General features: G+C 41.1%; 1 protein-coding gene across 3 annotated transcripts; it reads right to left on the reverse strand.

The window, feature by feature from the left end:
- Positions 1-476: 476 nt before the first annotated feature.
- On the reverse strand, positions 477-16,546 carry NFIL3 (nuclear factor, interleukin 3 regulated). Of its 3 annotated transcripts, none has more exons than XM_065530804.2 (2): positions 16,186-16,546; positions 477-2,332 (listed from the first exon to the last, which is right to left on the reverse strand). In XM_065530804.2, exon 2 carries the CDS (start codon positions 2,158-2,160, stop codon positions 772-774), a length of 1,389 nt encoding a protein of 462 aa, XP_065386876.1. In that variant the 5' UTR covers positions 2,161-2,332; positions 16,186-16,546; the 3' UTR covers positions 477-771. The 3 variants fall into 3 exon arrangements, with proteins under 3 accessions (XP_065386876.1, XP_065386875.1, XP_065386874.1); XM_065530803.2 differs by lacking the exon at positions 16,186-16,546 and adding an exon at positions 15,891-16,094; XM_065530802.2 differs by lacking the exon at positions 16,186-16,546 and adding an exon at positions 15,124-15,371.
- Positions 16,547-72,089: the final 55,543 nt, after the last annotated feature.

Here is a 72,089-nt window from a genome sequence, read left to right on the forward strand (position 1 = left end):
CTCTAGAACTGTTAAGACTTATAATAACATAAAAATGCCTCATCCTCAGTCTTTATCTACTCTTTTAAAACAGACTTTAATAAAATGCGTCAGTGACTCAACTACCCACATCCATGTGTCATACTTAAAGGGTAGATAACTAAGAAGAGGCTGTTACCAAACAACTTGGATTTTTATACTTAAGAAAATTATAGAGAAAACATAATTTTACAGAAAAATATATAATATAAAGTAATTTAGTGAATTAGTCTTGAATGCAAGAAAATTCACTGTTATTTTTCTTTTCTTTCTCTTTAGAAGGTTTTCCAACTGATAGCCTGGAAAAACAAATTATTTGCTGAACTTAGCACTTCAGTTTTCTCTTATTCAGGGGAGAAAACTCCCCCATATAAAATGTAAAACAGCTTAATATTTAGTTTTGTAACTTAAATTGATTTTTCTTTTCCATCAAATCAAATGCAATGGAGCCGGAGTTCTGTGTTTGTCACCAATCCTTTATTGAAACTGGTAACTTACACACTTTATAATAGAACAACAAAAATAATGTTCAATATATACAGCCTTTGCATGGACTATTAGACTATACACAGGCAGCGTGATAACACAATCTAATCTTCATCATCTGTGCACAAAAAGACACCAAACAGACAACATGTGCACATCACAGTGAAATGACATCACAGGTCCAGTGAAAATTCAGCATAATACAAAACGGACTGCTCTATTGCAAATGACATCTTTCTAAATGCCCAGCTCTTACTCAGTAGTAATTTACCCAGAGTCTGAAGCAGAGATTGGTTGTGTGGCTATAAGTCTCTTCAGAGAGACAACCTCTGCAGATAAGTTTGCTATCCCCTGCTTCAAATACAAATTCTCTGGGCCAGAAACTTTGTAGCCACTGTCTTTCATTTCAACAACTCCAGTTTTGAAACTATTCTGAGTTTTGCCACTCAGTTCTTTTTGATGCCAGTGCTCCGATTTGAGAGACCAATCTTGAATGTTAGTCACTTGCACTGAGAAAGGAGTAAGAGAAGAATGTACCATACTTGGGGCACTATGCTTTTCGAGTTCAAAATGTCTTTTAGATGTCATGTCAATAGGGGAGGAAAGTTTTTGCGTGGCCTCAAATTCATTATCAAAGGCTTCTACTTTGATCTGCATGGCTTTAGCTTTGATCCGGAGCTTGTGTGGCAAGGCAGAGGAATTCACTTCTGGAACTTTAACCACCGTTGCATGCACGTGCTTGAGTTCGACTGGAGAATGGATGGGGCCCTTGGGGACCTGTTGCTCATCTTCGCCATCAGATGACTTTCCTACCACACCATCGTCGGTTTCCGACGTTCTCGGGGAGTTGCTGGAGGATCGGTTGACTTGCAGTAGTGGGGGAGAGTGTGAGTATCCAGAAAAAGAATTCCCCATATAGTTTTGATAGATGGATGCTGTGTAAGAGCCTCGGTCATCTCTCGTCTCCCTTGTGTAGCTCTCTAATTCCATCGGCTCTTGCTTGATAATCTGGAACTTGTTTTCAGGACTTCTGCAGCTTCCCTGCACAGAGCTCTCCTGCGTGTGCTCTACCGAGGACACTTCAGAAACATCGGACAGTGAGCTTTGTGGAGAGTGTTTAATAACAGAAATACAACTGCTTGCCACCATCGAGGGTTCGTGCTCGTCCACAAATGAGCTCACACTGGATTTGGAAGTCTGGTAATCTTGAAAGTACACAGCTGTAGAATTACTGAGTTTCTGAATCTCTTGAGCATATGCTGTGGAGCTAATTAAACCAAACTTTAATTTTAGTGAAAGCAGCTCAGCTTTTAAAGTGGCGTTTTCTTCTCCCAGTGCAATTAGTTTGTTCTCTAAAACCAGGTCATTCAGTCGACGCTTCTCACGAGATCTTTTGGCAGCTTCATTATTTTTCCGCCTTTTTTCCCAGTACATAGCATCTTTCTTTTCATCAGGAATGAACTCCCGTTTCCTCCGACACGCAGAAGATTTGTTTTTCCCCACACTTCCTTCACTGAGAAGCAGCTCCTCACCTGTTGTGGAGTCTTCAGATACTTCCGTTAAAGCAGAATTAAGGACCATCATCTTGTCCACATTGCTACTGGCATCAAGAGATGCCTGCTCCTTTTTGATGGTCTGCATTTTTCTCAGCTGCATCAGAAACAACCTTCCCCTATAGATGCGTGTAGGAGAACAAATTAATTTCCCCGTATTCTCAAGCTCTTTAAAAACTCTGGTTTAAAATCCATCAATATTCTTCCTTTTGTTCTACTGTCTGGGATAAATCCTTCAGGCTCCTTATTGAATGAAGCTGGGCCTCCGTGGTTATCTGCAATACATGAATAAAAAAAAAAAAATCCCAGTTATTCATTGGATAAATGTTTACTACAAATTATGTACAAGGAAATATGCTAAGCATGTAGGGCATACAAGCACAGATGAGGCACGGCCACAGTTCTTTCAACGAGTTAGCATTCTCAAAAAGGAAATAAGTTCCCAAATACCTAAACTATAAAGCTGTAAAGGACAAATCCCTAATGAGACCTATCAGTAAGAGAATATGTGGTCCAGGACAGTAAGGGAAAAATAACCTCTGCCCAGAGAGATATAGAGGAAGGCTGTATTTAATGAGGCAAAATGGAGAAATAGTTGGGTGTGGGCAATTACAGGAAGGAAATGACAGATAACCTCTGGTTGGTTAAGTTTCTAAATAGTACATGCATACCGTGGTGCTTCTAAATAACGTTACCTAATATTTACATCACTGCCAAGCAATATGCTCACCTCTTAAAAGGGACTTAACCAAGTAAACTTTAACATGAGTAAAAAAAAGTTCTGCACTCCTATATAGAATACAATATAAATGGAGACAAATTTCTTCCACAAAAACTAAAGTAAAAGCCACATTAACAACGGAGCTGTTGGTTTTAATCTACACCTTAACGTGGACATAAACCTGCCCATCACATCCCTGACTGCCTGGTAGGCTTATATTCCAGCAAATTCCACCAGGTGACTCACTGCAACTCAATGAAAAGGATTCTTCTCAATCAAGCCATCTCTTTACAAGCATCTGAGTTTAAGAGATTAGAAATTTTTTTTTCTGATTCCTTTGAATTGTTCTATCAAACATTCAACATTGAAGTATCCAAAATACTTCTTGTGATCTTGAAAATTCTGTCAAAATAGATTTCAGATTTCAGTTACAGAGTAGCTTTGAACTAAAAAACAGTTACTAGGCCAGGCACCGTGGCTCACGCTTGTAATCCCAGCACTTTGGGAGGCCAAAGCGGGCACATCACGAGGTCAGGAGATTGAGACCATCCTGGCCAACATGGTGAAACCCTATCTCTACTAAAAAATACAAAAATTAGCTGGGTGTGGTGACGTGCGCCTGTAATCCCAGCTACTCGGGAGGCTGAGGCAGCAGAATCGCTTGAACCCGGGAGGTGGAGATTGCAGTGAGCTGAGATCACGCCACTGCACTCCAGCCTGGTGACAGAGCAAGACTCCATCTAAAAAAAAAAAAAAAAAAACACGCACACAAAACAAAAAAAACACTATTTTATTCAAAGGGGTTTTTAAAAGTATAGTGCATTCTTGAAACAAAATTATTTTAAACCAAGAGAATATAGTTACAGAAAAAAATTTCTTTCATTTATATGAATTAGTTTCAAGCAAAATATAAGAACTCAAGAATAGAATCATTCATTAGTTTCCTCTTCCACTGATGAAATACTTACAGTACAAATTTGGCCTGACGATTGCCTTAGCTTGAGTTAATAAAATCCATGTTATGTTCCAATAGCAATCGTTGCATGGGGGCTTTTGAATTTAGCTATGTTTCTAGACACTGATTCTCTGCCTAATATTCCAGTTGGTAATACTTTTCATGAAATAGACGTGGTACAACAATGGTTCCATCAGCACGATCTGCACACAATAGCACTTTATCCCACCATACTAAAAAGATGTAATGAGCCGGGCGTGGTGGCTCGTGCCTGTACATCCCAGCACCTCGGGAGGCTGAGGTGGGTGGATCACCTGAGGTCAGGAGTTTGAGACCAGCCTGGCTAACATGGTGAAACCCCATCTCTACTAAAAATACAAAAATTAGTCAGGCATGGTGGCAGGTGCCTATAATCCCAGCCACTCGGGAGGCTGAGGCAGGAGAATTGCTTGAACCCAGGAACCCAGGAGGCGGAGGTTGCAGTGAGCCGAGATCGCGCCACTGCACTCCAGCATGGGGGACAAAAGCGAGACTTCGTCTCAAAAAAAAAGATGTAATGTTCTTACATGATGTCACGATCTCTTTCTTATGCCTAGTTTCATAATGACTAATAAAGTGAAGTTTACTTTTATCAATTGGAAAAGCCTGCCAGCTTCTTTTGTCTTTTCCAGAAGGAATGAAAGGAATTATGTAATAATTTCAGGATCATAAAGAATAATGTTTCATGCCAGGTTTTTGCCCATTAAACTGAGCCAACACAGTTAAGGGAACAGCTAGCCGTAACTCAGAGAAATTTGTGATTATGAATTCCCAGTTTCTGTTCTTTGATAATGAAACTTTAATGGGAAATGAAGGCAAGGAGTATGTCACAGTCAGCAATGATGCTGCAGAGAAGGAATCTTCCTATTTATCATTTAAACAATATTATTTCCTTTTTCTTTTTTGGATACAGAGTCTCGCTCTGCTGCCCAGGCTAGAGTGCAGTGGCGCAATCTTGCCGCACTGCAACCTCTGCCTCCCGGGCTCAAGCGATTCTCCTGCCTCAGCCTCCTGAGTAGCTCGGGTTACAGTTGCACACCACCAGCTAATTTTTTTGTATTTTTAGTAGAGACAGGGTTTTACCATGTTGGCCAGGCTGGTCTTGAACGCCTGACCTTAGGTGATTCACCAAAGTGCTGGGATTACAGGCATGAGCCACCACGCCCAGCCAACAATACTGTTTCCTCTAATTTGCATTTAGGTTTTATCCTTTAACATGAAAGCCCAGTTTCCTCCACATATTGAATGGATTCTTTCCTCTGTTGAAGTCTGTACTCTGCCATTCAGCAAAGTCCTCCTGCTGAAGTAAAACGAGTGGAGAAGTAAAGAGGAAGATATCCCAGTTAAAGACGACTGCACTGACCTTTCCCAAGGCACCTTTCAAATCTCCACTATAGTCTTGGCCACTACTTTTTTCCACTTTTAGTTTTTAAACATCATACGATCCCTTGCAGACTATTAATTCTGGTTATTTTCTCCACTTGAGAATCTTTCTCTTTCATGTGTTATCTTATTTGTTCCTTCTTTAAAAAAAAAAAAATCAGACTCCTTTATTTTGCCTCACTTACTAGTTTTTACAGTAATGCTTTTGAAATGCCCCACCATTCTGTCTGTCTTAGTTACTCTTCCTAAACTTCAAGGACCTTTCAAGGTTGGGGCCCAATTGGGAAGGAGCCTTCACAATCCTATTTCTATTTAACTAAAATAGCCCCATTTGTCTTAAAATTTCCTTAACTCGTGTCTTCTAGGTGTCTAAGCACTATATGTCTACTTTATCATCTCTACAACTTTGTTGGTACATTAAGACCTACAGAAAACCTCATTTCCTTTTTTTTTTTTTTTTTTTTAAGACGGCGTTTCACTCTTGTTGCCCAGGCTGGAGTGCAATGGCGTGATCTTGGCTCACCACAGCCTCCGCCTACAGGGTTCAAGCAATTCTCCTGCCTCAGCCTCCCGAGTAGCTGGGATTACAGGAATGTGCCGCCATACCCAGATACTTTTGTATTTTTAGTAGATGGGGTTTCTCCATGTTGGTCGGGCTGGTCTTGAACTCCTGACCTCAGGTGATCCGTCCGCCTTGGCCTCCCAAAGTGCTGGGATTACAGGCGTGAGCCACTGCACCCGGCCATCTCATTTGTTTTTAATCATCTTCTTCCTATTTGAATTTCATGACATGTCACTATAAATCTGTGATTCTTCCCTCATCTGTATATATTACATTCATGGTCTCCACAACTCAGCGGCAAATCACCATACTATCTTAGGATATTTTCTGTAATATTATGTATCAAATAATCTTGCAGTGTTAAAAAGAGTTTATCAGCATTGTGGGATGATACGGAGAGAGGCATAATCACATACACTGTGTGTGTTTCCACATGTTTGTCTTTTGTGCCCAACTACACTGGGAATTACTTCAGGGTGGAAATTAAAATATACTTGCAGTCTTCTAGCAAAAACCTGAAGATATTAGGTGCTCAACATTTCATTGACAGTCACCCACATACCTTATATGAGAGTTTCGTAACCAGAAAACTTTTTTGATGCTTTCTTTTAATGTTCTGTGAATTGTAAGAAGATATTTTACTTATTAACAGAGAGATTCTCTTATTCATTAATTGGTTTATTCAACACATATGGAGCACCTACTGTGTACTGGGCACAAGGGAAGACTGGGGACACATCAACAAGGAGAGGAAAAACCCAACTCCCCAGACCAGGCACTCAGTCGTGGGTGGGAGACAAACAGGTGAGCGGAGGGGAACCAGGTGTGAGTGCAGAGCTGCACAGACATGGGCCTGGGGTGCAGGCTTTCTTCCTGTCATGGAGATAATAACAAAAACAATCATAATAGGTGCCATTTATTGAACACTTACCACAGAACGGGCACTGGGAGCCTGACCTGCTTTCCTTCATTCACTTTCAATGACTATTTTCAGATAAGAAAACTAAGGCTCACAGAAGGCAAGTGACTTGCCCAGTGTCACACAGCTAGTTAAATGGCAGAGCTTACATTCCGGCCCAGTTCCTTTACTCTCTCCTCCACTTTCACAGGTGGTTCTGCATCTGTGCAATGCAGTCTTATTTACACACAGTTCTCTTTTGTGTCACTTTCATTTCTAAGTAATACACACCCCTTTACTAAGTTACTTTGGGCGCAGTAAGGCACTATGCTAGCTTAACTTTTTTTGGTTTTTTTTTTTTGAGATGGAGTTTCGCTCATGCTAGCTTAACTTTTTTTTTTTTTTTTTTTTTTTGAGATGAAGTTTCACTCAGGCTGGAGTGCAATGGCGCGATCTCAGCTCACTGCAACTTCCACCTCCCGGGTTCAAGCGATTCTCCTGCCTCAGCCTCCCGAGTAGCTGGGATTACAGACATGCGCCACCATGCCCAGCTAATTTTGTATTTTTAGTAGAGACCGGGTTTCTCCATGTTGGTCAGGCTGGTCTCGAACTCCCTACCTCAGGTGATCTGCCTGCCACGGCCTCCGAGTAGCTGGGATTACAGACATGCGCCACCATGCCCAGCTAATTTTGTATTTTTAGTAGAGACCGGGTTTCTCCATGTTGGTCAGGCTGGTCTCGAACTCCCTACCTCAGGTGATCCGCCTGCCACGGCCTCCCAAAGTGCTGGAATTACAGGCATGAGCCATCACGCCTGGGCCCTTAACTTCTTTTAGATGCTGTCTTAACTTCTTTAAGCCAGCAAAGATACTATCTAGAAGTTTTCTCCATCCTCCTTAGAGATGTTTCACATCTGGCACTATTTATGAATTGAGAAAACATTTTATTAATTTTCGTATCTCTGCTAAAATTTTAACCTCCTGGCCATTCTAATTACGTTAAATAGAGAAAAAGAAATATGATAGCTGTGGACATTGTCACCTATGATTTTTTTTTAAACAAATCCAAGAGTGTAATGTTTTCAACATGAGGCAGGGGACAGTGTCTCTCTGACCCTCTCATTTTGCAGATTAATCAGCTAGAAGACAGACTGACCTTCCCAAGACTACACAACAGTTGGGCACAGATGGGCTCTGGGCTCTCCTTATGCCCCTCAATAATAAACTTAAAGCAAATGCAAAAGTAGTTTATGATGCCTTCAAAAAGCCTCAGGATTTATGCTAACCTAACAAATTTATTTCAAGCCTCAATATTTTCCCTTATGATTAATTTAACAATTACTTCATCTATGCATCATCTTTTCAAATCAACATCTAATGTTGTGGTATATTAGTCATTGCTTAAGTTTCTTTTTTGGTGAATAATTGACACTACATGCCAATTCTATGATGTTAGTGCACTCAGCACGATTAACTTCATTACACACATTACATGATATGACTCTCCTTGAAAACACAAATAAAAAAGAGAAATTTAAGAGCAGGTATTATTACATACCAGTTGACATATTTTTCTGTACATACTCTGAAGGTGCCATCACTAATTAACACTTTTGTATAGTCCACACACTATTTCTCTAAGCAAGAATTATACAGCAAGAATTACATTTCATAAGCCCAGATATTAAAAGTTTAAGTCAGATTACCTAAATATTGTTTTTAAGAACAAGATTTGATTTAGAAAATTCTATAAAAGAATATAACCTCATAACAATAATTCTAGACCAAATTTATCCTTGAGGAGTTATCTCATTACTTATGTTTATGATAGACCTTTACTTCCCTGGTCGCTCACAGAAATAATGTTTAACAATCCAAGCTCTACAAAGGAAAAGAATCAACATGCTTTGTTTCAATCATCTGAAATCTTACTAATAGTCTAAACATTAAAATCTACTCTGAGAACATTTTGTTATTAATTATCTCTAAAGGATAAGTTTTATGGCAAATTGCTATATATATTTTGTTTTTAAAATTCTGTCAATAGAAGATGAAATACTATTTGATCCACCCAATGATTTGGAAACATTATAGAATTATCTTATTTTCCCTCTCCTCTCTGAATGTATTGTTTTCTCCCTGTTGTATAATATAGATAACAGTAAAGGAAGAAAAATGTTTTCAAGGTAAGCTTAAATTATGTTAAACTGTAAGCCATCTCTCCAGTAAGACAGCAGATGCTTATTTTTAAGATAAATGTCATTTTCATGAAAAAATCAAATCAATTAATCAATTCACAACTCTTTATACTTTTAAAGTATGAATACTAGCAATATGTTAACCCTACATTTTCTTCCTGTGGGTAAAATTCACAGTATCTGTGTCAATGAAATGCTTTACTTCTTTTCATGGATGAGAAAACAATCTAGTATTTAAAAGCAGAGATGAAATAAGAAGTCACTACACGTGTACAACCCAGAGGAAATGGGGAGTGAAAAAACTCAGTTAGAAAACAATGAAGTTGCAAGAGAATTTTCTAATCCCATTGAAAAAGAAAAGGATTTTTAAATTGAGAAAACTATGTTAAACCTCTCTAAGGGTCATTCTGTCCCCAGGAAGCAGCTTACCCCAAAGTTAGAGAGAAATGTGTACTTGATCAAGACAGGCAAGACACACACACACACACACACACACACACACACTTGCACACTGCCAGAATCTATTCTATCATAGCAACAAATTGACCTACTTTTTCTATTTGGGTGCCTCCGTAAATAAATGTGTCAAAGCCTGTTCCAGTTTATGATAAATGAAAATATTTCAAGTTCAAAAAAGGACTAGTTGAAAATTAAATTTAAATTTAATAAATACAATGACAACACTGCATTTTATTACATCACTGATGTAATTTAAGTAATTGAAATATGAAATAGTATAACAACATTCTTCAAGAGGTCATCAGTGTTTGTAACTTAATACACAATTAAATTATTCTGAAGTCTGCAAAGAGTAAGCACATACACACTAGCATGACCAAACACTTAACTGCACAGCTTGAGAAATAAGAACAGCTCCCACTAAAGATGGGAAGTAACATGGGGGAAAAACAGAACAGTAATAATTTTTTAAAAATCTATAGAAACTTAAAAGTGGGGACTATTAATATCTTGAAACTTCTGAAAAGATAACTGATCAGTGTAGCAACTAATCTGAAACCTTAAAAGGACATCAACAATCACAAAGTAACCCAGTTGTAGGAAATCCTCCAATGAATAAGTAATACATGCAACATGGTGTAATGATGGCAAAAATGGTGGGCTGGGGGGGCAGTCAGGCCGAGAAAATTCTTGAAAGTTTCTAATGATAATGTAGAATCATCCCAACTTGCTTCACTTGGCTTTTTAATTTCTTTTTCCACTTTTCTAGTCAGTGGATGATTATAAATGTCATTTTCTACCTTATGAATAGAGTAGATTTTTAAATGCTTATTTTTAGTGTTTATCTGAAGGCCAGTTAATTACAGTTTAAGACCCCTAAAAAGCTAATTAGTAAAAGACATCATGTTCTGACAACTAAAAGGCTTATAAACATCACTCTGAGTCCTATGAAACTGAGTCCTCAAAGCACAGATTATTAACAAATGGCATCTAGCAAATCTCAAGTAAACTTTCTTATCATAAAAACAAGCTATGCTCTCTTATTAAAGCCATACGAGAAACAGTTCTGGGTGTTTTTTTTAACTACAGTAAAGTTACTTACAAAGAAATGTGAAAGATAACTGGGGGTAGTAGTAATAAAAATTCATTTTGAAACTGAAAAATTCTTATGTAATGTCTGTGATCAAAGGTCAACATCTTTCAACATTCTCATACAAGTCCAACCTGGATAGAAATCAACTCAAATATAATTTAGAAAAATAACAGGATATCAAACAATGTGTTAAACCCTGTGAAATACAGGCATACCTTACAAAAACAAGAAATGAATATTAAAGGAAATTTCAATTACATTGTTTCTGTTATATTTTGAATTGAATCCCAAGTGTGCTCTCATTCCTCAATACAAATTAAAAATAAACAACTTTAACAGCATCAATGGCATCTGGATTACAATGGAAATCATGAAGTATACGAGTTTAACCTGGGTAAAAATAAAGCCCAGGCAATATGACTGCACCTTTTCCATTCCATGCTGCAATCGCATTTACATCTCGAAATTGACTCTAATGACCAAGGCAAGGTCAACTAGAAAAATCCACTCAGCTGGTGAGTCAGGCACATTGCTCAACGTCCGAAAGGCCTCTCACAAAGAGTTTTAATTTTCAGGCTGTTGCATCACAGTGATGTTATAACTGCACTGCACAAAAATAAGCCTTTAACCCAGAAAAGGAAATTGTTTCAAAAACTACAGTGAGTGTGAGAATACACTTTGTCGAGGTGCAAATTTCCCCATCTGGTTTTCAGGCTCTGCGACCTGGGCTGCTAATTCATTTCTCCGAGTTTCCATTTCCTCATCTGTGAAATGTGGATGATAACAGAGCCCCTCAACACTGTGCCTGGCACATGCAGAGTATAAGTTTAGTAAATACTAACTCTTAATCTCTTTTCTGAAGAATGATCAGTATCAAAAGGCAATGATGCCTATCAGTTCCAGGCTGTCTTCGCTGCTCATGACTCTTACTGAAGCCTGACCTATGTCGCAAGAGTAAGGGTAAACCAATGAAAATTTCTTCTGTTAGTCAAAAGGGTCAAATATAAACACTTTCACAGGACCGGCCTTAGTTTTCAGGCTACATATACCCCCTACAAGAGAGCTGATCTGTGGTGTCTCACCATCCACTGCTGATCTCAGACCACAATGTTTTAGATAGAGAAATCATCCAGGCTACAGAAAATGAGTCACAGAATGTGTAAGGGAATTGGAAAGAGCTGAGCTATTAATACAGCACTTGTCACTTCATTCCTGCTACTATAATCGACTCATCTCTCTATTCCTTCAAGCAGCTCCCCAAAACATTAACCCAATGACTTGGGAAGTTTGAGGTTCTGCAATCCTGTCAGGAATTCCCCTTAAACTGAAATTAACATTGAACACAATGGCAAAGTTTTCAGGAAAAAAAAAATTATTAGAACAAAAAAAGTATCCAAGAAAGATCTTATAGACTTAATTCCAACATGAATCCTTACTATTACTGCAAAGAGATTTACAAAGAGAAAAATGAAGATAAATACTGACACACACACACACACACACACACACATTCTGGCTGCTGGTCAATAATACAGGAAACATTTATTGAACTCCTCACAACCAACTAGGTCAACAGGTTTTATTCCCTCAGTTTACCCTGAAGAGTGATGGAAATCAGGACAGTGAAGGAAGATAACAAGCTGGGGCCTGGGACCCAGGGTTCTTGTGAGCCCAGGGCCTGTGCTCTTAGGATCTGTACCTCACCGATGCCTGTTCTCTAACTACTGCCTGTAACAAGAGGGAAACTGATTAGGGATAGGGGTGTAGCATATGATCCCACAGAAGCCAAGTTTTTGGTCAGTTTTCAACAAAGAGCACATTGCGTTGATATGCTTCAGGAGAACATCTGTGATGTCTCCATGAACTCCCTGTGAGTTCCCGCATGGGTACAACCTCGGAAGTCTTTATGCCAGGATGAAAGTACTGTAGTTTTACAGTAGGACAGCAGCGTCTATGTGGGTATTTTGATTTTATTTTGAACTCTGGAGATCAGTGTTCTCTCTAGCCTTTGACCATATAAATTAAAGGTTAAAAAAAAAATCGGCTCAACTCAACTGGCCAAAGTCAAGCTGAGGCCTTCCTTTTTAATCACTATCAATACTGGAGCGCCCCCACCCCCAATTTCTGTGGTCGGTGGACGTTTGGAGGTTCTCTTAAGGTCTTTTTCACTTCAAGAATGGAGACGCGCTTCGCTCAGAAATACAATGAAGACTCTTGGAACAAAGGTGTCTGCAGGTTTCAGAACCTCACCGCAGAACAGGCGCGGAGTCAGGCCCCTGGATTTGCCCTGTTGGAGGGAGGGCCGCTGAGACGCAGGCACTCCGGGTCGCCCGCGCTGCCCCTGTTTGCCCCGTGCGGGCGCCGGGGTCCCTAGCTCCCTGGCTCCCCGGCTCCCCGGCTCCTGCGGCCCGGGCGAACCCAGAGCGCACCCGCACTCCGACCCGGGCCGGTCCCTAGGGCCCGAGCTCCACCGGCCGCGCCCCCACGCGGCGCCTCCCAGAGACCCCCCTCCCTCCGGGTGGGCGGCGCAGCGGGGCCTCGGCGCCGCGAGGACCCCCCGCGCCAGAACAAAGGAATGTGGGGAGGGGGCAGGGAGGAGCGCAGGCCACCGAGCAGCCCCAGTATAACTGCCGCCCGGAGGCGCTTCTCGGTCCCGACCCGAGGTCCCCGCCCGCCACTACCAGACCCGCCCCCAGCCCCGGCTTCTCGCAGACCCCACCGGCCCGCAGGAGGGAGCGGCGCACTGGGGGCCGCACGGACGCGCCATTGGAGATCCCGATCGGAAGGTGGCGCCACGCTGCCCCTACAGGCCCGGGACTCCCCCGCGAGCTCGCAAAGTAGGTCGGGGTCTGAAGCTGGGGGCCTAGAGCAACTAGCTTCTTGGAAAGCGACTGCAATTATTTGGGGTAATATCCTCTGTTCCAGAGACGTCCACCCCCCCCCACCAAAAAAAAAACCCTGCGCTTAATTTAAATGTTACGATATATACATCCCATCATATACATATATTCACACATAATCACTATGTAACAGTCCAGGAAGAAATTAAATATTTGGATAAATTACATATTCATACATCTTCACATGAGTAAAACTAGGGTATCCAGACAAAAATACGATCTACTAACCTATATCTGTTTCCCATTGGTCATATCTGATCTGGGGGTAAATAAATACTTCTGACCTCACTTACTGTTGTTATTTACAAAAGCCAAGAACAGAAGATGGCACTTGACCATTCCCCGCTGTTCTCAGAGAACAGCAGTTTCCTAAAGTGTCCTTTAAAAACATAAATGGGAGCCAGCATCCAGCAAATCACCGGGCGCTGCGAAATGCCTTCCTAAAAATACAATCTTATCAAAGGTCTCCGAAGGCGTGTAGTTAAAACTACAGCAAATGGCCTTGAACTTGTATTTGCACACAGCCCTAGAGAAAACACCAGAAATAGCACTGCGAGGCCACAATTGTTAAAATGTGATAGGGCTAAATTTAGAAGAACGCGCGTTTCATTTAGGGCAAAAGACACACATTCGGCAGCATGAGCAAACTCCATGCTTACCCGGTTGTCTACTTTCCTGTTTAAAATATCCTTAAGAAAAAAAAAACTGTTATAGTGACATTCTTAAAGGCTGAGACTGTCCTACTTTCTTTGTAGCAAGATTATAAAATCACGTAATTAGCTCCCTCTCTATGCTCACTGCCAGCAAATTCGGCAGTTACATAATGCAACATTTCCAGGAAACTATTATGTGATTTGTCTTGTCGTGTCTGAAAAAGCGATGACAATAAGGTGAGAAAAAGGGCTGATCGAATGGAATGCATTAAAATTAGGAAGGTGGGGAGGTAAACGTCACAATGGTTCGTCCCAGATTTAAAAATAACAGCTGAGAACATTGAAAGGGCGAACCCCAGTAGTACCCAAGATCAGAATTCAACCCGAGCAATTCTTGCTTTTAGGTTTCGTAGTATCGTTTTAAAACCTGTTTATTTGGGACGTAATATAGACGTAAATAACGATCTAATATCCAACGCTGCGCCTCAATTACCAAATCATTGCACACATACGCGCATATTCCCACATCAGCCCGCAATCCTTGCCAACATTTCACCGTGGGCAGATTATGCAATGTATGAAAGGACAAATCCCACAACCTTCCCGAGGGCTTGTAAAACACGCTGACGACAAACAGGGTGGAAAACGTCTGTGCAGGCACAGCCCCTGACACAAACAAACGCCGCGCAGGCATTCTCCGAATGCCGTCACCGTTCACGCTACCAACCCGTTTTCTCACCAAGCAAATCAAGACTATTCCCCATTCCTCAACCCCCAATTCCTCTCCCCTCTACGCCGCCAGCCCCAGAGAAGGAACGAGAAAGGAAGACACTAGAGAGGAAAGAGCATCTTCCCGCTCGGAGAGGGCTCAGCCTGCCTGGCGCTCTTCTCTACCAAAACATCAATTTTCCTGAAATCAGGAGACATTATGCAACAGCAGCGGGGGGAGAGCGCAAACCAGCCAGGACTACGTGCCGGCGCGAAGGCGCTGCAATCAAAGCAGCCACCTTAAGGTGGCGAGTCCCATCCTGACAAGGCAGCAAAAGTTTATGTAATGAATGCCCCGCGCGCACTCGCCGCTGCTGGCGAGCCCAGCTTACAGCCCGACCCCGCACACTGCGCGGCCAGCACCCCGCGCCCGCCCGCCCGCAGCGCGCCCGGGGAGCAGTCGCCGGGCCCCCGGCCGGCGGTGGGCGGAGCGCTTACCGTGTTCCTGCTCTCGGGCCGGCGAGGAGAAAGAAAGGGGCGGCCGCGAGTCGGGCCGCCGGCGCTCGGGGCTCGGGCCGGGCCGGGCCTCCGGGGCCGCGGCGGGAGGCGGGCGGCGGCGAGGGCGCGGCGCGGGAGGCGGGCGGGCGCGCCGGGTCCGCGGGCGCCGTGGCCGCGCCGAGAGATGTGTGTTAGTAGGTCAGTTCCGAGCGCCGCGCTACGTCGCCGCCCGCCAGCCCCGCGTGACTGGCGGCCGCGGCCCCAATCGCCGCGCCTGCACCCGCCCCCGGCCCGCCGCCAATGGCCGCGGCCGGCAGGGGCGGGCCGGGGCGGGCTCTCCGCGGCCACGCCCCGCCTCCCCGCCCTCAGCTCCCCCTCCGCGGCGGCGCCACTACCAGCTTGCGTCCCTCCCCGGCCAGGGCCACCGCCGTCCGAGCGCCCGCGAGGGCTGGCGCCCCATGCCCGGCGTAACGAGGGTTGCGCAACGGCCCGCGCGGCCGACACGACCGGAGCGAGCCTGCGGAGGAACCCGGGAGCCCCCAGTCCCACCGCCCCGTCCGTTCTTGGCTTCCTTCACCCTCCCGGTCGCTGCGGTGGCTCTGCGCACCCCGCGACCCTCACTCGTTCGCAGAGGCGCTTTTTGTCTTCCTGAGAGCCGCAGCCGGCCGGGCTACCTGTTGCCGACCGAGCACTGCGGGCTGCGGCTACCCGGGCGTGGCAGGGACCTCGGCCTCCCCTTCCCGGCACACTCCCGAGAGGAGCCCTACCTTGGGGTGGGCAGGAGGGAAGGCGGGGGGTGGCGGCTGGCAAGCTGCCAACACTCGGGGCGCGCTGCGGCGGGGAAGGGGTTGGCGCGGCCGGGCAGCTACGCGGGGCTGCGCGGCGGAGGCAGCGATTAAAATGCCCCGGCGCCTCTCCGGAGAGCCGCGACGGCCCGGAGCCGGGAGGGAAAGCTCCACGCACAAAACGCCGCCCCCTGCACAATTAGGGCGAAGATGACGGCTGCAAAGTTGTTGCGTAACACGACTAGGAAACGAGGCTCGCTGAGGTCCATCTACCCACCCCCGCCACGCGGGTGCGGCGTTCCTCGGAGGATGTGAAGGTCCGCGCTCCGGGTGCGCCCCACTGGGACGCCCACTGGCGTTTGGTGCTGTGGGTTGAGAGGACCGCGCGGGATCTCTTCTGTGATCTTGAGCTGATAGCTGCTTAGTGTCATTTCTGCCTCTAACTGGATACGATAGTCTTCTCTCCCAAATTCCCGGGCTACGGAAGAGAAGTAAAAAAAATGGGGAAAAGAGCACCTAGCCTCGACTTCTTAAGTCTACGCGCTGGACTGTCAAGGCACGTGGCACACTCCCTGCATTTACCGATACATGGATAGTGGGTCAGTGCTGGCCTTAGCGAAGGGAGCCATGTTACCGACAGTGACTCACAGGCTTGCCCAAATACGGAGTGTGGCAGGTGGGCAGGACCTCCACCAGCCAGCTCCCTCCTGCTCTGCTTGAACTACGTGGGGGCTGGGCCGAGTGCCTCCACGACTTTCCACTTCTTTTTTGCCCCTTTCGTTTTTAAAAAGCAATAACCAAAGTAAAGAGAAGAGCAGAGTGAACACCCAGGTACCATCCCTAGTGTCTGCCATGAGCAGCAGATCTACTCGCCAAGATTGTCTTTTCTACCTTTCCCATTCTTGCACAGTTAATATCGTAAGCACCCGAGTCATATTTAAAAATTTTTTATCACCTGTCAGTTGGGTTTTTGGTAAGCCTCCCGGGGCAGTGTTGTGGTTTTGAACGCACTCTTGTTCGTAATTTATCTGGTAATACAGCTCTATTAACAAGGCTCTGAAAACTCAGACGTACAATATGGGCTTAGCGTGTTCCCCGAAGCCATCTTCCCGGTGCTGACTAATGCAAGATCCACATCCCCTCGACCACATTTTCCAAGCTTGACTGTCTTCATGAGAACAAATCCTGATTTTAGTTTATAATCTCCACTTTTCTCATACGTATATAATAATTCAAGATGGGGTCTTACTGTGTTATCCAGGTTGGCCTGGAACTCCTGGGCTCGAAAGATCCTCCGGCCACAGCCTCCCTGGTAGTGGGATTACAGACACATGCTACTGCGCCTGGCCACTTTTCTCAAATGTACTGATAGTTTCCTTTTTGCCAAAACCTTACAATGCCTATTTATACCTTTCAAAACCTCTCCTAGATGAAATCAAAATCATTTCCATAAATCAGTTGCCTTTTCGGGGTCAGAAATGCAGCTATTGTTTAGAAATCCAGGGCTGCCCTGCATAATCTACCCTCCCCTTCACGTGTCCTCACCTTGTTGTGCATTTTGAATAATTTCATGGAATTTCAAAGTCGTTGTAGAATGGGTAGTAAATGTCTTCCTTTAAAGACAACTCGACCTTCAAGATAGGTAAAGAAGGTGCCGGGAGCCACCCCAGGCGGTGATGCTGGAGGAATTCTCTCAACCTGGAAACGTATTCTTTATGCTGAATTTTGAAATTGGATGCTCCTAGAATTACTTGGAGTATTTTAGATTGTGTATGTATTATATTTGTGCATCATTCCCTGTTACCATCTAACTTGGAAATCAGAGGAAGTGCAAAAGGTGTCTGAGATAGCAGCTTAGAAAATAACTCTTTAGCTCCTCCTGGTGATTAGGAAACCACTAAACAATAGGATGAAGGATCTGTCCCCAGGGCCCAAGTGATGATGTGTCTAATATATATCCTAGAACATTCACAGAGTAGGTAAGTATTTGCAGATTAACCCGAGTAAATGGAGCATAAAAACCTAAGATATTTGACACAAATTAACCAGGATAGGGAGGCTTCTAGGAAGACATCAGCCTGTGCCTGCTGGTGGAGCTGGGCTGTGAGGTTCTCAGGAGGAGGAGGAAGGGGTTCTTGCTCTTAGCAACCTCTCAGTGCTGGGGGTGGATGGCGGGCAGGGGCAAGGGAGGAGGTGGCTGGGACAGGGATGAGAACTACCAGCAGAAGACAATCAACCACATTCTAATTCATTTTATTATACTGCCAACATGGTTTCTGACTAAGCAAATATAAGAGCTATAGCTTGAGAACAGAATGACTAAAACAGTGACTTCTTACTAAAATGGGAATTTACTAGGAATTTGTAATTTAGTAATGATTTAATTTAATATAGTAATAATTGTTCTACAGCTGCAGAATGTTTTGAGCTGGAACATCCCTAAGAGGCCATATATATATATCCCAGGGATTTTACAGTGGACCTCGCTAGGCAGGAGTAGCTGTAAAATCAGATGGGTAATGAGAATTCAGGACGTTAGCCACACATGGACTGTGGCAAAAAGAAGATGACCCATTGAAGAATACTAGTTTTCAGCTCTCATCAATTGCTGTTTCCAGGACCCCACAGCTCCAATTATTCAAAAGAATGTTGACCTTTTTTTTGGTGAAATATCCTGATTTTCAGGTTAGGCAAGCAATTCATTAAAAAATAAAAGACTGCAGAGCCCACAGCTCCAATTATTCAAAAGAAAGTTGACTTTTTTTTTTTTTTTGGTAAAATATCCTGATTTTCAGGTTAGGCAAGCAATTCATTAAAAAATAGAAGACTGCCGAACTTACCTGCCCGGAGGCTGGACAGTCTGAGTCCTCTCACAGAGGAGTTCTACAGAGATGTCCTGGTAACGGGGCAGAGAGGGGGGACTCAGTGACTAAAAGGCAGGCTGCCTACCTGGCAACCAAATTGTGCAGCTCCACCCTATCTGTTTTGTGCATTGGATTTCTGGATTTCTTTGTTGAAAAACTTTGATAGCTAAAAGCCCTTTGGTGACCTCCTGTCTGGTCTGGTGACCAGCAGCCTGCATCAGGGCTCCTGTGTGCCAGGACCATTTTCTTTCCACTGTAGTATGTTTATGGACCATCTTGTGTCTTTTTATTAAACTCCAGGAACAAAAGTTCAGTTTCTAGGAATCCATAGCATATAGTTTTTGTTGTTGTTGTTGTTGTTGTTGTTGTTGAGACAGGATCTTGCTCTGTTGCCCACACTGGAGGGCAGTGGCGTGACCACAGCTCACTACAGCCTTGATCCCCCCAGGCTCAAGCAATCCTCCAACCTCAGCCTTCCAAGTAGCTGGGACTACAGGTGCACACTACCATGCCTTGCTAATTTTTTAATTTTTTTTTTTTTTTTTTTTTTAGAGTCGGTGTCTCTCTGTGTTGCTCAGGCTGGTCTCAAACACCTGGGCTCAAGCAGTCCTCCCACCTTGGCCTCCCAAAGTGCTGGAATTACAGGTGTAAGTCACAGCACCAGACCTGTTTTGTTTTCAAGTGGAGGCTTTAAGATGTGAGCTAGCATGGTAGCCTTAGTGAGGTTCTCCTCCCCACGCCCATCAGTGTGTGCTTTGTGCTGGGATTTTGGCTTTGATGCAGTGAGTCATTGACTGTTGAGGCAGAAACTTCCTGGAATGATATTTCTTTCCTTCACTCATGCACTTTTATTTCTGGTCTTTATGCCATTTTTAATCTTTCACCTCTGTCTTCCTCTTCCACTTTGCCTTTTCTTGTAATTTTTCTACCTTTGTTGACCTTTTATCTTTTTAAATTTCTTTCTCTTGATTTACTCTATTGATTCTTTTTTCCTTTGGCCTTTCTCCAGTCATTCAGATCCTCATTACTCCCTGGGATTCCTTCATTCCACCAAACGTCCACTTTTCTCTTTGCTCTTGCCACCTACCTATCCCAGCCACAACCTAGACATTGTAGTTTTTAAGATTTCCACTCTGTCTTCCAGCCTCTGCCTCTCAGGCCCCTAACTTTGCCACGTGGTTCCATTAGCAGGAGTTCTATCAGCATGCTTGGCCTTCTTTTTCAAAAACTAGCTTTTGTGGGAAATTGGGTAATAGATGGTCAAATAACATTCCCTGTAGACGCGATGGCTTTAAAGTGTGGGAAGCCAAAATGTTTCCTATTAAGCAGCTCTTGCTCAAGCTAAGAAAGAAATTAGATCTCTACACCAACGACATGATTTCCCCAGACAAAAGCAGCTGATGGTCTGAATACATCTCAAAGCATTTCCAAAGGACCCAGGAAAAGACCAGAAAGAGGTGATTTTGCAAAGAAGAGAAAATGTTGCAAGTACACTGTTACAAAAACTGAAACGTGTCTTTAAATTCAGCCACAACAGATGGCACACATTTCAGTAAGCATTTTTATTCATTCAGATTAAATGGTATATGTGAGTAAGGGTGCCAAAATAAGGGACATTAACAAAAAAAGGTGGGTAGGAAGCAAGAGAATACACTAAAAATGGTCAAGACTGTGGGAGCAGCTAATCGTGTTCATTGCAACATCTTGGCGATGGAGCAAGCATTGTGGCAGCACTCAGCCAGCAACTGGGACACAGCTAGCAGGGCTATGAGTATATGAAATAGAAAATTGTGAAATACGTTCTAACAAAAATCATTTCACCAGGAATAAGACATGACAGGTCCACATTGCAATCCAGTTCAAATCAACGAAGTAAAGCTTATCTAAACATTTTTGTGAAGTCATGCACAGGATAGTTTACTGGAAAGAGCTACACAGCTGCAACTGAGAAGCTGGGATTCTAGTGCATTCTGTACCCCACACTCACCAAGGGGATCATTTCACGTCTCTGAATGTCCATTCCTTCATCTGAAACCCGAGGGAGCCGACCAGATGCTCAGCCGCATTCCTTCTCTCATTAGCGTGGGTCGACTAACATGCCACCAGCATATATCGCAGAAAAGAAAACCTGCAAATGTGGCATTTGCAGCAAAGCAGCTATGACAAGCACTAGCTCATTCCTAACCTTCCCTTGGCCTAATTGTAACATGGACAAGAGAAAATTACCTTGCTGAGTTGCCCACCACCTTTTGTAACTCCAGAGACAAAAGTTGTCTTCTGGGGGCGTGGTTTGTTTCAGCCAGAGATTAAAGCAAATGCTATCGGTTTGGTAAATGCACTTAAGAAGTCCGGAAATTGGGTGCTTGACCACATTTCTGGTCTTCTGAGAAACTTTCAGAAGTGCTCAAGATTCAGCTGCCACTGTGTTTTCAGCTGCTGCTGTGTGATGCTGCTCTCAGGCAGTGCATATATGTCTGTGGAGGATTTTGTGAGTCCGCGTACTGGCAGGATGATAAAAGAGCCAGCTCTTGGGCAGTCACCAGGAATTGCAAGCAGTAGAGCCCAGTGCTGAAGACCCAGATCCAGAGGCCTGTGTACACATCCCAGCTTGCCCACAGCCACTCAGGAACTCTGTAACTGTGGGCAAGTTACTTTTCTCACCTGCTGTGTGCTTCACTTTCTCCTTTTGACAACCATTTATAATTATAGTATCTCAACTTGTTCTGAGGATAAAATTAGTACCTATTAACTGATTAGGAAAGTGCCTGATATATTAGCAAGTGTTAGCTGTTGTTATTAATATTAACCCAATAAAATAATCAATATACATCAGAAAAATGGTATCATCAACCAAATGCTTGTGCGTGTGCATGTGTATGTAGTGCGTGTCCATATTAATTACATATACATAACAAATCTTGTTACGCTGCCAGGATCGTATTCAATTCAGATGAACAAGTGAGCACGTACATCTACAAGAAAGAATAACAGAGGTGGATGGGGATTGGAATTCATTCATTCTTCCATTTATGGAGCACCTGCTGAGTGCCAGGCATCCCTTGAACAGCTGAGTGATATCCCATGCCTGCTCTAGACTTGGCACTCATTCATTCACTCTCTCACTTAATACACATTTACTGACTACTTAGCAGGGGCCAGAAACTAAGCCAGGCCCTTAGAGGTTAAGGGGAAGATGAAGATGGTGGGTTAAAAGCATAACTCAAATACTGTCACGGTGTAGTAACTGTCACTGGAAAGCCCAGACCATGTACCAAGAGGGGCTTGAAGGAGAGGAGACCCACATTCCATTGAAGCAGAGGCAGAAGTACTTCCTGAAAGAGGGCAGAATTTGATCAAAGTTTTTATTTTTTATTTAAAAAAAATTTTGGTACAGGATCTTGCTCTGTTGCCCAGGCTGGAGTGCAGTGACATGATCATAGCTCACTGCAGCCTTGACCTCCTGAGCTCAAGCAATCCTCCTGCCTCAGTCTCCCAAGCAACTAGGACTACAGGTGCATGCCAACACACCAGACTAATTAAAAAACTTTTTGTAGAGACAGGGTCTCGCTGTGTTGCCCAGGCTAGTCTCAAAACCCTGGCCTGAAGTGATCCTCCCATCTCAGCCTCCTAAAGGCTGGGATTATGACCAAAGTCTTAAAGATGTGTGGGTGTTCTATAGACAGGAGACATACCTCAAGAGAGTACCACATAAAGCCAGGCCTAGCAAAGCCTGTGTGGTTGGTGACTAAGGGAACCTTGGGGAGTGACAAGTCCTGGCAAAGAGCTTGATGGAAACCCAGGTTTTGCAAAGTCGGCATGGGAGAGCAGTGGGGAAATATAGATCAGGCCCAGGCCTAGGGGACCTGGAGTAGCAAAACCAATCAGTACGTTATTCAGGCAGGCAGGAGTATAGCTGGCTCCAGAGAACACGTTCTATAAAAAGGACACATTGTTTGAAACGCTTTTTTCCCCCAAGTGTCACACATTAAGAATTAGTGTAGGGAAATGTTTCAAAGCCTGGACTCTAGAGCTGGGTGACCGTGGGTAAGTCATATGAAACCTTGATGCCTCAGTTTCTTCATCCGAGAAACAGCACAGTAGTACTTTACATATGCTATATATGCTTCAGTTCCTCTACACAGTAAGAATAGTAACAAATATTGCTCAAACACCACAGCATGCGCACGCCGTCTTGGGTGCTTCACATATATTAAGACTTTTCATCCTTCTGCCATTCCATGGAGAGGGGAAAGGCATCACGGGAACAGAGCCTGAGCTCAGAGATGCACTGGCACATGCTCTCCTATGCTATTACAAAGGGCGTGTCTTCAACCCACTAGAGAAAGCAAGCTGGAGACTAGAAGCAAGTGGAATTGGACTTGAACAGTTTAACCACAGTGGAAGAAGACGTGACTTTGGCCTCCAGGGAGTGTCTGTACTTGGGCTATGCTGCTCCAGAGTTCCTTTTGCTCCTGTTCCTGCTCTTGGCTGTCTGGGATGGTTCCCAGTGCAGGACTTGTACTGCTCAATGACCCAGACCACACAAGACTTTTCCTCTAATGCATAAGTAAAACGCCACTTTCCTTTGTAAAAATGACCTCTCTGCAAGTTCCAGTGTGTCTCCTTCCTGGATCCACTTTGCCTCACCTGTCCCAAGCCTCCCTTGCTTCCTACTGGAGGGGCTTTGTCTTGGACGTCTTTCCCTCTTCTAGCATCAGCAGCTAACTTGGGTCTTCCTGGGTTCCCGAGGCTTTCCTGCTGCACCAGTAAGACGGACAGAGCTTACAGATGGGCACCTCCCATCACTTAGGAACTCACACAAGCACAGAGGGCCAGGGACTTGTCCTTCCCAGGGGCTACCAGGAGCAGGTAGCACAACCCCAAGGTGTAGGGTAGTTGGCACACCATCAGGTTAGTTCTGAGCCATGAGTGACAGGAGATGGGATGGAACCAGTAGATAAATGCCTCCCCTCTACAATGTTTAGTGGCATGATGTCCCGTGTCCCAGCCACAGTCCGTGCTGTCTTGGGACACTGTAGTCAACCTGGTAGAGTACCTTGTCCTTATAAATGTACTTCCCCTATTTCTCTGTCTCCTCTTCTTTTCCTCTTACTCTTGCAGTTCTAGAATTGTACTTCCCAAGAAAGCCTTAGCACAGGAGCTTTGATTCAGGCTCTGGTTTCTGGGAAATTCAGGCCCAGTCAATTTCTTTCAGAAACTGTCAAAGCTTCAAAGCGCAGCAATATTTCCAAAAATAGGTTTCCTGAAAACACGTCCCTCACTAAAAGTAGCAGAGAAAGACGACTCTCAGTCTTGCAGAGAAATTGTCCATTTTCTTGTCTTTTGCAGTATTATGAAAACTGTTGCTGACACATAAGAACCTATACATTCCGTGAAGTTGTTTAGTTTCTTGCCAGATCTTAATTCTGCTGTGAAAAGGCAGAGCTGAAAAGCAACGGGAGGTTGATTTGTAAAGCGTTAGTGTGAGAAGGTCTTAGGGAGGTCTTTCCTAGTACTCTTTTTGGAGTATGACATATATTGCTAAAGTAGCTGTAGAGTAGTCAGAAGTATAGCTATTTTGATGTGATAAAAGGAAAACATTTTGAACTGCAGACCAGGGAAGAAAACTTTCTTGTTACCGAAAAATATTTATCTTTACTACTGAATATCTGAAACGCATTCTTTTTCAGTGTAAATTTAATCATTTCATGGGGAAACAATAAAGTCCTTCCTATTTAAATAGGAAAATAAACAGGCAACTCAGTATTATTTGACATCATTTTGAAGGTCTGAGCCATTGCAATGAGACAGGAAAAAAAAGAATTATCAATATTACAAGGAAGATATAATTCCATATGTTCATTTACTTATATAGCAAAACTAAAGCTTATGCAAATAATAGAAGAATTGAGTAATATAGTTAGACAAGATGTTAATATTTAAAAACAAAAGTTTTCCTGCATATGGGAATCATTTGTAATAGAATGGCTAAAAGCACACATTCTACATTTATTGCTGTGACTATCGGCAAATTGCTGAGACTCATTATGTTTCAGTTTCCTCCTCTGCACACTTGGGATTGTAGTCATGCTGCCCTCTGAAGGTTATGGTGAGGATATTATGAATGAGCATTGCTGCAGTTTGACTCACACAAGATCTACTTACAAGCTCATTCTTCCAGCCTTTATTTACTCTGGGATTTGCAAGTATCAAATACTTTCAGACTTCCTTCCTGGCAGGGGTGGCTAACTGACACCATTCTGGCCAAAGGGGCATAATAAGAAGTTGCGGGGGCCCCTATATTCCTTTTCTCCTTCCTTAGAAATGGACAGGATGCTAGAACTATAGCACCCATTTGACCATGAGGGAAGTGTCAATGTCAGCACCTGTTTACCTACCTCTGGGCTTCTTGAACATGAGAAACACAAACCTCGATCTGTTTAAGTTATTGTTAGACGAGTATCTTGTGAACTATAGATTTTCATTTGTGACTGAATAACATGTGAAGCATAATGTAAATAACATATCTGGTGCCTAGGCAGTGCTTAATAAATGTTAACTCTTAGTATTTTAGTTGAAAATATTATATTTAAATATATTTAAAATACACTTGAATAAACTAAAATAAAAGTGTCTTATTCACAATAAGAAAAACTATCAAATAATTAATACTACATCTAACAAAAAGGTACAAGCTAGTCTACATAAATAAAACTATTAAACATTGAATAATAACTAAAAGAAGCCATACCAGAAAAGACATTGAACACATTTCTGATTAAGAGTATTATAAAGATGATGATTACCCCCAAATTAACCAATGAGTATAATGTCTCTTAATCAAAATTCTAACGGATATTTTGAGAAATGTAAAAAGTTGATTCTCAGGCCAGACACAGTGACTCATGCCTGTAATCCCGGCACTTTGGGAGGCTGAGGCATGAGGATCACTGGAGACCAGGATTTCGAGACCTGTCTGCACAACCAAGGCTCTCATGAGTGCTTCTAAATGATGGAACATAATTTGCTTCCAGAACCTCAGCTTCACAAAGTCTAAGACATGTCTAAGACATTCAGCTTTCAAGCCTCCCCAGGTAGATATCAGATTGCATGAGAGTAGGAAAAAATGGATGCTAACTGTCTACTAACGGTGAGAAAATACATCACGCTGGAATCATTGGATAGACCTTCATCTCACTCCAAGCATAAAAATATTCCCATACTATTAAAGATTTAAGTGTTAAATTACACATAAAAGTACAAAACCAAAATATGGGAGAACAGGTCTACATGAAACCCAGAAGTTACAAAAGAAAAGATAAATGTATTTAATTAACAGTCAAGCAGCTTTTGTTTGATAAAGGACACCTTAAACAAGTTAAAAGACAAAAAATTTGAGAAAATAGTTCATATTTTTATTCTAGAAAAAAGTTTAACATTCTTAATATGTTAAGCGCTCTTATAAATTTACAAGAAGATCAACATCCAATAGGAAAATAGTAAAAGGATATGAATAATTAAAAAAAAAAATCAAGTGCACCTAGACTTCACCACTATACAATTCATCCATGTAACCAAAAAACACTTGTACTCTTAAAGCTATTGAAATTAAAAACAAAAAAATTAAGAATAGTTGGCAGTTTAGATTTGGCCCATAGGTCTGTAGTTTGCCAAACACTTCTCTAAAGGGTTTCCTAGGGAAATTGGAGGTCAGCATGAACATGCCTGAGGACCATGGCAATGCTGCCCTCAGGTGAAATAATAGTATCCGTATGAGCCGTCTTCAATGATTCCGGGCACCCTTGTCCTTTCCCTGGTTTCCTCTTGCATTCCCCCAAAGTACCTAATAATTGAATTGTGTGTCTTTTCTTCCTTTCTCTCTCTCTCCACTGCCCCCACTAGGCATAGGAAGTATTTGCTATGTCAAGTAGTGGAACCATCACCCTCCTTGGATATTCAGTCCTCTAAATGATCAGAACCCAGAGTTGTGAGAATCAGAATAAAAACACTTGACACAGCTGACTTATGCAATAATACAATCATCAGGCCCCTGGAACTGCTGGTGCAGAAAAGTCCGACATCTCTATGACCTTGCCCGCCGGCAGCAATTGCTAACTCAACAGGAAGTGTGCCTCACCCCTCTTTCACCATCAAATTTTATCTTCATTTGCATCCAGAATACCAGTTGCAAAAGAGACTAGTAAATGTGGAATTCGAATTCTATGGTACATAAAAGGCCACTCAAAGGAAGTTGAAATGGAACTTGAGTGCTATTTCATCATGGTCCTCATGAAGCCCAACCAAGTCCACCTGCCTCTAGAGGTTGGATGATGGCTCCATTTGGCACTGAATCAGTTTTATAGACATCTGCCTGCACCTGAAACTGAGGAGTGAGGAAGAAAAGTCTGCCTTGGTGAGGTGAGGACTATGACTTTGCCGCATGGTCTTCGGGACTACCGTTCTATTCTGTGACGGTGGTCAACCAGGGTCCCTTACTGAGCCTTTCAGTGCACAGTTTATTCCATGTGCCTGCAGCTTATAATCTAATTAACATTTCACCTTATGCATGCCAGGTACCATCAGAACTCTTCCCTTTCATACTAGCTGGATTTTTACTTCCTTCAGTTACATCTTGTACATCCCATAGTTCACCAACTTCCTGAGAATCTGGGAGCAGTTTTTACAGCATTCAGGGTACTTTGTTGCAAGCAATACAGACCGATTCTGGCTAATATAAGCAGAACAGTAATTTATTAAACAAATAACTCAAAAAACTCCAGGCAACTCACAGAATCTGTGGCAAATCAGGTTTGGAGGCTACAAAGCCAGAAGCTATGCCCCAAATCAAACTGCTGAATTGACCTCCTGCAGGCACTGCTGTCTCTGCTGTAGGACAGAGAAACTGCATGTGCATGGCGGACTCCTCCAATGCTGCTACCAGAAAGAAAGCTCCTGCAGCCAGGACACAGCCACCTTCACAGGCACTGCCCCAGGCAAAGAGCCTGCATGATCTCCATTTCTTCACATCACCATTTTCTGATTAAGAGTTGAAGGTGGGGCTGGGCGCGGTGGCTCACGCCTGTAATCCTAGCGCTTTGGGAGACCAAAGCGGGCGGATCACTAGGGCAGGAGATCGAGACCATCCTGGCTAACACGATGAAACCCTGTATCTACTAAAAATACAAAAAAATTAGCCAGGTATGGTGGCAGGCACCTTTAGTCCCAGCTATTCGGGAGGCTGAGGCAGGAGAATGGCTTGAATCCGGGAGGCGGAGCTTGCAGTGAGCCGAGATCGCTCCGCTGCACTCCAGCCTGGGTGACAGAGCGAGACACCCTCTCAACAACAACAACAACAACAACAACAAAAGAGTTGAAGGTGGGGAGCTAAGGAGGAGTTAAGTATTTCTGATTGGCGGGACCTACATCATACACCAGGACCCTGGCTACCAACAGACTGGGAAAATTAATAGAAGATCTTCAACTTCTCTGATTGGAGACAGGCTCTATAACCCAAAATAGGAAGAGGTTTCGCTGCCGAGTAGCCATAAAGTGACAAATGTTCACTACATCCTTCATATATAGTCAATTACAATTTCCTACTGACACTGTCCCCTAAATCAGCAGTCCCCAGCCTTTTTTGGCACCAGAGACCAGTTTCGTGGAAGACAATTTTTCCACGTGGAAGACAATTTTTCCACGGGCAAGGGTTTTGGGGGATGGTTTCAGGATAAAACTGTTCCATGTCAAATCATCAGGAGTTACATTCTCCTAAGGAGTGCGCAACCTAGATCCCTCGCATGCGCAGTTCACAATAGAGTTCACACTCCTATGAGAATCTAATGCTTCCGCTGCTCTGACAGGAGGCTGAGCCCGGGCGGTAATGCTTGCTCGCCCACCGCTCACCTCCTGCTGTGCGGGCCAGGTCCTAACAGGCCAGGGACCAGTACATGTCTGTGGCCTGGGGATTGAAGACCACTGTCCTAAATCTCTTTTTTTTTAAACAGCTTTATTGAGATACAATTCACATCCACACAATTTACCCATTTAAAGTGTACGATTCAATGGTATTTGATATATTACATGTTATATTTTTTGGATCAAAAATACATATATAATGAAATTTGCCTGTTGACCTTTTTTAAAAAAATTATTATTATACTTTAAGTTCTAGGGTACATGTTCACAACTTGCAGGTTTGTTACATATGTATACATGTGCCATGTTGGTGTGCTGCACCCATTAACTCGTCGTTTACATTAGGTATATCTCCTAATGCTCTCCCTCCCCCCGCACCCACCCCATGACAGGCCCTGGTGTGTGATGTTCCCCATCCTGTGTTCAGGTGTTCTTGTTGTTCAATTCCCACCTATGAGTGAGAACATGCGGTGTTTGGTTTTCTGTCTTTGCGACGGTTTGCTCAGAATGATGGTTTCCAGTTTCATCCATGTCCCTACAAAGGACATGAACTTATCCTTTTTTATGGCTGTGTAGTATTCCATGGTGTATACATGCCACATTTTCTTAATCCAGTCTATCATTGGTGGACATTTGGGTTGGTTCCAAGTCTTTGCTATTGGGAATAGTGCTGCAATAAACATACTTGCGCATGTGTCTTTATAGTTGCATGATTTATAATCCTTTGGGTATATTCCCAGTAATGGGATGGCTGGGTCAAACAGCATTTCTAGTTCTAGATCCTTGAGGAATTGCCACACTGTCTTCCACAATGTTTGAACTAGTTTACACTCCTGCCAACAGTGTAAAAGTGTTCCAGTTTCTCCACATCCTCTCCAGCACCTGTTGTTTCCTGACTTTTTTTTTTTTTTGAGACGGGGTCTCGCTCTGTCGCCCAGGCTGGAGTGCAGTGGCCGGAACTCGGCTCACTGCAAGCTCCGCCTCCCGGGTTTACGCCATTCTCCTGCCTCAGACTCCCGAGTAGCTGGGACTACAGGCGCCGGCCATCTCGCCCGGCTAGTTTTTTGTATTTTTTAGTAGAGACGGGGTTTCACCGTGTTAGCCACGATGGTCTCGATCTCCTGACCTCGTGATCCGCCCATCTCGGCCTCCCAAAGTGCTGGGATTACAGGCCTGAGGCACCGCGCCCGGCCGTTTCCTGACTTTTTAATGATCACCATTCTAACTGGTGTGAGATGGTGTCTCATTGTGGTTTTGATTTGCATTTCTCTGATAGCCAGTGATGATGAGGATTTTTTCATGTGTTTGTTGGCTGTATAAATGTCTTCTTTTGCGAAGTGTCTGTTCATATCCTTTGCCCATTTTTTGATGGGGTTGTTTGATTTTTTCTTGTAAATTTGTTTTAAGTTCTTTGTAGATTCTGGATATTAGCCCTTTGTCAGATGGGTAGATTGCAAAAATTTTCTCCCATTCTGTAGGTTGCCTGTTCACTCTGACGGTAGTTTATTTTGCTGTGCAGAAGCTCTTTAGTTTAATTAGATCCCATTTATCTATTTTGGCTTTTGTTGCCATTGCTTTTGGTGTTTTAGACATGAAGTCCTTGCCCATGCCTATGCCCTGAATGGCATTCCCTAGATTTTCTTCTAGGGTTTTTATGGCTTTAGGTCTGATATTTAAGTCTTTAATCCATCTTGAATTAATTTTTGTATAAGGTGTAAGGAAGGGATCCAGTTTCAGCTTTCTATATATGGCTAGCCAATTTTCCCAGCACCATTTATTAAATAGGGAATCTTTTCCCCATTTCTTGTTTTTATCAGATTTGTCAAAGATAGGATGGTTGTAGATGTGTGGTATTATTTCTGAGGGCTCTGTTCTGTTCCATTGGGCCTGTTGACCATTTTTAAGAAAATTAATTTACTCATTTATACTTAAGATGTAAATATATTGTAGGATACATGTAGATAGTAAAATGGTCACTATAAAGAAGGAGATTAACATATTCATCATCTCACACAGTTATACTTCTGTTTGTTTTTGTGGCAAGAGCAGCTAAAGTCTACTCATTTAGCAGGAATTGCAAATACAGTACAATTTTATTATCTGTAATCTTCATGTACATTTCATCTCTAGACTTGTTCATCCTACATGTCTGCTACTTTGTGTCCTCTGCCCCACATCTCCCCATTTCCTTTCTACCTCCTCAGCCCCACACCTATTAACCAGTGTTTTATTCCCTATCTCTGTAGATTTGACTTTTTTTAAAAAATTCCACATGTAAATGAGATTATGTATTTGTGTGTGTGTGTCTAACTTATTTCACTTAGCACAAACTTCCAGGTTTGTGCATGTTGTGACAAATGGCAGGATCTCCTTCTTTTTTAAAGGCAAAATAGTATGCCATTATCTATATGTATAATATAGCACAGTCTCTTAACTATTTGTCTGTCTACAGACACACAGGTTGTTTCCATATCTTGGCTACTGTGGGTAATGCTGCAGTAAACATGGGCATGCACGTACCTTTATGAGATGGTGCTTTTATTTCCTTTGGGTATATGCCCAGAAGGGGGGTTGATGGATCATGTGGTAGTCCCATTTTTAATTTCTTTGGAAACTTTCGTATTGTTTATTATAATGGCTGCACCAAACTACATTTCCACCAGCAGTATGCAAAGGTTCCCTTTTTCTTCACATACTTACTAACATTTGTTATCTTTTGACTTTTAAGTAATAGCCCTCATAATTGGTGTGAGGTCGTATCTCATTGTGATTTTGACTTGTATTTCCTGATGATTAACTGTGTTGAACATGTTTATATAGACTTGTTGGCCATTTTTTAGCTCTTTGGAGAAATGTCTATTCAGATTCTTTGTTCATTTTTTTATTGGGTTATTTGTTTTCTGCTATTGAATTGTAGGGGTTCTTATAAATTGTGGATGATAACCCCTTATCAGATACATGGTTTACAAATTTTTTTTCCCAATTCATAGGCTATTTCATTTTGTTGATAATTTCCTTTGCTTTGCAGAAGATTTTTATTTGGATGTAGTTCCATTTACTTATTTTTACATTTGTAGCTCAAAGTTGAGCTTTTGGTGTAATTGGAAAAAAAAATCATTGTCAAGGCTAATGTTCAGACACTTTTCCCCTACAGTGTCTTCTAGGAGTTTTATAGTTTCAGGTCTTACATTTAGGTATTTTATCCACTTTGAGTTGCTTTTTGTGCATGATGTAAGACAAGGGTCCAATTTCATTCTTTTATATGTGGAAATCCAGTTTTCCTAGCCCCATTTATTACAGAGAATATCCTTTCTCCATTGTGTCCTCTTGGTGCCTTGGTCAAAAAGTAATTGACATACATGTTTGGATTTATTTCTGTGCACCCTATTCTGTTTCACTGGTCTATGGCCTGTTATTCCAACATGGTATGGGTTTATTCCAATATGGTATGAGTTCAATTATTATAGCTTTGCAATATAATTTAAAATCACGAAGTGTGATACCTTCAACTATTTCTTTGTCAGAATTGTTTTGATTATTCAGGATCCTTTGTGATTCCATATGAATTTTTGAACTTTAAAAAAAGTACGTGACAAATGCTATTGGGATTTTGATAGGGATTGCATTGAATCTGTATATTCCTTTGGGTAGACAGACAATTTAAAAATATTAATTACTGTGATTCATGGGCATGGGATATCTTTGTATTTGTTCTTCTTCAACTTCTTTCATCAATGTTTTACAGTTTTCAGTGTCTAGATCTTTCACTTCCTTGGTTAAATTTCTAAGTGTTTTATTTTCTTTTGATGCTACCGTCAATGGGACTGTTTTCTTGATTTTTCTTTCAGCTAGGTTATTATTCTGTGTATAAAAACACTACTGATTTTTATATGTTGATTTTGAATCCTGTAACTTTACTGAATTCACTAAAGTGAATTTACTGAATTCACTTTACTGAATTTACTGAATTTACTGAATTCACACTTTTTTCCCCTGTGGAATCTTTGGGATTTTCTACATATAGGATTGTACAATCTGCAAAATTGAGACACTTTTTCTTTCCTTTCTGATTTAGTTGCCTTTTATTTCTTTTGTGTGTGTGTTTGATTGCTCCTGCTAACTTCCAGTACTATACTGACTAGAAGTGGAGAGTTGACATCTTTGCCTTGTGCTGGATCTTAGTGGAAAAGCTTTCAGTTTTTCTCTGTTGATTATGATGTTAGCTGTGGCGTTTGCATAAAAAATCTTTATTATGTGTGAGAAACTTTCCTTCTAAACCTGAGCTGTTGAGAGTTTTTATCAACAAAGGATGTTGGACTTTGTTAAATGCTTTTTCTTTGTCAATTTAGAGGATCAGATGGCTTTTAATATTTCATTCTGTTAATGTAGTATATTATATTGATTGATTTGCATATGTTAAATCAGTGTTATATGCCAGAAATAAATCTCACTTGGTCATGATGTACAGTCTTATTGGTGTATTGTTGAATTTGGCTTGATAATATTTAATTGAGAATTTTTTGCATTAATGCTCATCAGAGAAATTGGCCTATAGTTTTCTTTTCTAGTGATGTCTTTGTCTGGATTAGGTGTCAAGATGATGCTTGCCTCATAAAATATGTTTGGGAGTATTTCCTGTAGCCCTATTTTTTGGAAGAGTTTAAGAGGTATTGATATTAGTTCCTCTTTGAATGTTTGGTAGAATTCAGCTGCGAAGGCATCTGATCTTGGGCTTTTAATTTTGGGGAAGGTTTTGATTACTTCTTCAATCTCTTTGTTATTATTCTGTTCAAGCTTTCTATTTCTTTCTGATTTAACTGTGGTAGGCTTTACTTTTCTAGGAGTTAATCCATCTCTTTTAAGTCATCCAATTTGTTTGGCACATTAATTGTTCATAATAGTCCTGTGGGATTCTTTTAATTTTTGAGGCATCTCCAATATCATTTTTTATTTTATTTGAGTCTTTTCTCTCTTTTTTTGCTAGCTAGACTAGTAAGTGTTTTGTTTTGTTTTGTTTTGTTTTGAGACGGGGTCTCGCTCTGTAGCCCAGGCTGGAGTGCAGTGGCTGGATCTCAGCTCACTGCAAGCTCCGCCTCCCGGGTTCACGCCATTCTCCGGCCTCAGCCTCCCGAGTAGCTGGGACTACAGGCGCTGCCACCTCGCCCGGCTATTTTTTGTATTTCTTAGTAGAGACGGGGTTTCACCGTGTTAGCCAGGATGGTCTCGATCTCCTGACCTCGTGATCCGCCCATCTCGGCCTCCCAAAGTGCTGGGATTACAGGCTTGAGCCACCGCGCCCGGCCTAGTAAGTGTTTTTTAATTTTGTTTATTTTTTCAAAAAACCAACTCAGTTTTATCAATTTTTTTTCCCATGGTTTTTCTGTTATCCATTTCATTTATTTCCATTCTGATTTTTATTGTTTCCTTCCTTCTGCTACCTTTGGGCTTAGTTTGTTCTTCTTTATCTAGTTCATTGAAGCATAGTTTTAGACTATTTATTTGGGATCCTTTTTTCTTTTTAATGTAGGTATTTATTGCTATACACTTTCCTCTCAAAATTGCTGTGGCTGCATCCCATAGGTTTCAGTATGTTGCATTTCCATTGTCATTTGTCTCAAGATATTTACAATTTCCCTTTTAGTTTCTCCTTTTACTCATTGATTGCTTAGGAGCATGTTGTTTAATCTCCACATATGTGTGAATTTTTCAAGATTCCTTCTGTTATTGATTCCTGGTTTCATGCCATTGTGGTCTGAAACAATCTTCGATATGATTTAACTTTTTAAAAATTTCTTAAGAGCTATTTTGTGGCCTAACATACAGTTTATCCTGGCGAATATTCCATGTGTACTTGAGAAAAATGTGTATTCTGCTGCTGTTGGATGGAATGTTCTGTATATGTCTGTTAGGGCCAGATGGTCTAAAGTGCAATTCAAGTCCAGTATTTCCCTATTAATTTTCTGTGTAGTTGATCTATTCACGGTTGAAAATGAGGTATCAAAATGGTCTACTATTATTGTATTGTTATGTGTTTCTTTCTTCATGTCCGTTAATGTTTGCTTTTTGTATTTAGATACTCCGATGTTGGGTGCATATACATTGACAATTGTTATGTCCTCTTGATGAACTGATCCCTTTATCATTAAATAATGGCCTTTTTTTTTTTTTTGTCTGTTGTGACAGTTTTTGACTTGAAGCCTATTTAATCAGGTACAAGTTGCAGCCACCCCCACTCTCTTTTGGTTACCATTTGCATGGAATGTCTTCTTCTATCCTTTTACTTTCAGTCTATGTTTGTCCTTAAACCTAAACTGGGTCTGTTGTAGGAAGCGTAGAGTTGGATCTTATTTTTTTAATTCACGAAGCCACTCTATGTCTTTTGGTTGCAGTATTTAATCAATTTACATTTAAGGTTATTATTTATAAGTAAAACCTTATTACTACCATTTTGTTATTTGTTTTCTGGTTGTTTTGTGGATTTGTTGCTCTTTTTTGGTCTATCTTTGTGATTTGAGGATTTTCTGTAATGCTAAGCTTTGGTTCTTTCTCTTTATTGCTTGTATCTCGGTTATAGGTTTTGGCTTTGTGGTTACCAAGAGGCTTGCGTAAAACTTCTTATAGTTATAATTGACTATTTTAAACTGACAACAACTTAAATTCTGTCATATATAAAAACTCTAGGCTTTTACCCTATCCCATACAATTTATGTTTTTGATTTCACAACTTACACATTTTTATATTTTGTATTCCTTAACCACTTATGGTAGCTTTTGTTATTTTTGACTGTTTTGACTTTTAACCTTCATACTAGAGATATGAATGATTCACATAGCACCATTACAGTGTTGGAGTATTCTGAATTTGACTGTGTGTTTGCCTGTACTTCATACTTGTGAAAGCATAAAACTACTTGTTAGTTTTATACTACTACTCTTCACTAGTTTTATACTTTCCTAGGTATTCATGATGGTAATTATTGTCTTTTTTTTTTTTCTGCTTAAAGAAATCCTTTAAGCATTTGTCATAACGCAAGGATAGTGGTGATGAGTTCCCTCAGCTTTTGATTGTCGTGAAAGACTTTATTTCTCCTTCATTCTTAAGGAGAGCTTTGCTAGATTTAGTATTTATGGCTAGCTGGGATTTTTTCTTTCAGTACTTTAAAAATATTACCCCTTTCTCTCTTGGCTTACAAGGTTTTTGCTGAGAAATCCACTGATAGTCTAATGAGAATGTTGTTATACATGGCATGATGCTTTTCTCTTGCTGCCTTTTAAATTCTCTATGTCCTTGGGGTGTCGCTTCACCAGCCAGAAACATCTGTGGCCAGCAGTGTCCTCTGCCTGAGTATTGCTTGTGCGTGCTGGGCTCGTTCTGCCCACTCGGCCTAGCAGGCTGTGCTCAGCTCATGCTACCAGCCTGTAATCTACACCTGCCAAGGGTGAGCCAGGTGTGGAGTGGTTAGGGGTGTGTGGGTGAGCAAGTGCAGGATCTGGCCACTGTGCACAGCCAGGCATGCTGGCTGCTATGGCAGTACAGGCAGCTCCAGGTGCTGGCACAGGTGCTGGCTCCCTGCAAGGCTGCAGCTGGACCAGATATACCACATGTGGCTTCTGCTGTGGGTGCTCATGTCGGGATGAGAAGGATATGGTGGTGCCCAGAAGCTTGGAGATGCCAGGAACCACAGAGCCCCAAAGAGGGTGCCACAGCCCTGGCTCTGGGAGCCCCTAGGTCTGAGCTCCCCAAAGGGCCACAGCTCTTCTCTCCTTCTTGTCCTCCACAACGTGGCAAGCAGAGGGGCATGTTTCAGCCCTGTTTGTGTTACAGCTCTTTCAGTCCTGCCATTCAGTGGGTCCGAGTTCTCGTCCCACATCCAGAATGAAGTATGTGGACAACTGGCAGACGAGCAAGGTGAAGACTAGCTTCACTGAATGACAGAACAGCTCTCGAGAGACCTGAAGTGGGTAGCTCCTTTCTGCAGGCAGGCCGTGCACAGGAGTGTCTACCTCTCAGTGGAGAGGAAACCCACAGTGGGTAGCTCCTTTCCATAGACAGGTCATCCTGACATCTGTTCAGGTCTGTGTGTGTCTGGGGTTTTTATGGGTTCAGAAGGGAGGAAGTGCCTGCTGAGTGGCCCATGGGCAGCCATGGGCAGGCCCAGAAAAAGCACCATAAGTTCTCATTCCAGTCCACAGACTCCACCAGGAACTGATAGCCTGGCCCCCATGCTTCAGGCCATCTGGGATTTGAAGGAGGGGCTTCACCGGGGAACAGCCCCTTTCTGCCCAGGAGCGCGTATGCTTCCTGCCACCAATCATGTTGTCCATGGTGCCCATGCTGTTTGTACTGAAGGGCACCTGCAGGCCCATGGTTGAGCTGCCCTCAGCACCTCCTTGGCCTCCCACTTATGCTGGTCAGGGCTCAAAGTCTGAAGGGGGCCAAGGTGGCAGGGGGCTAACATGTCAGCACTACCCCGAGCACAGGCACACCTGAACATGTCACAACAGCCCTGGGCTCGACCACACCTTTGCTCCACCCCGGAGTGGGCAGTGGGAGCAGGCACTTCTAAGCCTACAGGGGCAGAGGGGCTTCCTGGGCTGGGTTGGTAGCTGTGGCTGGGTGGCTGCAGGACTCTTACCGCAACAACTTAGAAGGGGGCGGGGCTCCCACCTGTTGCCAGCCCTCACCAGCTCCATGGAGCATGCAGCCCCAGCTACACCTCCCCCACTGCAGCTGGCCTCTTAGCAGCTCTGGCTCAAGGCATGCTACAGCTGCCATCATTTACTTTTGACAGCTTGATTATAATGTACCCCAGAGAAGACCTCTTTGGTTCTGTTTGGATAACTTTAAGCTTCATGAATCTAAACATGCACATCTTTCTCAAGACATGGGAAATTTTCAGCAATGATTTCATTAAATAAGCTTTCTGTCCCTGTCTTTCTCTCTTCTCTTGAAAATTCCATATTGCAAGCATTTGTTCGCTTAGTGGTGTTACATAAGTCCAACAAGCTTTCTTCATTCTTTTCACTTTCATTTTTTTCCTCTGATTGATTCATTTAAAACAGACTGTCTTCAAGTTCACAGAATCTTTCTTCTGCTTGATCTAGTCTACTGTTGAAGCTCTTGACGGTATTTTTTAATTGATCGAATTCTTTAATTCTAAGATTTATGTGTGGTTTAAAAAAAATGATATCTATCTCTTTGTTGAATTTCTCATTCATATCATAAATTGTTTTCCTGATTTCATGAATTATCTATCTGTATTCTCTTGTATCTTCCTGGATTTCCTTTAGATCATTATTTTGAATTCTGTTTTAGGCAGTTGGTAAATTTTCATTTTCTTGGAGTCAGTTACTGAGAATTGTTGTGTTCCTTTGATGGTATCATATTTCCTTCCTTTTTTGTGTTTCTTGTATCCTACATTGATGTTTGTGCTTCTGGTGGAGCAGTCACCTCTCAGACTTTACACAGTGGCTTTTGTAGGGAAAGATTTTCACCTACAGGTGGGCCTGAGGGAGACAATTGGGCAGGGTGTGATTGGTCTGGTCCCAGGTGGGTGTAGTTATGTAATTCTCCACGTAGCTTCTCTCCACGTAGCTTCTTTACCTCCACGTAGCTTCTTTACCTGTGATGAACATCAGCAATGACTGTGGGTGCCTCAGTGGTCTAGGCTGCAAGATTTTGTGGCAGTGGTGGTGGCAGCATATGTTATGAGGATTCCTGGTGGCAAGAGCTTTAGAGATTCTCCTGTACTTTTCTTCTCCACAGTGTCCCCACTCAGCTGAAGGAATCTCTCTTCGTTTCAAGCCTGATATGGCCCACAGGTAACGGTGCTGGGATCCAAGGCCCAGGTGCTCTGAGTGTCTGTGGAGCCAGAGTCCTGGGCTGGGCTCAGGGTCTTGCAAAACTGCTATAGGATCTGGGACTTGAGGTTCAGTTCACTCTCTGAGGCACAAGTGGCTTTAGTTCTTTAATAAAGCTGGGGTCTGTTGCTCTGAGGCACATCCTAGCAGCTCAGGCCCAGGGAGCTAGGTTGTAGCTATGACTCTGGTCCTGGTGGTCAGGGCATAGTACTGACTTGGCTCTGGGAAGAAGGGGTACTCTGAGGGTTTGGCCCTGGGGAGCAAGGCACAGCTGCAATTCAGGTCCCAGAACCAACAGGAAACAGTGACAACTTGGGCCCTGAGAGATGAGATACCACACAGTAGTGACTCTGGATTCTGAGAATGTGAGGCATGGCAGTAACCCAGGCTCTGTGAGGTCAGTTGTTGCAGCAGCATAGACCCAGGAATGGTCCAACTGTGGCTTAGGCCCTGAGGACCAGGGAGTAGACAGTGATGACTCTACTCCCCATGGAGTGGGCATGCCTCAGCAGCTTGGACTCTGGGAGACTACTTCAGTTTCAGGGAGGCAGGGCCTTTTAGCTGTTCAGCCTGAAAGGTGGGGTAGAACAGCTCAGCCAAGGATAAGTTTCCCGGGAATACGAGGTGCCACATCAGCTCAGCTCCAGAGTATGGCTACACACATTGCCAGGGGCTCTAGTTCTCTGAGGGGTGGGGTGCTGCATTGGCTTGGGCACTGGGGGCACATGACTGCTCTGTTGGGCTGAAGCTTAGGGTTCATAGAGAGCAGGGCACTACCTCAGCTATGGCACTGGGAGATGCAACTGTTCTGATGTGCCAGAGGTTTGAGATCCCAGAGCAGTGAGGAACAGTGTTAGCTCAGACCCTGAGGGCAGGGTGCCCCAGTGACTGAAATTGGTGGGGATGGAGGGTCTCCATAGTAGCTTAGCTCAGGAGTAGGTTGTAACAACAGCTTGGCTTAGAGATGGTAATGCTAACATGTGGGCGTGGTACAGTGGCAGCAAAGACTCAGGGATGGAGAGGTGCAAGGGCTACTCATCCCTGGAGCAGAACATATTCTGGCAGTGGCCCTAATTCCAAGACGGTGTAGAGCAGCAGCAGCTCAGGTCACAAGGGGAAAGAAACAACATCAGCTCCTTCTCTGGGGTAGTGCAGTGTGTAGACACTGGGGAGCTCCCTTAACTAGGATGAGAATCTGTGAGGACTGTGGGAGTCTGCAGTAGTGAAGAATGCAGATGTCCGCAGTGGTGATGGGGGTTTTAGGAGTCCTCTTGCTTACCTTTCCCCGCAGACAGAAAGAAGTCTCTCCTGGTTCAGAGCTGATCCTTACTGGAGAACCAGTTGGTGGAGGTAAATTGTTTCTTTCCTTTCTCTACATAGCCATACTGGGTTTCTGTGCTTCACAGGATTTCTGCTTCCCCTTTGCTCTTCTCTAGTGTTCTCCTTTTAGTTATTTTGGTTGAAATGTAGTTGTATATTCATTGTTTTGATTTGGTGTGTGTTACAAGGCAGGGAGTTCTACAAACTTCTAGTTGACCATCTTGCTGACATCACCCTTAATTTTATCCATTTTAAAAGTGCAATTCAATAGCATTAATTACATTTGCAATATGGTACAACCATCATCACTATTTCCAAAACCATGTTCACCCTTCCAAATGGAAACTCCGTAACCATAAACAATAACTCCTTCTTCCTTCACCCCTCAGCCTCTAGTAATCTCTAATCTACTTTCTGTCTCTATGCATTTGCCAATTTTAGGTATTTCATATTAGTGGAGTCATACAATATACGTGCTCTTGTGTCCAGTTTGTTTTACTTAGTATGATGTTTTCCCTCCCTTTCTCCCCTCCTTCCTTTCTTCCTTCCTCCCTCCCTCCCTCCCTTTCTCTCTCTCTCTCTCTCTCTCTCTCTCTCTCTCTTTCTTTTTCTCTCTTTTGATGGAGTTTTGCTCTTGTTGCCCAGGCTGGAGTGCAATGGCATGGTCTTGGCTCACTGCAACCTCCTGAATTCAAGTAGCCTCAGCCTCCCAAGTAGCTTGGATTATAGGTTCGCACCACCATGCCTGGCTAATTTTTGTATTTTTAGTAGAGACAGGGTTTCACCATGTTGGCCAAGCTGGTCTTGAGCTCCTGACCTCAGGTTATCTGCTGGCCTTGGCCTCCCAAAGTGCTGGGATTACAGGTGTGAGCCACTGCACCTGGCCCTGATGTTTTCAAGTCTTAACCATGTATCGCATATATAAGAATTTCATTCATTTTAAAACTGAGTAATATTCCATTTGTATGTATGGATGACATTTTGTTTACTCATTCATCTGTTGATGGATACATAGGTTGTCTCCGACTTAGGGCTATTATGAACAATGCTGTGATGAACACTGGCGTTCAAGTATCTGTTTGAGTCCCTGCTTTCAATTCCTTTGGGTACTGAGATTGCTAGTAGTGGAATTGCTGGTTCATATAGTAATCCTATGTTTAGCTTCTTGAGGAACTGGCAAACTGTTTTTCATAGCAGCTGCACCATTTTATATTCATGCCAATGACACACAAGAGTTCCAATTTCTCCATATCCTTGCTAACATTTGTTATTTTCCATTTTTAAAATTATAGCCATCCTAGTATCTGTGAAGTGATATCTCATTGTGCCTCTTTAATTTTCATTTTCCCAGTGGTAAGTGATGTTGAGTATCTTATCGCATCCTTATTGACCATGAGTATATCGTCTTTGGAGAAATATTTATTCAAGTCCTTTGACTACTTTTTAGTTGCATTGTCTTTTTATTGTTGAGTTGTAAGAATTCTTTATCTATTCTTGATATTGAACCCTTGTGAATTATATGATTGCAAATATTTTTTACAATCCTGTAAGTTTCCTTTTTACTTTGTTGACAGTATTCTTTGATGCACAGAAGTTTTAAATTTTGATGAAGCACAAATTTGCCTACTTTTTCCTTTTGTTAATTATGCTTTTGGTTTAATATCTAGAAATGTATTGCCAAATCCAAGGTGTTAAAGATTATGTCTATGCTTTCCTCTAAGAGTTTTATGGTTTAGCTCTCATAATTAGGCCATTGATCAATGAGTTAATTTTTGTATACTTTTGTATGTAATATGAAGTAGGGATTCAACTTTATTCTTTTGAACCACCTATTAAAGAGAATATTCTTTCCACACTACATAAACTTTGTACCCTTTTCAAATGTCTTTTTTTTCAAACTCTCAATTTTATCCTAGTGGTCTTATGTCTATCCTCATGGTAGCACCACACTATTTTGCTTACTTTCTTGTTCATTTTGGGTGGCTATAACAGAATACCCGAGGCTGGGTAACTTAATTTTTTTAAAAAGGTGTATTTGGCTCATGATTCTGGTGGCTGAAAAGACCAAGATTAAACAGTTACAATTGATGAGGACTTCATACTGTTTCCATCCATGACAGAAAGCAGAAGGGGAGTATGTGCAAAAAGAACATGGCTAGAGAGGAATAAATAGAGGGAAACCAAGGAAGCCAGGCTTTTTTTTAACAGCCTGCTCTCGCAGGAACTAATCCAATCCTGTGACAGCAAGAACTCACCTCTGATGGAGGACATTAATCTATTTGTGAGGGATCTGCTCCCTATGGCTCAAATACCTCCCGCTAGGCCTCACCTCCCAACATTGCCACACTGGGGATCAAATTTCAACATGAGTTTTGGTGGGAACAGACCACTTCCAAACCAATTACTAAGGCTTGGTATTAAGTTTTAAAACTGGGAAGTGTGAGTCTTCTAACTTCATTCTATTTCTCAATGTGCCTTTGGCTATTCAGGGTCCCTTGAAATTCCACATGAAGTAAAGATTGGCTTATCCCTTTCTAGAAAAAAAGGTCATCAGAATATTGATGGGGATTGCATTCAATTTGTAGATCTTTTGGGGTAGTATTGACAGCTTGATACTATTAAGTCTTCTTTTTAATGGGATATCTTTCCATTTATTTTGGTCCTAATTTTTTTCAGCAATATTTTACAATTTTCAACATACAAGTCTTTCACCTTCTTAGTTATATTTATTCCTAGGTATGTTATTACCTTAGATGCTATTGTAAATGAAATTGCTTTCTTAATTTCCTTTTCTAGTTATTCATTGCTGGTATATAGAAACACAACTGATTTTTGGTATTGACATTGTACCTTGAAACTTTGTGGAATTAATTTAATAGCTTTCTTGTGTATTCTTTGGAATTTGCTACAAGTAAGACAATGCCATTTGCAAATAAATATATTTTACCTGCTCCTTTCCAATTATTTTTTTTTTTCTTGACTAATTGCTCTGGCTCAAACTTAACAATACAATGTTGAACGGCAGGGTGAAAGCGAATTTCCTTGTCTCATTCCTGATCTTAGAATGAAGGATTTTAGTTTTTTGCCATAGACTATGATGTTAGCTGTGGGTTTTTCATAAATGCTCTTTAGCATATGAGAAAGTTCCCTCCTCTACCTAATTTTCCAAGAGTTATTTTTATCATAAAAAAGATATTGGATTGTCAAATGCCTTTTCTGCATTACATTTTGGTAATTATGTGGGTTTCCCCCTTCTTTCTGTTAATGTGATGTATTACATTTATTGCTTTTCTTATGTTGAACCACTCTTGTATTCCTGATACAAATCCCACTTGGTTGTGGAATATAATTCTCTTAATGTGCTGTTCAATTTAGTTTGCTAGCATTTTGTTGAGGATTTTTGCATTTCTATTCATAATGGATGTTGGTCTGAAGTTTCTTTTTTCTTGTGATGTTTTTATCTGACTTTGCTATCAGGGTAATGCTGACCTTATAGAATAGTTAGAAAGTTTCCTCTCCTCTTCTATTTTTTAAAAACAGTTCAAGGTTTGGTGTTAGTTCTTCGAATGTTTGGTAGAATTTATCAGTGAAGCCATCTGGTCCTGGATTTCTCTTTGTTGAGACATTTTTGATTACTGAATTAATCTCTTCACTTGTTATAGGTCTGTTGAGATTTTCTATTTATTTTTAAGTCAGTTTAGGTAATTTGTGTTTCTAGAAGTTTGTCCATTTCATCTAGATTATTTAATTTTCTGCATACAACTGTTCACACTATTCTCCTAAAATCCTTTTTATTTCTGTATAGTCAATAGTAATGTCTTCACTTTTATTTATGGCTTTAGTCATTTGTATCTTTTCTTTTTTGTTCTTTATTAGTCTGACTAAATTTTGTTAATTTTGTTGATCATTTCAAAGAACAAACTTTTGGGTTAATTAACTTTATTGTTCTTGTATTCTCTTTTTATTTATCTGCTATCTAACCTTTATTCTTTTCTTCCTTATCTTACCTTTGAGTTTAATTTGCTCTTTTCCCCATTTCCTCAAGATGTGAAGTTAGGCTACTGATTTGAGATCTCTCTTCTTTTTAATGTTGGCATTTACAGCTACAAATTTCCCTCTGAACTCTGCCTTTGATGCATCCCATAAGTTTTGGTATACTGGTTTGGTTTTCATTTTCATTAGTCTCTAATCATCTAATTTTTTGTGTGATTTCTTTTTTGACCCATTGGTTATATAAGAATGTGTTGCTTAATTTCCACATATTTGTGAATTTTCTAGTTTTCACTGGCATTGATTTCTGGCTTCATTCTATTATAGTTGGAGAAGATGCTTTGTGTAATTTCAATTTTAAAATTCATTGATACTTGCTTTGTGGCCTAACACATGATTTATCCTGGAGAATATTCTGCGTGCACTTAAGAAGAATGTGTATCCTTCTATTGTTGGGTGGAGGGTTTTGTGTATGTATGTTAGGTCTAGTTAGTTTATAGTGTTGTTCAAGCCCTCTGTGCCCTTATAGATCTTATGGTTAGACGTTCTGTTCATTATTGAAAGTGGAGTATTGAAGTCTTCAATTATTATTGTAGAACTGTGTATTTCTCCCTTCAATTCTGTAAATCCTAAAGATCTCTTGACTCTAACTTCCTGGTGACCAAATTTTTTCCTATTCTACTTTAATGGTACCTAACTGGCTTCAGCTTTGTTCTGATTAAATCTATTCCCCAGAAATAACCAAGGTAATTTTTTCTGAAAACCAAATTTCATCCCAACACTTCTCACTCTAAAACCATTTTCCTAGCTCTCCATTATCCCCCAGAAAACGTTCATTTTTCTTAGCATGATTTCAAAGCCCACCATGACCTGGCTTTGGTTCCTACCTTTAATTTTGTCTTCTTACCACTCTCCCTTCTTCCTCCTGATTCCAAATATATTAAGTATTGCATGTTTCCAATTGTACCCAATCTTTTCACCGCCTGGCCTTTGTTTTAATTTTGTATGCTGCTGGAACTGTCTCTAGTTCTGCTCCTCTACCTCTTCATATACAGAATTTCCATTGATCTATAAGTGTCAGTTAAATCATCAGTTCCTCTGGGAAACATACTCTGACTTCCTTATACAAAATCACGTATCCTTTTAAAGAATTACACCCTTCCATGTGTTTTGATTCTTATCATAACTCTTAAGATACCACATTTTGGCTTGTTAGTCTCCACCACTAGGGCCTCTAGCATCGTGCCTGGCAGATAATAGCTTCACTGGGAAAGGCAAGCCACAATTGGCCCTCAATATCTCTTCATGATCTTGCTGAGTATGCCAAGAATACAAGATCTTGATCACTCTTTATCTGGACCCACTCCTCAGGATTGTATTTGCAGAGAGCACACACCCGAGAGATAATGAAGTAATGTCTCCCTTCAGACAAAAAGCAGGACTCTTTCTACTTAGCATATTAGTGATGATTCATCTAAGCTGTGTGGGTTCTTGTCCTGTAACACAACCACTGTACACATAGGCATTCATCATGGACTGTTTAAATTGGCCCTGAGGGATTCAGGGAAAACAGGATATCCATGCACATGACCTGCTGTTGCCATGAGTAAGGAAGTCCTTTGTCTCTGACCCAGGAATCTCATGTCTTCTGCTAGCATCTGAGAAATGGTAATAGTCTAAATTGTTAGCTTGCAAGTAGAGTAAAATCCTAGACCCCCTCACAATTCTTGACAAGTTCAAGAAGTATTTTTTAGCTATGTAAACCAAAAATAAAATTCTAAGGCCCATCAACCATCTGAATGGAAGCCTCCACTTGGCTAAGGGCATTCCAAAGTTAACCTGGAAAACTAGTTTAGGCTGTGATGGGAAGGGTTGGTTGGGCATACCTCACTACACCCTCCTCCCTTTTGGAATTCAGGAAAAGCTGACCAGCATTAACATCAACACAGATCTTAAGTCTGATAAAAACACCAAAACAACATTTACAATCTATTCTCTCAGAAACCTACTACCAGGAAGCTTCATCTGCATAATAAAACTTTTATCTCCACAACACCTTGTTATCATAGCCCAGACCTTTCTTTCTATTGATTTAAGACCTTTTGATAATAACTTAACTCTTTCAACCAATTGCCAATCAGAAAAATTTTAAATATACCTATAACCTGGGTGCCCCCATTTTTAGTTGTCCTACCTTTCCAAATCAAACCAATACACCTCTTACAGGTATTGAATGATGTATCATGTCTCCTACAAGGTATAAAAGCAAGCTAGGCTAGGTGCAGTGGTTCATGCCTGTAATTCCTGCACTTTGGGAGGCTGAGGTGGGCAGATCACCTGAGATCAGGAGTTCGAGACCAGCCTGGCTAACATGGTGAAACCCCGTTTCTACTAAAAATACAAAATAAAAAATAAAAATTAGCTGGGTGTGGTGGTGTGAACCTGCAATCCCAGCTACTCGGGAGGCTGAGGCAGGAGAATCACTTGAACCCAGGAGGCAGAGGTTGCAGTGAGCTGAGATCACACCACTGCACTCTAGCTTGGGCAACAAGAACGAAACTCTGTCTCAAAAAAAAAAAAAAAAGCAAAGCAAGCTAAACCTCAACCACCTTGGGCACATGTTGTCAGGACCTCCTGAGGCTATGACATAGATGTGTTCTTAACATTGGCAAAATGAACTTTCTAAATTAATTGAGACCTGTCTCAGAGACTTTTGGGTTCACAGCTGTAAGAACAACAGCTGGAATTGTCACCTGCACTAATTTTCTAGGGCTGTGATAACACAATATCACAGACTGGGTGGCTTGTACAACAGAAATTTACTTTCTCACAGTTCTGAGGGTTACACATCTGAGAGCGCTGTGTCAGCAGGGTTGGTTCTTTCTGAGAGCTGTGAGGGAAAGATCTGTTTCAGGCTTCTCTCTTTGGCTTGTTGAGGGTCGTCTTCTTCCTGTGGCTTGGCATGGTTGTTCCTCTGTACGTGTTTGTGTCTGAGTGTCCTCTTCTTATAGGAAACTAGTCATGTTAGATTAGGGCCCACACCAATGACCTCATTATAATGTAGTTACCTCTGAAAAGACTCTATCCCCAAGTCTGGTCACATTCTGAGGTACTGGCATTTAGGATTCCAACACAGAAATTTTTGGAGGAACACAATTCAGCCCATAATAGCATCATAAATAAAAGCAGAATACAAACGTTTGATAGGTTTTACCTCATAAGCCTTTGTCTTATTAAATGTAATGAATTATTAACAAAAATATTTTTAAAATAACATTGAAGATTTTAAGGTTATTTTGGAGAGACATAAACCTGATTTTTTTTCCCAACATATTTCAAAAATTCTTCTTAAATTCTTGCTATTTAGCATTTTCCTCCTGTGGTTATACTAATAAAACTATTTGATCATTTGAGACTGTATTTTAAAGCAGAGACATTTCCGACATTACACTAAGGCAATCATTTCTTATACAGATCAGTCTAAAATTTTCCCTGAAATTGAAACATGGGAACAGGGTGCATTTGTATTGGTAGATGTTATCTAATTATGAAACCTGATAGAATTAAAACATTAAAAAGAGCCACAAAATGAGGGCAAGTCTTACTGACTTGAGATTTATCTTTTTAGCTTATAGTATCTCATTTCTGGTTTTGTGTGTCATGTGGAATTAAACAACAGTTTTCGACATGGAAAAGAAATTTCAAGCGATTAAGGCTTGAGAAATACAATTAAAGAACATCACAACTAAGGCCAGGCACAGTGGCTCATGCCTGTAGTCCCAGCACTTTGGGAGGCTGAGGCGGGGGATCACTTGAGGTCAGGAGTTTGAGACCAGCCTGGCCAACGGGGTGAAACATCATCTCTACTAAAAGTACAAAAATTAGCTGGGCAAGGGTGGCGCATGCCTGTAGTCCCAGCTACTCAGGTGGCTGAGGCAGGAGAATCGCTTGAACCCCGGAGGTGGAGGTTGTAGCAAGCGGAGATGGCACCACTGCACTCCAGTCTGGGAGACAAAGTAAGACTCTGTCTCAAAAAAAAAAAAAAAAAAGAATATCACAAGTAAAATTACCCATGATTTATGTTCCCTAGGCACAAGCAAACAAGGCAGTTGGAATAGAAAAATTATTTCTATTCCATGGAAATCAACTTTCAGGAAGCCTTTTTATCCCAACAATTATTTGCCCTTTTGTGTTTACAAAACACAGAATTTTTGACTCTGAAAAAAAAATGCTACAGTAAAACCACGAGGTCTTGATTACCTATGAAATTCATACATTTCCTTAGAAATTGGGCCATAATTCAGTTACCCCAAAGTGATTGTCAATTTTTACTTTTTAAAAAACTCTCGGCTGGGCGAGTGGCTCATGCCTGTAATCCCAGCACTTTGGGAGGCTGAGGCAGGCGGACTGCCTGAGGTCAGGAGTTCGAGCCCAGCCTGGCCAACATGGTGAAACCCCTGTCTCTACTAAAAATAAAAGATTTAGCAGGTTGTGGTGGTGTGAGCCTGTAATCCCAGCTACTGGGGAGGCTGAGGTAGGAGGAACCGCTTGAACCCAGGAGACTGCAGTGAGCTGAGATTGTGCCACTGCACTTAAGACTCCGTCTCAAAACAAAACAAAACCTCTCATAAGAAACTTTAGATTTTTTCTCAATAACTGGTACTCATTTTTCTAATGAATTCCGTCATTTAAAAATATTTATCAAATGTTTCCTATGTGTTAAATGTAACAGTAATTGCTAGGGACATCGTAGTGAACACAACCTGCATGCTCTTTGCCTCCACTTATTTTGCACAATATTTTGGGTTTATGTAATGTTTTCTTATGAAATGAGGGGTTCGTGGTAGGACTATGAGTTATATGAATATGAGGGTGATGTTCCCTTTGATCATTTGGGTAAGGTGGTATTTGTTGAGTTTCTCCACTGTTCAGATCTTTTTGTAATTACTAAATATCTTGAGGGAGATATTTGAGACTATGTGAATATACTGCTTTTCTTCAAACTTTTGCTCACCAATCTTAGCACTCATCCATGGATTTTTCTAAGGCAAGTTTTGCTGTGGTGTTTGACTGATGGTGAGTTTTTATTTCCCTCTTTCCTTCTGCATTTATTACTTGTAGCTCTTCTGTAAGGAAATGCTGTCCCCTCTCCCCATTTTATTTATTTATTTATTTATTTATATTTATTTACATCACTTGTGGCTCCATGATATTTATTTGATTCTATTTAATACCATCATTATGTATTTTGTGGCCTAAATTGTTCCAGCTTTGATGTCCTTTTGATAAGCTCTAACTTAAAAAAAATTTTTCAATCCTTTTTTGAGTTTATTCCAAACCCTTCATCTACCCAGGGCTGTTTTATTTTACAAGCATTCTTTGGCCATATTAAAACATCGATACGTAACCAAAAGGTTTATTGATGCATAATTGAACAATTTGGTACATGATAAACTTCACATATTTGAAAGGTACAATCCGGCACATTTTGACATACGTATAGACCTGTGACACCATCACCACATTCAAGTTAACCCATTTATGCTTCATGTTCCATTATTGGAACGCCAAGCATGTGGGAGTTATTTATATCCTACTGCTCAAGGTCATAGCCAAAGTCTGATTGCAAAATTTCAAAAAATTGCAACCTCTGGCATAAGTGGGTTAATGAAAATGTACATCACCCGTAAAAGTCTCCCCTTACCCTCGCCCCATATCCCAAGGCAACTGCTGATTTGTTTTCTGTCATTGGAGATTAATTCACACTGTCTAAAATTTCATGTAAGGGAAACCACACAACTTTCCTATTTGTTTCTTTCATTAGTATAAGTATTTTGAGATCCATTCATTTTGTTGTATATATCGATCGTTTATTCCTTTTTATTGATGAGTATTATTCCACTGTATGGATATACATGTATCCATTGATGGACATATGGATCATTCCCTGCTTTTGGCTATTACAAATTGCTCCAGCACTTTCTACATGTGTTTGTGTACCTGTACATTTTTCTTTCATAGGAGTCGAATGGTTGGATCAGTCACATTGTAGGTTAATGGTTAATATTTTTAGAAACTTGCCAAACAGCTTTCCAGAGCAGTTATACCATTTTCTATTCCCATCAGAAGAACAGGAAAGTTCCAGTTCTTTCCCATTCTTTCCAGCACTTGGTATGGTCAGTCTTTTGAATTTTATCTACTTTAATAGCTATATTATGGTATCTTGTTGAAGTTTTTATTTGATAAATATTTTAAACACCTTTCCCATGCTCTTAGTAGCCATTCTTATCTTTTCTGAAGTGTGGACACAGGTTTTTTATTGGGTTGCTTGTTTTCTCATTATTAAATTTTTAGAGTTTTTCATTCTGGATGTCTTTATCATATTGACGATTTGCAATATTTTTTCTCAGTGTATGACTAACTTTTCATTTTCTTAGCAGTGCTTTTAAAGGAAAGAAAGTTTGAATTTTGATAAAGTCTAATTCATTAACTTTTTCTGAACTAATTTTACTTTTTGCATTATATCTAAAAAATCTTTGCCTATTACATGATGACAAGATTTTCTCCTCTACTTTCTTTTAGGTATTTTGTAGCTTAGGTTTTACACTTAGGTCTGTGATCCATTTTGAATTAACATTTTATATGGTGTGAGGAATGCATTAAATTCTTTTTTGATTCACTTTTTTGGGGTTTTGTATTATTTTGTTTGCATATGGATCTCCAAGTGTCCCAGCACTGTTTGTTGAAAAAACTGTATTTTAAACTACTGAATTACCTTTGCATTTTTCTTAAAAGATATGTGTGTGGTTCTATTTCTGGACTCTTTATTCTCTTATACTGATTTATGTGTCTATCTTGACACTGTCTCACTATCTTGATCACTGTACCTTTATAATAAGGCTTAAAATAAGATAGTGCTACTATCCAAATTTATCATTCTTTTTAAAAGTTCTCTTGTTATTCTAATCTTTTGAATTTTAACATTTTTTAAGGATCAGTTTGTCAGTTTTTGTTAAAAAAAACTTGCTGGAATTTTTATTGTGATCTCATCGAATTTATAGATCAATTAGGAGAGATTTGCCATTTTAATAATATTGATTCTTCCAAGCTGTAAGTACTGTTATCTTTGCATTTAACACTGTTATTGCTGTTATTTATTTATTTCTTCTGTACTTTCTCTCAGCAATATTTTATAGTTTTCAGTCTAGAGGTCACATCTTTGTCTGATTCATTCCCAAGTATTTTTTATGCTATTATAAATGGTATTTTAAAGTTCAATTTCTCATCGTTCATTGTTACTATATCGAATTATAATATATTGTATTATATTAGTTCTGGTATCTGTGTAGCAGATTTCATTGGATTTTCTTCATAGATAGCTTTCTGTTTGCAAATAGAGACAGTTTTACTTCTTCCTTTCCAATTTGAATGTCCTTTATGCCTTTTATCACCTTATTACACTGCTCAGAACCTCTAGTACAATGTTGAAAAGAAGTGGAGTGAAATCTTTGTGTTGTTAATTTGGGGGAAAATATTTAATCTTTTACTGCTAGGTATGATGTTAGCTATAGGTTTATTGTAGGTACTCTTTTTAAGTTTGAGCAACTTTTATTCCAAGTTTTTTTGCAAGGTTTTTAGATGCAAAACGTATATATGATTTTGTGAAATGTTTTTTTCTCTGTCTTGAGATGATTATAGTTTTTTTCTTTTCATTTGTTCATGTGGTGAATTGCATTGATTTTCAAATGCAAGCCAACCTTGCATTCATGGGATAAACCCACTTTGTCATGTTATATTGTCCTTTTTATCTATCAGTGACTTAGATTTATTTAGAATTTTTACATATATTTTATGTGGAATTTTAATCTGTAATTTAAAAAAACTTTTTTAGTTTTTTTGAATCAATAATGCTGTCCTTGTAAAGAGAATTTGGAACTGTTCTAATTTTCTGGAAGTTTTTATAGAAATAGTACCATTATTTTCTTAAATATTTGGTAGAACTCACCAGTGAAGTTATTTTATCCTGGAGTTTTCTTTGCTGGGAGGATTTTAACTAAAAATTCAAGTTCATTATGAGATTCCGGGCTATTTAGGTTATTTATCTTCTTCAGGGAGCTTTGGTAGTTTACGTTTTTAAAGGAGTGTGTCCATTTTTGTTTATATTGTCAGATGTATTGGCATAATATTATTCATAGTATTCTCCTGTTTTGCTTTTAATATTTGTAGCATTTGTAGTGATGTCACCTCTATCCTTCTTGATATTGGGCCTTTGTTTTTTCTATCTTTTTTTCTGATAAGCCTTTCTAGAAGATCTCAATTTTTTTGATCATCTCAAAGAACCAGCTTTCGATTTTATTGATTCTATTTCTTCTGTTTTCTATTTCACTGATTTTAATGTTAAAAATTCTTGGATATTTACCTACCCAGTTACCATTTCTGGTGATACTTAATATGTTATTTAACTTTTTCTTAATTTAATGTTGTTCTATCAAAGTCATTAGAAAGTATTTGCTTATTTGGGAGGCCAAGGCAGGAGGATTGCTTGAGGCCAGGAGTTCTGAAGTGATCTCGTTGCTTGAGGTATCACCTGAAGTTCTTTGTCTCAAGAAAATTAAGGAGCATGGACACCAAGGGTGAGGTTGGGGCAAAGTTTAATAAGCGAAAGAAGAAAGCTCTCTGCTGTGGAGAGAGGTACCATTTTGCAGTTGAATACAAGAATTTTTAGAAACAGGCTGGTGGGGCAGGATGCCTTATTTGCATAAGGTGCAAAAAACTGGTCAGGACTGTGTTTCATTTGCATAAGGTGTGAATTCCTGACAGTTCCACCCTGTCCCTCTAGTGCCCATGTGGGTTCTTAGTCTGAGTTACTCCATGTTGTTTAACTTCCCTACTGCCCATGTGTCAGGGGGTGGAATTTTCCATTGTGGACGTGCCTGGTTCTGTGTATCTTATCTGTGCAGCTAAAGGCAAGTTTTAGGCAAAACTTCCTATGCAAGCTCCCTTAACTGATTATGCCCAAAAAAGGAAAGGGATGTGCTCCGTGAAGCCCACCATGTATGTGTGAATCTTGCTAGCTACACAAAAGGCTTTCTTTTATGTTGGACCTTGCTTCCTTATCTGTGCTTGTAGCTTGATCTTTCAGGCTGCTCTTTTAGAAAAGAGTTATTCCAAGGACGTGTCCTAAGTCTCTGCTTAACTTGTTCCTTCCTCTCTTCTCTCTCAGTTTGAGGCCAGCCTGGGCAATGTAGTGAGACTCTGTCTCAACAACAATAACAAAATTAAATAAAAAATCAGCTGAGTATGGTGGTGTGCAGCTGTAGTCCTAGCTATTCAGGAAGCTGAGGCAGGAGGATTGCTTGAGCCCAGGAGTTCAGGGTTGCAGTGAGCTGTAATCATACCCCTGCACTCTAGCCTGGGTGACAGAGAGAGACTCTGTCGCAAAACAAAAAACAAATAAATAAGAAAGAAAATATTTGTTTATGTATTTATTTTCTCCACTAGACTATAAAATCCTTGATGCAGGTACTGATTTTTATTAATATTTGCATTTCAAATGCTATAGCTCGAATGCAGTGCTTAATGAATGTATGTATAATGAATGAAGGAATGGATGGATGGATGGATGGGAGTAATGAGACATACCGTAGAGCCTTTTCCTTAGGCAAAGGCACACTGACAAAGAGCCCTTTTTATATCCGCTCTTCCATCCAGAAACCGGGGAAGATATTAGATGATGATGGTGGAGAAGGTAGAGAGATTGAGGTTTTATATGTTCCTTTGTTCACAGAACATGTTAGAAAACTAATGTCTGAGTTGAACTCCCTTCTCCCCAACAACCTCTCTCCCCAGCCACCCCCTGACCCACTGGCTCCTTCTGCCTTGAGTAGTCTGAGGAGAAGGCTGTGCAGGTAGTGTCATGTGCGTCCATGTGAAGAGACCACCAAACAGGCTTTATGTGAGCAATAAAGCTTTTTAATCACCTGGGTGCAGGCGGGCTGAGTCCGAAAAGAGAGTCAGCAAAGGGAGATAAGTGTGGGGCTGTTTTGCCGGGCGCGGTGGCTCACGCCTGTAATCCCAGCACTTTGGGAGGCCGAGGCGGGCGGATCACAAGGTCAGGAGATCGAGACCACGGTGAAACCCCGTCTCTACTAAAAATACAAAAAATTAGCCGGGCGCGGTTGTGGGCGCCTGTAGTCCCAGGAACTCGGGAGGCTGAGGCAGGAGAATGGCGTGAACCCGGGAAGCGGAGCTTGCAGTGAGCCGAGATCGCGCCACTGCACTCCAGCCTGGGCGACAGAGCGAGACTCCATCTCAAAAAGAAAAAAAAAAAAAAAAAAAAAAGTGTGGGGCTGTTTTAGAGGATTTGGGTAGGTAAAGGAAAATTCCAGTCAAAGGGGGGTTGTTCTCTGGTGGGCAGGGGTGGGAGTCACAAGGTGCTCAGTGGGGGAGCTTTTTGAGCCAGGATGAGCCAGGCACAAGATAATGTCATTGCTTAAGGCAAGGACTGGCCATTTTCACTTCTTTTGTGGTGGAATGTCATCAGTTAAGGCGGGGCAGGGCATTTTCACTTCTTTTGTGATTCTTCAGTTACTTCAGGCCATCTGGGCAGGCGGATGTGCCAGTCACAAGGGATGCGATGGCTTGGCTTGAGCTCAGAGGCCTGACATTCCTGCCTTCTTGTATTAATTAGAAAAATAAAACAAAATAGTGTTGAAGTGTTGGGGCAGCGAAAATTTTGGGGGGGCAGTATGGAGAGAGAACAGGCGATGTTTCTCAGGGCTACTTCAAGCGGGATTAGAGGTGGCGTGGGAACCTAGAGTGGGAGAGATTAAGCTGAAGGGAGATCTTGTGGTAAAAGGCAATATTGTGGGGTTGTTAGAAGGAACATTTGTCACATAGAATGATTGGTGATGGCCTGAATGCGGTTTTTATGAATTGAAAAACTAAATGGAAGACACAAGGTAAGAGAAGGAGAAAAAACAGGTATTGAAGGACTAAGAATTGGGAGGACCTAGGACATCTAATTAGAGAGTGCCCAAGGAGGCTTAGCATAGCCTTGCCAGGAAAGATTATTTATTTACTTTAAGAGGGAATTTAGAGTGGCGGTTTGGGATAGCACCAGGAGCTATCAGCTGTGATAGCTTGGAGAAACAGTGTAAACCAGCAGTGTAAACACGAGCAGGGCATTTATGAGGAGTTGAGAACGGTGAATAGGAGTATGGCTAGACAGAAGACAGTAGGGATGACAAGTTTTTTGGGGTGCAGTCCAAGTTGGTCTGGTGTCTGGAATGAGACTGGGACCTAATAAAAAGGAGTGTCCACACAGGAGCTCAAATGGGCTGGAACCTGTAGCATTCCGAGGACAGGCCTGAATTCTGAGAAGGGAAAGTGGTAAAAGTATTGTCTAGTCCTTTTTAAGTTGGTGACTGAGCTTGGTGAGGTGTTTTTAAAAGACCATCAGTCCGTTCTACCTTTCCTGAAGATTGAGGATGGTAAAGGATATAAAGGTTTCACTGAATACTAAGAGCCTGAGAAACTGCTTGGGTAATTTGACTATTAAAGGCTGGTCCATTATCAGGCTGTATAGAGATAGGAGGGCCCAACTGAGGAATTATGTCTGAAATGACGGCGGTGGCCTTCTCAGACCCTGTGGGAAAGTCCTCTACCTATCCAGTGAAAGTGTCTACCCAGACTAAGAGATATTTTAGTTTTCTGCCTTGAGGCATGTGAGTAAAGTCAATTTGCCAGTCCTGGGCAGGGGCAAATCCCCGAGCCTGATGTATAGGAAAGGGAGGGGGCCTGAACAATCCCTGAGGGGCAGTAGAACAGCAGATGGAACACTGAGAAGTGATCTCCTTGAGGACAGATTTCCATGATGGAAAGGAAATGAGAGGTTCTAAGAGATGGGCTAGTGGCTTGTAACCTACATGGAAGAGGTTATGAAATGACAACAGAATAGAATGGGCCTGAAGGGCTGGAAGGAGATATTTTCCTTGGTCTAAGAACCATTTGCCTTGTGTGGGAAGAGATTGATAGGTGGAAGTTTCAGCAGGGAAGTAGGTGGGAGTGGCCGATGTGAAGGAGGAAAACTGCCATGAGTGATAGAAGTTGGAACGCTAGCTGCTTTTTTAGCTAACTTATCAGCATAAGCATTGTCCTGAGCGATGAGATCTGATGCCTTTTGATGGCTGCTTTTTTAGCTACCTTTTCAGCATAAGCGTTGTCTTGAGCAAAGGTTGGGGGAAGAAAATAGATTTTGGAAGTTATGAGAACTGTAGAGAGTTGAGCATAGTTTGTGATTTTTAGGGCCTCTAACAGTATTAAAGCAGCTGTGTGCAGACATGAGGGCTAGGCTAAAACAGTAAGGTCAAGTTGTTTGGACAGAAAGGCTACAGAACGTGGTCCCGGCTCTTGTGTAAGAATTCTGCCTGCACTAACCGTGCCTAGGAAGGAAAGCAGTTGTTGTTTTGTAGAAGGGATTGGGGTTTGGGAGATTAGCCGAACACGATCAGCAGGGAGAGTAAGTGTGTATTTATGAGAATTATGCCAAGAGAGGTAACAGATGAGGAAGAAATTTGGGCTTGACTGAAGTAATGGGGGCTGTCTGTGAAGCCTTGCAGCAGTACAGCCCAGGTAATTTGCTGAGCCTGATGGGTGTCAGGGTCAGTCCAAGTGAAAGTGAAGAGCGGCTGGGATGAAGGGTGCAAAGGAATAGTAAAGAAAGTATGTTTGAGATCCAGAACAGAATAATGGGTTGTGGAGGGAGGTATTGAGGATAAGAGAGTATATGGGTTTGGCACCACGGGGTGGATAGACAATTTGGTTGGTAAGGTGCAGATCTTGAACTAATCTGTAAGCCTTGTCTGGTTTTAGGACAGGTAAAATGGGGGAATTGTAAGGGGAGTTTACAGGCTTTAAAAGGCCATGCTGTAGCAGGCGAGTGATAACAGGCTTTAATCCTTTTAAAGTGTGCTGTGGGATGGGATATTGGCGTTGAGTGGGGTAAGTGTGATTAGGTTTTAATGAGATGGTAAGGGGTGCATGATCAGTCACCAAGGAGGGAGTAGAGGTATCCCATACTTGTGGGTTAAGGTGGGGGGACACGAGGGGAGGATGTGAAGGAGGCTTTGAACTGGGGGAAAAGGCAGCAATGAGGTGTGGCTCTAGCCTAGGAATAGTCAGGGAAGCAGAAAATTTAGTTAAAATGCCTCGACCTAATAAGGGAGCTGAACAAGTGGGGATAACTAAAAAGCAGTGTATAAAAGAATGTTGTCCAAATTGGCACCAGAGTTGGGGAGTTTTCAGAGGTTTAGAAGCCTGGCCGTCAATACCCACAACAGTTATGGAGGCAAGGGAAACAGGCCCTTGAAAAGAAGGTAATGTGGAGTGGGCAGCCTCTGTATTAAGAAGGGGACGGACTTACCCTCCACTGTAAGAGTTACCCAAAGCGTCTATGATCGTCCAGGAGGCTTCCAAGGCGATGGGGCAGTGTCAGTCTTCAGCCGCTAAGCCGAGAAGGTCTGGGAAGGAGTCAGTCAGAGAGCCTTGGGCCAGAGCTCCAGGGGCTCTGGCAGTGGCTGCCGGGCAAGTTGGACAGCCCGATTTTCAGTGGGATCGCGCACAGTTGGGACACGGCTTAGGAGGAATCCCAGGCTGCGGGCATTCCTTGGCCCAGTGGCCAGATTTCCGGCACTTGTATCAAGCTCCTGGGGGAGGAGGTTCTGGAGGAACCCCTGGCAGCTGCGGTTCAGGCTTTTGGAGTTGTGTGCTGGAGATGTGGCTGGGGTTTGTCTCACAGTGGAGGCAAGGAATTGCAACCCAGAAATAAGTTGCTACTTGGCTGCCTCTACTCTATTATTGTACACCTTGGAGGTGAGGTTCATTAAGTCCTGTTGTGGAGTTTGAGGGCCGAAATTTAATTTTTTGAGCTTTATTTAATGTCAGGAGGAGACTGGGTAATAAAATAAAATGCATATTGAGAATAAGATGCCTAAACGCTAACTGATTTGGGAGAGGTCGGATAAAGAAAAAGGAACATTAACCTTGACTATGCCTTTAGCTCTAGCCACTTTTTAAAGAGGAAATTGCTGGACAGGTCGGGGAGGGCTAGTCGCAGAATGAAACTGTAAGCCAGACCGGGTGTGAGGAGGGGAGGTGATAAAAGGATTATAGGGTGGGGGAGCAGAGACTGAGGAAAAATTGGGACCTAGCTCGGCCTGGCAAGGAGGGGAGAGGTCAGATGGGTCTGTAGAAAGGAAGATTAGAAAGAGTCAGCGACGCTTGCAGTTGGGACTGAGGGGACAGGTGGGAGGGAAAGAAGGAAGATTTGGGATGAGTTGCATTGGAAACAGAGACTAGGGAGGGACCGATGTGTAAAAGAAAGCCTGGACATCAGGCACCTCAGACCGACCGTTTGCCTATTTTATGACAAGAATTATTTAGATCTAGTAGGATGGAAAAATCGAAAGTGCCATTCTCTGGCTATTTGGAACTACTGTCGAGTTTGTATTGGGGTTAAGCAGCATTGTAGAAGAAAAGAAGGCATTTAGGTTTTAGGTCAGGTGTGAGTTGAAGAGATTTTAAGTTCTTGAGAACACAGGCTAAGGGAGAAGGAGGAGGAATGGAGGGTGGAAGGTTGCCCATAGTGAAGGAGGCAAGCCCAGAGAAAAGAGAGAGTAGAGACACGGAGAGAAGGAGTTCAGGGGTTCTTGCCCTCCAGAAAAGTGGGAAAATATGTTGGGGTGTGGAAATAAGGGATTGGGGTGCAAAAACAAGAGGTTGGGGCACAAAAATAAGAGGTTGGGGTTCTTGCCCCTCCCTCAGAAAAGCAGAGAAGGGGTAGAAACAGAGAGGGAAGGGGTCAGGGTGCTTGCCCCTCCCCCAGAAAAGCAGGACTTGCCGCTTAGGGTGAAGGACCAAGGCAGGCCTCCCTGCAGCGTGGTCAGACACCTCTGAAACATGGGTGAGTAATCAGAGAGGCATCCCTGCAATGATTAAACACCAAGGGAAGGCTGCCTTCCCCAGTCCTTGGCCAGCGCCGGCGTTTTGGGTCCACGGATAAAACGTGTCTCCTTTGTCTCTATCAGAAAATGAAAGGAATTGAAACCAAGAGAAGCGAGAGATTGAAGGGTGGCGCCAAGATTGAAAGGAGAGAGAGGTTGAGGGATAGTGAGAGAGGCTGGAGAAGTAAGTAAAAAGAGGCCGCTTACCCAATTTAAAATTGGTGAGATGTTCCTTGGGCTGGTGGGTCTGAGGACCCGAGGTCATACGTGGATCTTTCTCATGGATCAAAGAGCAGGAGGACAGGGGATTGATCTCCCAAGGGAGGTCCCCTGATCTGAGTCACGGCACCAAAATGGCATGTGCGTCCGTGTGAAGAGACCACCAAACAGGCTTTGTGTGAGCAATAAAGCTTTTTAATCACCTGGGTGCAGGCGGGCTGAGTCCGAAAAGAGAGTCAACAAAGGGAGATAGTGTGGGGCTGTTTTAGAGGATTTGGGTAGGTAAAGGAAAATTCCAGTCAAAGGGGGGTTGTTCTCTGGTGGGCAGGAGTGGGAGTCACAAGGTGCTCAGTGGGGGAGATTTTTGAGCCAGGATGAGCCAGGCACAAGATAATGTCATTGCTTAAGGCAAGGACCGGCCATTTTCACTTCTTTTGTGGTGGAATGTCATCAGTTAAGGCGGGGCAGGGCATTTTCACTTCTTTTATGATTCTTCAGTTACGTCAGGCCATCTGGGCAGGTGGATGTGCAAGTCACAGGGGATGCGGAGGTGCAAGTCACAGGGGATGCGATGGCTTGGCTTGGGCTCAGAGGCCTGACAGGTAGTTTGAGAAGCAATCCTCGGAGGAAGAGTGAGGGACCGGGGGAGTGAGACAGCGAAGAAAGAAGAAAGAAAAGTGTAGTGATTGCTGCCATGGGCAAGGAGGGCTTGGTTCTTTTTTTTTTTTTTTTTTTTTTTTGAGATGGAGTCTCACTCTGTCACCCAGGTTGGAATGCAGTGGTGCAATCTCGGCTCACTGCAACCTCCATCTCCCAGGTTCCTGCCTCAGCCTCCCAAGTAGCTGGGACTACAGGTGTGCACCACCATGCCTGGCTAATTTTTGTATATTTAGATAGAGGTGGGGTTTCACCATGTTTGCCAGGCTAGTCTTGAACTCCTGACCCCAAGTGACCTTCCCGCCTCGGCCTCCCAAAGTGCTGGGATTACGGGTGTGAGTCACCATGCCTGGCCTGGGGTTTGTTCTTAATAGACAACTTGTGAAACCAGAACTGTCCACTTGAAACACAGGAATGGAATGTTTATCCATCAAATCACATTCTTTATTTTTCAAGGGTTTTCCCTGGGGGAATTCTGCAAAGTTCCTGAGTTATGCACATTGAGAGCTCAGCAAGCATCCACCTGAGCCTTTACTTATCAAATAGAGAAGTCAAAAATGAACATCTGGCTCATGACGCATGGCATATGGAGTAAGTGCATTGGACACCCTCTGAAAGGCATTACAACTCAAAAGTACTATTTTACTTATGTCTTGAAAACTGCAAAAATGCCTAATATATCCTAAGCATATGGGCAATATAGAAAGGTTTAGAATAGAAATTAAATGCTACATTGCCATCTAGTTCCTTCTGTGTAACTTCATAAGCAATGAGTAAGACGCTTTTGTCATTTTCATTGGGAACATCTAAATTCCACGCTCTCTATGCCATATTTGGAGTTTCTCATCTATCTTGGGTGGAAACTTGTTCCTGGTCATTGATTTTGGATCGATTTACTCAGTCAGGGACCATTATGGTGAAGAACTTATTAAGCTATCTTGTTTGTAGAGCAAACCAACCCCATCTTATTTATCTCGTCAATTCCACAGTTTCACATTTTCCAATTTATACACAGAAGAAAATACATCCCTTAGGAAAATGCCCTTAGGAAAACTTAACCTAGTTTGACTTCTTAAAATTTTTTTAACTAAAAAATAAATTCAGGTAAAAATTTGAAAAATTATAAATAAAAAGCAAAAATAACAAAGTTGTGTGTGTATGTGGGGTAAGGATTGAGTTGATAACTAAAAACCAAAAGGGAACCATGTTAGTTTTCTGAGGGTGCCATGACAAATTGCCACAAACTTCGTGGCTTAAAACAACAGAAATGTATTCACTCCCAGATCTGGAGGTCAGAAGTCTGGAATCAAGGTGTTGTCCACACTCCCTTTGGAGGCTCTTGGGAGGACCTTGCCTTGCCTCTTCCAGCTTCTGATGGCTTCAAGTGTTCCTTGGCTTTCTTGGCTTGTGGCCGTGTCTCTCCAATTTCTGCCTCCAGCTTCACATTGTCTTCTCCTCTGTGTCTGAGTCTTCTCTGCCCCTGTCTCAAATCAGCTCTACTCTTCTGTTATTATTAGGACACTTGCACTGGATTTAGGGCCCACCCAGATAACCCAGGATGATTTCCTCATCTCAGTGTCCTTAATAACTCTTAAGGATGAGCCTCAGGTAAGGAGAGGAAAAGGAACCTAGAGGAAAGGCATCTTATTTAGGAAACAAAGTGATACACATCGATAAAATATATTGACAAGACTATTGGTAGGTAATCACGGCCATTGTTCTGTATGCTTAATAATGTGGATTTGGAATCTAGTCAACATTAATAAAATGGGGGGAGGTTATTCGATGGGTACTTAAAACCTACTGAGGTATTTGTCTTGCTGAGAAGGACCAGGTGTGAAATAACTTTAGACTTTGTTAGTTGATGGTTGAGTATGTATCTTACTACAAACTACAAAATAAGAAGTAAATCCAAATATACTAACAATCAATACATTTATTTCTTTCCAATCTATTATCTTTTTTTTTTTTTTTGGTCTTAATGCACCTGCTATGACTGTCAATACAATGTTAAATAGAAGTGGTGAGAGTGGACATCCTTGTCTTATTCCTGATCTTAGGAGGGAAACATCTGTGTTATTCTATTAAGTATAATGTTAGCGATAGTTTTTTTGTAAGCGTTGTTTATTGAGAAAGTTCCCTCTGTTTCTTGTTTGCTGAGAGTTTCTATCATAAATGCTGTTAGATTTTGTCAAATGCTTTTTCTGCATCTATTAATACGATCAAGTGATTTTTTTGTTAGCCTGTTGATATGATGTATTACATTGACTGATTTTCAGATTTTGAACCATCTTTGCATACCTGGAATAAATTCCACTTGGTTGTGATGCATAATCCTTTTTATGCTTTGTTGAACTCAGTTTGTTAATGCTTTATTAAGAAGTTTTACATCTACATTCATGAGAGATACTGGTCTGTAGTTTTCTTATAATATCTTTCTCTGGTTTAGGTATTAAGATAAAGCTGACCTCATTGAATAAGTTAGAAAGTGCCCCCTGTGCTTCTATTTTCTGGAACAGATTGTATTATTTTTTCTTTAAATGTCTGTTAGAATTTACCATTGATTCCATCTAGGCCCAATTTTTTGGGGGGGTGGGGGGAGGGAAGGAGATAGTTATTATTATTCAATTTGTTTAACGGACATAAAATATTCAGTTTATTTTTTTGTATAAGTTTTGGTAGTTTATGTCTTTCAAGGAATTGATCCATTTCATCTCAGTTATTAAATCTGTGGCGACAGAACTGTTTGAAATATTCTTTATTATCACTTTAATATCTATGGAATTAGTATAATGACATCTTATTTGTAATATTGGTAATTATGTCTTCTACCTTTTTATCTTGGTTAACCTGTGTAATGGTTTATCGATCTTATTGATATTTTCAAATAACCAGCTTTTGATTTTGTTGATATCCTACATAGTTTCCTGTTTTCAATTTCATTGATTTCTTTTCTGATTTTTATTATTTCTTTTATTCAGTTTGCTCTAGGCTTAAATTGCTCTTCTTTCCCTAGTTTCATAAGGTGGAAGCTTAGGTTATTGATTTTAGATATTTCTTCTTTTCCAGTATGTACATTTCATGCTATAAACTTCTTTCTAACTTCTGCTTTTGCTGCATTCCACAACTGTTGATAGGTTGTAATTTTATTTATTTCATTATTTATTATTTTATTAAATAAAATATTTATTAAATATTTTATCTTGAGACTTCTTTGACAAATGTATTATACAGAAGAATGTTGTTTAATTTCCAAATATCCAGGGATTATCCAGCTGTCTTTATGTTATTGTTTAATGGTTTAATTCCATTGCAGTCTAAGAATGGCCCAGCACATAACCTGTCTTGGTGAATGTTCCATGTGAGTTTGAAAAGAATGTGCATTCTGCTGCTGTTGGGTAAAGTCTTTCATAAAGAAAAATTAGAACTAGTTGACTGGGAGTGACACTCAGGTTGTCTATACCCTTTCTGATTTTTTGTCAACTTCATCTATCAACTACCAACAGAGTGTTGAAGTCTGCAATGATAATAGTGGATATGTCCATTTCTTCTTTCAATTCTATCAAGTTTTGCCTCATGCATTTTGATGCTCTATTGTTAGATACACACACATTTAAAATTGCTCTGTTGTTTTGGAGAATCAACTCCTTTATAATTATGTAATGTTCCTCTTTATCCCTGATAATTCTGTCTACTTTGTTAGAAAATAGAACTATTCCAGCTTTCTTCTGATTAGTGTTAATGTGGTATATAGGTCCCCATCCTTTACTTTTAACAATTTGCATCTTTATGTTTCATGTGAGTTTCTTGTAGACAACAGCTAGTTTTCTTTTCATTAATCCTCACCAAAAATTTCTGTCTCTTTATTTGTGTACTTAGACCATGCATGTTTAAAGTCATTATTGGTATAGTTGGTTAATACCTACCATGTTTGTTTTATATTTGCTGTATTTTTTCCTTTGTTTCTCACCTCCCTCACATGTTTCTGCCCTGTCAGGTTTTAACTGAGCATTTTATATTATTCCATTTTCTCTCCTATCTTGGCATATCAATTATACCTCTGAAAAAAATTTTTTTAGTGGTTGTCCCAGAGTTAACACAATATATTTTAAAATAACTCTACCTTCAAATAACACTATACTACTTCATGCGTAGTACAGGTGCCTTATAATGGAGTATTCCTATTTGCTTCCTCCCTTCCCTTGTGGCATTGCTGGCATTCATTTCATTTTTATATATGCCATAATAGCCCCATACAATGTTATTATTGTTACTTTAAACAGTTATCTTTTATATCAATTAAGAATAATAAATATAAAGGCCAGGCGTGGTGGCTCACGCCTGTAATCCCAGCACTTTGGGAGGCTGAGGCAGGTGGATCACGAGGTCAGGAGATCAAGGCCACTCTGGCTAATGCGGTGAAACCCCGTCTCTACTAAAAATACAAAAAATCAGCTGGGCATGGTAGTGGGTGCCTGTAGTCCCAGCTACTCAGGAGGCAGAGGCAGGAGAATGGCATGAACCCAGAAGGTGGAGCTTGCAGTGAGCTGAGATCACACCACTGCACTCCAGTCTGGGTGACAGAGCGAGACTCCGTCTCTAATAATAATAATAATAATAATAATAATAATAATAAATATAAAATGTTTTATTATGCCTCCATTCATTCCCTCTCTGATGCAGTTCCGTTCTTTATGCAGACCCAAGATTTCAACCTGTATTATGTCCTTCTGCCTGAAGAGCTTATAGAATTTTTGGCAGGGCCAATTTGCTAGTGATAAATTTTCTGTTTGTGTTTGTCTTAGGAAGTCTTTATCTCTGCTTCAACTTTGAAGGGTAATTTTTCTGCATATAAAAGTCTAGGTTAGTGAACTTTTTTCTTTTGACATTTTAAATAATTCACTACTCCAATTCTGGCTTGCATGGATTCTGATGAGAAGATTCTCCTCTTCCAAAAGGTATTCTCTATCTTTGCTCTCTTAGAGTTAAGCTGTATTTTTCCTCTGTCTTCTTTAATGATTTTCTTTTTGTTTTGGTTTTCTTAGTTGCAATAGGTTATTCCTAGATATATTAGCATTTACTGGTGTTAATCTTATTTGTCTTTGGTTTTCTAAGTTGCAGTAGGATGTTCCTAAATATTATTCTATTGGTATTTATCATGTTTTGTGTTCTCTGAGCTCTGCATCTATAGTTTTGTGTCTGTCATTATTTTTGGAAAGTTCTTAACCATTATTATTTCAAATATTTCTTCTTCTCTGTACTCTTTCTTCTCTTTTGATGTTTCAAATATATATACACTGCACATTTTGATATTGTCCTAAAGTTCTTGGAGATTCAGTTCTGTTTTTTTAAAAATTATTTCTTCTCTTCACATTTCAGTTTGTGAAGTTTTAACTCACCTGTGTTCAACCTCAGTGATTCTGTCCTTGTTGTATTGTATCTACTGGTGAGCCCTTCAAAAGAATTCTTCATTTCTGTCATGGTGTTTTTTATTTCTAGCAATTTATTTCAATTCTTTATTCCAGTATCATCTCCCTGCTTGTATTATCCATGGCTTTTTTTTTTTTTTCCATTTTGTCTGCTTTTACTCTATGTTTTCCATTAGAGCTCTTAACATATTAATCATAGTCTTTTAAATTATTTGCATGACAGTTTCACCATTTGTGTCATGGCTGAGTCAGATTCCAGTGTTTGCTTTTTCTCCTTGTAGTGTGTGTAGTTTTTTTCCTTTTAGCATGCCTTTAAATCTCTTGTGGAATGCTTGACATGCTATATTGGTTAATAGGAACTGAGGTAAATAGGCCATTTATGTTAGGATTTATGTGAGGATTTTTGTTAATCTGTTCAGGAGTTGGGCTGTTTAATGTTTGCTGAGCTATAGGTGCCAGAGGATTAAAATTCTTCTAATATCCTTGTTTCCTAATCTTTCCTCTTCACTTTAACCTTTCATAAGTACTTTTTTTTAGAGAGAGTCTGAGTCTTGTGGTTCTTTCAGCTGGAACCCACTGTTATTATACTACAGCCCTACAGGCATGGCAGTAAAGGGTGTAGTGGGTGTGTGTGTGTATGTGTGAGGTGTGTGTGATGTACAGTATATCTGTGTGTGTGTAAGCATTCTAAAATCACATGTTTAGATCTCAGTCTTTTAGTTAGCCTGTGTCTTTGTGCTGGCTGGTGTGATTGATCCTGATGACCAAAGGGAAACTGAACCACTAATCCACAATAGAGGTAAGGAAGAGTGTGTTTGGAATACAGGAGATACCTTAGGGCATCTCTTAATATTACCATGCCCTGCAATTAAAGTCAATGGAAAACTTCAACAACCCAACTGGCAAGAGTACTAACAACATAGACCTTTCTGAATGAAGGTTAGGGTCACTCTACCAGGTGAAAAACCATAACTAGCTGAGATGCTTCCTGAGAAACACAAGAAATACAGAATGGTAGTGGATGAAAGTAGTTACAAAAAGCAGCTAAGACTGTATGACCTGTTGTAGAAAAGAGAACTGCAATTGTTATGAGCATGAATTTGTTTTGTTACGGATATGTATGTTTGTATAATGTCTTTGTTTTCTTCCTTCTCTTATCCCCTTATCATATAAAATGTAAGGAATTGGCTTTGTATCATAGTATTTAAGCATTGTTAATTTTATTTCATAATACTTAAGTTATAAGACATCAAGGAAAAGAGTAAACATCACCCAAGGACGCTGCATCCTTTTTGAAGAAAGGGTTAATGCACTTTTGGCCATATGCAGGATAGTTCTATCACATTAGGCAGAAGTACGACATTGTTACTGTCTTTATTCTGAGAATAAACATGGTTTAAAGAGGTGTATATGGGTGCCAAGTTGACAAAGAGTGGACTTGTGATGGTTAATTTTATGCATCAACTTGGGTAGGCCATGGTACTCGGATATTTGGTCAAATACTCTCCTAGATATTTCTCTGAAGGCATTTCTTAGGTGAGATTCATACTTAAATTAGCAGACTTTAAGTGCAGTAGAATACCTTCCACAAGTCAGTTGAAGACTTTAAGAGAAAAAAGAATGCTTCCCCCAATGAAGACGGAATTCTGCAAGCAGACTGCATTGAGACTCAAGCTGCCTTCAACAACAACTGTTACCTTAGTCTCCAGCCTGCCAATCCTGCAGATTCTGGACTTGCCAGCACCCCAAATTGCATGATCCAAGTTTTTAAAATAAATATCTCTCTCTGTCTTTATACACATATATATTATATCATATTATATTATATGTATATACAACTTATATGTGTGTGTATAAATGCATATATGTGTGTGTATATGTAGGATACGCATGTATGTATACATGTGTATATGATGTATGTGTGCAAGTGTGTGTATATACACACACACATACATCTTTTCACTTCTGTTTCTCTGGAATACTCTAATAGAGTATTTCTTTTGGAGGGGTGCTAATATAAATGATATCACGTTTTTGATGTCAAGTTCTAATTGTTCATTGTTGGTATATAAGAAAGCAATGAACTTTTGTATATTAACCATGTATTCTGCAGCCTTGCTAGAATCACTTATTAGTTACAGCAGGGTTTTGTGTTGATTCTCTGATTTTTTAGAAAATTATTATTATTATACTTTAAGTTCTAGGGTACATGTGCATAACGTGCAGGTTTGTTACATATTTATGCATGTGCCATGTTGGTGTGCTGCACCCATTAACTCGTCATCTACATTAGGCATTTCTCTTAATGCTATCCCTCCCCCCAGCCTCCACCCCACGACAGGCCCCAGTGTGTGGTGTTCCCCGCCCTGTGCCCAAGTTCTCATTGTTAAATTCCCACCTATAAGTGAGAGAACATGTGGTGTTTGGTTTTCTGTCCTTGTGATAGTTTGCTTAGAATGATGGTTTCCAGCTTCATCCGTGTCCCTACAAAGGACATGAACTTATCCTTTTTTATGGCTGCATAGTATTCCATGGTATATATGTGCCACATTTTCTTAATCCAGTCTATCACTGATGGACATTTGGGTTGGTTCCAAGTCTTTGCTCTTGTGAATAGTGCCACAATAAACATACGTGTGCATGTGTCTTCATAGTAGCATGATTTATAATCCTTTGGGTATATGCCCAGTAATGGGATTGCTGGGTCAAATGGTATTTCTAGTCCTAGATCCTTGAGGAATTGCCACACTGTCTTCCACAATGGTTGAACTAGTTTACACTCCCACCAACAGTGTAAAAGTGTTCCTATTTCTCCACATCCTCTCCAGCACCTGTTGTTTCCTGAGTTTTTAAATGATTGACATTCTAACTGGTGTGAGATGGTATCTCATTGTGGTTTTGATTTGCATTTCTCTGATGGCCAGTGATGATGAGCATTTTTTCATGTGTCCGTTGGCTGCATAAATGTCTTCTTTTGAGAATTGTCTGTTCATATCCTTTGCCCACTTTTTGATGGGGTTGTTTGATTTTTTTTCTCGTAAATTTGTTTAAGTTCTTTGTAGATTCTGGATGTTAGCCCTTTGTCAGATGGGTAGATTGCAAAAATTATCTCCCATTCTGTAGGTTGCCTGTTTACTGTGATGGTAGTTTCTTTTGCTGTGCAGAAGTCCTTTAGTTTAATTAGATGCCATTTGTCTATTTTGGCTTTTGTTGCCATTGCTTCTTGGTGTTTTAGTCATGAAGTCCTTGCCCATGCCTATGTCCTGAATGGTATTGCCTAGGTTTTCTTCTAGGGTTTTTATGGTTTTAGGTCTAAAATTTAAGTCTTTAATCCATCTTGAATTATTTTTTGTATAAGATGTAAGGAAAGGATGCAGTTTCAGCTTTCTACATATAGCTAGCCAGTTTTCCAGCACCATTTATTAAATAGGGAATCCTTTCCCCATTTCTTGTTTTTGTCAGGTTTGTCAAAGATCAGATGGTTGTAGATGTGTGGTGTTATTTCTGAGGCCTCTGTTCTCTTCCATTGGTCTATATCTCTGTTTTGGTACCAGTACCGTGCTGTTTTGGTTACTGTAGCCTTGTAATATAGTTTGAAGTCAGGTAGTGTAATGCTTCCAGCTTTGTTCTTTTTGCTTAGGGTTGTCTTGGCAATGTGGGCTCTTTTTTGGTTCCATATGAACTTTAAAGTAATATTTTCCAATTTTGTGAAGAAAGTCATTGGTAGCTTGATGGAGATGGCATTGAATCTATAAATTACCTTGGGCAGTCTGGCCATTTTCATGGTATTGATTCTTCCTATCCATGAGCATAGAATGTTCCATTTGTTTGTCCTTTTTTATTTCACTGAGCAGTGGTTTATAGTTCTCCTTGAAGAGGTCCTTCACATCCCTTGTAAGTTGGTTTCCTAGGCATTTTATTCTCTTTGAAGCAATTGTGAATGGGAGTTCACCATGATTTATTTTTCTGTTATTGGTGTATAGGAATGCTTGTGATTTTTGCACATTGATTTTGTATCCTGAGACTTTGCTGAAGTTTCTTATCAGCTTAAGGAGGTTTTGGGCTGAGACAATGGGGTTTTCTAAATATATAATCATGTCAGCTGCAAAGAGGAACAATTCAACTTCCTCTTTTCCTAATTGAATACCCTTTATTTCTTTCTTTTGCCTGATTGCCCTGGCCAAAGCTTCCAACACTATGTTGAATAGGAGTGGTAAGAGAGGGCATCTCTGTCTTGCGCCAGTTTTCAAAGGGAATGTTTCCACTTTTTGCCCATTCAGTATGATATTGGTTGTGGGTTTGTCATAAATAGCTCTTATTATTTTGAGATACATCCCATCAATACCTAGTTTATTGAGAGTTTTTAGCATAAAGGGCTGTTGAATATTGTCAAAGGCCTTTTCTGCATCTATTGAGGTAATCGTCTGATTTTTGTCTTTGGTTCTGTTTATATGATGGATTACATTTATTGATTTGCATATCTTGAACCAGCCTTGCATCCCAGGGATGAAGCCAGCTTGATCGTGGTGGATAAGCTTTTTGATGTGCTGCTGGATTTGATTTGCCAGTATTTTATTGAGGATTTTCACATCAATGTTCATCAGGGATATTGGTCTAAAATTCTCTTTTTTTGTTGTGTCACTGCCAGGCTTTGGTATCAGGATGATATTGGCCTCATAAAATTAGTTAGGGAGAATTCCCTCTTTTTCTATTGATTGTAATAGTTTCAGAAGGAAGGGTACCAGCTCCTTTTTGTACCTGTGGTAGAATTTGGCTGTGAATCCATCTGGTCCTGGACTTTTTTTGGTTGGTAGGCTATTAATTATTGCCTCAATTTCAGAGCCTGTTATCGGTCTATTCAGGGATTCAACTTCTTCCTGGTTTAGTCTTGGGAGGGTGTATGTATCCAGGAATTTATCAATTTCTTCTAGATTTTCTAGTTTATTTGTGTAGAGGTGTTTATAGTATTCTCTGATGGTAGTTTGTATTTCTGTGGGATTGGTGGTGATATCTCCTTTTTCATTTTTTATTGAGTCTATTTGATTCTTCTCTCTTTTCTTCTTTATTAGTCTTGCTAGCGGTCTATCAATTTTATTGATCTTTTCAAAAAACCAGCTCCTGGATTCATTGATTTTTTGAAGGGCTTTTTGTGTCTCTATCTCCTTCAGTTCTGCTCTGATGTTAGTTATTTCTTGCCTTTGCTAGCTTTTGAATGTGTTTGCTCTGGCTTCTCTAATTTTTTGAATTATGATGTTAGGGTGTCAATTTTAGATCTTTCCTGCTTTCTCTTGTGGACATTTAGTGCTATAAATTTCCCTCTACATACTGCTTTAAATGTGTCCCACAGATTCTGATATGTTGTGTCTTTGTTCTCTTTGCTTTCAAAGAACATCTTTATTTCTGCCTTCATTTTGTTATTTACCCAGTAGTAATTCAGGAGCAGGTTGTTCAGTTTCCATGTAGTTGTGCAGTTTTGAGTGAGTTTCTCAATCCTGAGTTGTAATTTGATTGTACTGTGGTCTGAGAGAAAGTTTGTTGTGATTTTGTTCTTTTACATTTGCTGAGGAGTGCTTTACTTCCAATTAGGTGGTCAATTTTGGAATAAGTGCAATGTGGTGCTGAAAAGAATGTATATTCTGTTGACTTGGGGTGGAGAGTTCTGTAGATGTCTATTAGGTCTGCTTGGTGCAGAGGTGAGTTCAAGTCCTGGATATCCTTGTTAACATTCTGTCTCATTGATCTGTCTAACATTGACAGTGAAGTGTTAAAGTCTCCCATTATTACTGTGTGGCAGTCTTAATTCTCTTTGTAGGTCTCTAAGGACTTGCCTTATGAATCTGGGTGCTCCTGTATTGGGTGAATATATATGTAGGCTAGTTAGCTCTTCTTGTTGAATTGATCACTTTACCATTATATAATGGCCTTCTTTGTCTCTTTTGCTCTCTTCAGAGATGTCAGACAGGGACGTTTAGGACTGCAGAAGTTTCTGCTGCCTTTTGTTCAGCTATGCCCTGCCCCCAGAGGTGGAGTCTACAGAGGCAGGCAGGTCTCGCTGAGCTGTGGTGGGCTCCACCTGGTTTGAGCTTCTTGGTGACTTTCTTTACCTACTCAAGCCTCAGCAATGGCGGATGCCCCTCCCCCAGCCCAGGCTGCCACCTGGCAGTTCGATCTTGGACTGCCGCACTGGCAGTGAGCAAGGCTCCATGGGCATGGGACCTACTGAGCCAGCCGTGGGATATAATCTCTTGGTGTGCCATTTGCTAAGACGGTTGAAAAAGTGAAGTATTAGGATGAGAGTGTCCTGATTTTCCAGGTCCCATCTGTCATGGCTTCCCCTTGCTAGGAAAGGGAATTCCCCTGACTCCTTGTGCTTCCTGGGTGAGCTGACACCCCGCCCTGCATCAGCTCACCCTCCGTGGGCTGCGCCCAAGTCCAACCAGTCCCAGTGAGATGAACCAGGTACCTTAGTTGGAAATGCAGAAATCACCTGTCTTCTGCGTCGATCATACTGGGAGCTGCAGACCGGAGCTGTTCCTATTTGGCCATCTTGGAACAATCTCTGATTCTCTGGGATTTTCTAAATAGACCATCATATCATCTGTGAACAAAGACAGTCTATTTCTTCCTTTCCAGTCTGTACACTTTTATTTCCCTTTCTTATCTTATTGCATTAGTGAGTACTTCCAGAACAACGTTGAATAGGAGTGGTGAGAGGGATAGCTTTGCCTTGTTTCTGACCTTAGAGGGAAAGTATCCAGTTTCTCACCCTTATGTATCACGTTAGTTGTAGGATTTTTGTATTTTTTTTTTAAATCAAGTTGACAAAGGTCCCCTTTAGTTTGCTGGAAGTTTTCATCATGAATGGGTATTGGATTTTGTCAATTGCTCTTTTTGTATCTATTGATATGATCTTACAGTTTTTCT

This window comes from Macaca fascicularis, chromosome 15 (genome assembly GCF_037993035.2).
Source record: "Macaca fascicularis isolate 582-1 chromosome 15, T2T-MFA8v1.1".
In the NCBI taxonomy this organism is placed as follows: domain Eukaryota; kingdom Metazoa; phylum Chordata; class Mammalia; order Primates; family Cercopithecidae; genus Macaca; species Macaca fascicularis.

Bases quoted from the DNA above. Each gene is read 5' to 3' on its own strand.
- NFIL3 (XM_065530804.2), bottom strand. From the start codon at position 2,160: ATGCAGCTGAGAAAAATGCAGACCATCAAAAAGGAGCAGGCATCTCTT.